The sequence below is a fragment of the Stigmatopora argus genome, chromosome 21, assembly GCF_051989625.1.
Source record: "Stigmatopora argus isolate UIUO_Sarg chromosome 21, RoL_Sarg_1.0, whole genome shotgun sequence".
Classification (NCBI taxonomy): domain Eukaryota; kingdom Metazoa; phylum Chordata; class Actinopteri; order Syngnathiformes; family Syngnathidae; genus Stigmatopora; species Stigmatopora argus.
In genome coordinates this window covers 11235920-11305196 of record NC_135407.1, presented here as the reverse complement: position 1 = coordinate 11305196, position 69277 = coordinate 11235920, and the positions used below count along the sequence as shown (strand labels likewise).

The following is a 69277-nucleotide window of genomic DNA, read 5'->3' as shown; positions in this document are numbered from 1 at the left end:
CGGACGCCCGCCGGACCGGCCACTCCCACTCCTCGTCAAGTGCCGGCACGGACACCCGCTGGACCGCACACTCCCACGCCTCTTCACAGACCGGCCCTTCCCATGTCTCGTCACGGGCCGGCGTGGACGCCCGCCAGACCGGCCACTTCCCCGCCTCGTCACCGGCCGGCGTAGACGCTCGCCGGACCGGCCACTCTCACGCCTCCTCATGGCCCGGTGTGGACGCCCGCCAGACCGGCCACTTGCCAGCCTCGTCACGGGCCGGCGCGGACGCCCGCTGGACCGGCCACTCCCACGCCTCATCAAGTGCCGGCACGGACACCCGCTGGACTGCACACTCCCACGCCTCCTCACAGACCGGCCCTTCCCATGTCTCGTCACGGGCCGGCGTGGACGCCCGCCAGACCGGCCACTTCCCCGCCTCGTCACCGGCCGGCGTGGACGCTCGCCGGACCGGCCACTCTCACGCCTCCTCATGGCCCGGCGTGGACGCCTGCCAGACCGGCCACTTGCCCGCGGACGCCGGCCGGACTACTTTTCGCGGTCCCACCCGTCCTCCCCGCCAACGTTATTATTTTTCATGGACATTCGGCTTTGGGACGTCTAGGATCCGTCCCTTAGAGGGGGGTACTGTTAGGATTAGCTTGTTATTGTTTTTCCATTGCTCTCTCTCTGTGTTCTGATGTTCATTTCCCTAATCTTGTTTGTCCCTCCTGTCTTACCGTCACGCAGCTGCGTGTCCTTTAGAATTAGTTCCTGTTTTGTCTATTTAAACCCCACTGAATATTATGTTATTTGTCAGATCGTCTGCTTTACTTCCCTTGTGTCTGCATTACCTTGTTCCCCCGTGTTTTCCCTAGTCAGGCTTGATTTTGTGATTTGATTTCTAAGTCTTTGTTATTTCCTAAGATCCTGCCTAAGTTATTAAATACATAATGAGCATCTACGATTAAATGTTTATTTTCCTTGTTCTGCATTCTGCACAGCACAACGCACCACGTGACTGCCCCAAGTTTAACTTCATTCCAATATTAATGATTTATGTTTCATTGCCTTGATCAAAATCAAGAAAAAGAATAAAGAAAATCACATTTTTATGCCATTTTAATTTTGAGGGCTCGACAAAAAAAATAAAAATAAAATGGAACGTGCATAATGTCTCACTTCACCATCTGTGAATGGTTTTCCACGATTTTATTATCGGCCAGGTTGGAGCAAAATTTGCAGCAGTTGTGGAGTTTGAAGATGCAATCCACTTCTTAAATCTGTTTTTGCACTGCTGTAATTTCTCAAGATGTAATGTTACAATGTGAACATGAAGGCAATCCTTCCGCATTGGCAATGAATGCAAATGATTCAGTCCAAGAAACGCTAAATCCTCTGTATCCCTCAGTTATTTTTCTCTTTTTCCCTTGGGTTCCATGGCCCATCACAGTCGCTGATCTCTTTACAACAGCCACCTTCCTAGCATCCCGCCCTGCTGATAGAAATGTGTCGCAGGCTTTGACGCAAACCTTCGTTGATAGAAATGTTGACATTTAATATTTATTCTACATATTCTTACAGCATTAGAAAACGTTATGAATGTTGGTGTCATGTTTGTCCTCCTATGAAAACCATATTTAAACAAAATATATATTTCTCTCCCCCATTTTCCGTATTGAAACATTTTTTAAAAAGCTCCAGGGAGCCACTCGGGCAGCACTAAAGAGCCACATGCAACTGTAGAACGTAGGGTTGGCAACCCCTGGCTGGTTGAACTCTCTAAATTGCCAGGTAAGCGGATGAACGTGAATGATTGTCCGTCTCTTTAGATTGATTGTATGGCCACCGATTCAGGGTGTCCGATTCTTCCGTAGACACAAATGAACATCCACAGTTTTGTGTGTTTTGAATTACAAATGTGCAACTTTATACAAATCTGAAGCATTTCGCCTAGTTTTTTTTTTTTTAAGTTTGTGGATTTAATAAATTGTGTTAATTTGCCAAAATAAAGCCCTACGTTTAACTGGCGACCAGTCTAAGGTCTAGTCTGCCTTTCACCTAAAGTCAGCTCGGATAGGCTCCAGCATCTTTTGCAGGAATACGTGGCACGGATGATGAATAAATGAATGCCAAAATAAAACAACTTTTCCTTGTTATTGTCTTTTTGCGATAGTACTGTATACGCTTGAATTAAAACTTTAAAGCCCAAACTGCTAAATTATTGACAACAAATTAAAATTATTTAAAATCCGAGCCTTAATGGTGCCTCGGGGAAAAAAGGCAAAACATTTTACAGTTAGCGTTTGAGTTTAATTTATTTTATAGGGGACAGCTCATATTAATGAAGGCTGATTGGACACTCTAAATTGCCCCTAGGTATGAGTGTGAGCATGAATGGTTCTCCCCGGGCCTGCATGGGTTTTCTCCAGGTACTCCGGTTTCCTCCCACATTCCAAAAACATGCATAGTAGGCTGATTGGACACTCTAAACTGCCCTGAGGTATGAGTGTGAGCGTGAATGGTTGTCCGTCTCCTCGTGCCCTGACCACTGATTCAGGGTGCCCCCCGCCTCTGGCCCGAAGTCAGCTGGGATAAGCTCCAGCACCCTCGTGAGGATGAAGCGGTTCAGAAAGTGAATTAATGAAAAAGTTCACATTTCTTTTATTACTTTGTTTCTTAGAGAAGTAAATGTCTGTCTGCCATTAATCCTTTTTGTTTTACTAGGTGATATTTTGAGAGCATGGTCTCATTTTTTTCATTAACGTCTTCATTTAACCATGGGAGGTGATTCTTTTTTGATGGTTTAGTTTTAATTTTCCTTGTGACACTGTGTCCTGGATAATGGTTATGAAAGTATTGCACCTGTCATTAGTATGGTTGATATATCAGTTTATGTTACATCGATACACATGGTTCAAAACGCATGTATCAAAGATGATACGTTTTGGCCAGAGAGGATTACCTATACACCGATACTGTATAATTTAATTAATTTATCATCATCTCTCACACGCATGCGCGTGCGCGCATGTATATGTATGTATAAAAATGCAAGTCAAGTCATCAAATTCATGACTCACGTCCATATACGTCTTTAAAAGGGTACCATAGACCAATGTGGATGGATTCAAATTTAAAAAAAAAGGATTTTTTAGAATAATGTGCAACAATCAGTCAACATTGAAGTTACGCCAGGGCTTGATATTTCTCCAATTCATTGATCAACAACTTTGCTCAAATGATACTCTGGTATTCATATACAGGAACAAGCATAATGCTTTGAGAGGTGGGGAATCTCAGCACTTTCCACCAATGGTATGTTGTGTTCTTCCTTGTAGGCTGCAGGTGTCCACAGGGGAACTCCCATCTTACAGCAGGACTCACTCTTAAATATTTCCATTCATGATGAGCCACTCCACGGCTGTGTCAACAGTGGAGTGGAGTGGAGTGGTTGTAGAAACTGGTCACACAAAGGTTATATATAAATCATAACAATTTCCACTTCACATTGAAATTACATTTTTGTCATGTATGAGCTATGTTTATTGTGTATGATATCATTTTTTCTTCAGATTGAAGGATTTGGTGTTGCCTGAGCACTGTATACGTTGGTAAAGACCAGTGATAAGCTAGCTGTCAAAACCTACTTTAATGAAGCAGCTATTTTTATAATATTGTGTGGGAATAAAATTAAAGTTCCTTTGTTTTACAATTCCACCCCCTTTTTCCATATGAATCTAAAAGATGACATTATATCTGTTAACAGTATTCATAGTAAGCATCACTGTTTACCCATTGTATGCCTGAATGAGTTTTATTTTGTTATTGCGTAATGTCGTCTGGTGGCCAAGAAGATAAGTTTGGAAGAATTTTAAAAACATTGTATAGTGTCAGTGAGTGTGGCATAAGTACAAGTTCTGACATGTTGAAATTAGACACCTAACAGTAGGGCAGGGTGATTTTAAACTCCCATTATCATTTAAGTGGGTACTACACTAAAATAAATCTTAGTATATTAGATTTATCTAAACCACAATCCATAGTCCTTCGATATGTACCATATTTTCACTACTATAGGGCTCATTTAAAAGTCTAAAATTGTCTCTAAGAGCTTTCTGCTTGACTGATCACGTGCATTCTCTGGTGACACACTGCCAATAAGTAAAGGAAATTGGGCCAAGAAAGAAGAAAGGCTGGCCGGTGTCATTGTTAAGGCCAACCAAAAGAGGCTTATGGATGAGAAGAAAATGAGCTTAAGGCATGCTGTGCGAGGGGTGCATTTTTTGTTGTTGTTGTTGGTGGTGTTTTTGGGGGGTATAATATCGATTCAATGATGGTTTTTGTTAGGTTCACCAATAGGCATTCCCAAATGCATGCACAAATAAAGGAGACAGGACAATCATCTGTGGTTTTCTTGCAAGAGAGAATCGACTCGCCTTCGTCCAGGTTCATTCTGGCGTTACACTCATCTTTTCCCTGTTTATTAGCTTCAAGGACTCTAGTTACAATGGACATCTCAGCTCTCAAGGGAGGGGGGTAATAGGAGTGAGAAGTCAATAGAAGTTTTAGCTCTCAAAACAAATGAAGGTCAAGTTGAGCCGAAGGTTCTTCTCCGCATTCCAGCAGTCTAAGATGATTCGACCTTCCTGTTGTTTGGTCTAACTAAGGAGCAAGCATTTACATGGTTGCAAGCAGATGTTCTAAAATGACTTTTCTAATGTTAATAAGCTAAGTAAAGCAAAGCGTTCTTCATTGCGAGCAAATATATAATAATGTAAGACTAATAACCCTAACAGTTTTCTTTGATGACGTTTCATCTTACTAAAATGTGCAAGGCATATACATATTGTCAAACTACAAGCACGATTAGTAAATGCATTGATAACAGAGCCTGCTTCCTCTTTTCACATGTACCAGGAAGAACTTTCTTGGTGTGAAATAAGGGGAGAACCGCCGAGGTTGATGAAATGAAATAAGGTCACTCGAAAAACTCACGAAACAGTGTGTTAGAACTCCATGACATTATTAATTTAAAAAGAACTCTGTGCCGAACAAGGGTCAAAGGCACCAAGAGCATCATGGAAACAGCTCTCGCCTAGCGAATGGGAGGCCAGGAGATGTTGGGAGATACAAACATGTCAACTTCAGCCAATTGCTCCCCTTATTAATGATTGCAATTCCCCTTATTAAGCGATATTAAACCACACAAACTTAACAGGACACATATTTACTCACATAGGGTGCACTTAAAAGTCTAAAATTTTCTCCAAAGTGGACGGGGTGTCAATCAAGATTCTGTAGATGTCACTAACAGCTTGACTGTCTGTGTACATTGCTTCCTGCCGCGCTATATTTATATAGTGAAAAGACAGACGTGATTGACAACAGGATACAGGTGTGAAAGGGGATGGGGGTTGGGAAAGAATAGAGCATGTACCGAAAAATATACAGAAACGGAAATAACGTGATGAAGAGAAAGGTGCTCTGCGGAACATGAAACTCGCATTTCTCAGCTGTCACGTAAAGGCAGTTCTCCTGTAGACGTTGCAACACCTGTCGCACCTGCCGTTTGTGCTCCATAGGAGTGCGTGAAAAAATTAAAATGTCAGCCAGATATACGAACACAAATTGATCTAAAATATTTCATCTTATCACATCATTGATGAGGGCCTGGAACACCACTGGTGCATTGCAGAGGCCAAAAGGCATCACCAGGTACTCAAAATGGCCCAGGGGGGTGGTGAAAGCCGCCTTCCATTTGTCGCCTTCCCGAATGCAAACAAGATGGTAGGTGATACAGGAGGTTCAACTTGGTAAGAATCCTTGCACCGGTAGTCAAGGCAGGGGCGTAGCGAGCCGTCCTTCTTATTGACAAAGAAGATTCTTGCCCCAACTGGGGAGGAGGCCTGCCACTAGGGCGTCAGAGATGTAAATCTCAAGAGCCTCCCACTCAGACTTAGAGATATTGTAGAGCTGCTCCTTGGGGAGAGTGGCCCCTGGCAAGAGGTCAATGGCACAATCATAAGGGCGATGCGGAGGGGCGTCTTTTGCATGGTCCTTGCAAAAAACCAAGGTGGTTATACTAGTCCGTCACCGTGGCTAGGTCCGGGGGTCTTGCCTTGGATGGGTTCTTGTGGGCACACAGGCTGACTGGAGACACCTAGTGTGGCAGGCTGGACTCCAGGCAGTCACCTTGGAACCTGACCAGTCATTGTGTTCCCTTAGCCAAGGAAGACCCAGAACTATGGGAGTTTCCGGGCAGTCCAAAATATAAAAACACGCTTCCTCCAGGTGGTTGGGAACTGGCTCCGTCCACAGCTTCACTCTGCCTAAGGGCCGCCCGTTCAGTGCGGTTGTGCCCAAAGTTATACCCAATGGGCAAGCCCCAATGCCTAGTCGAGAAATCACGGAACGGTCAATAAAGCTCTCGTCCACTTCGCAGTCGACCATTGCGGCGGCCTTGTGCGTCTGTCCCTCCCAGAAGAGAGAGGCCGGCAGCAGAAGACGACAGGTGGATTCTCCAGTGGCCAGGCTCACCAACCCCTCCCTCTCCATTGGTGAGCCCTTGCTTACCGGACGAAGTGGGCATGTCCGTACAAGATGGCCCTTCTCCCTGCAGTAAAAATATGAAGCCGAGCGCAAATGATGGGAGCGTTCCTCCTCTAAGAGCCTGGGGTGGCCCAGTTGCATTGGCTCTAATGTCACCAGGCCGGTGTCACCGCAGGTGGAGGAGACGACGAAACTGGTCGCTGAGGCTCATGTATGGGGCCCACGTGCGAGCGTTCTCGGAGTCGGCAGTTGATTCTTTTGGCCAAATTGACGAGCGCATCGAGGGAGCCCAACCCGTCACGGCACGCCAACTCGTCCTTCAGGGACTCCCTTAGGCCCCCAAGAAATACTTCCTGTAGGGTGCTGTCATTGAACCCGCTCTCAGCGGTGATGGTGGGGAAACTTAATGGAATATTCCGCTACACTTTGGAGAGAGTGAGAGAGAGAGAGAAATCAAGCGACCTTCTGCCTCCCTGCTGCATACTGGGTGGTCGAACACCTTACACATTGCCTCTGTGAAGTCGACATACGAGGAGTAAATCTTCGTTTTTTTCCATTTTACTAAAAGTGCACCGACTGATATCGCACCCCGTCCACTTGAGGGAAAATTTTAGACTTTTAAGTGTGCCCTATGTGAGTTTTGTTTGTTAAGTGTATTATCACTTAATATGGTGAATCATTACTAAGGGTAGCAATTAACCGAGGTCGACAGGTATGGGTGAGAGGAGCAAGGTTTAAATTTTTTGACTCTTTGTGTCTTTGAGTGTTTGTACATACCAATCCCAGCTGTATTCGGGCCAGGGGTGGGGGAGACCCTGAATCAGTAGCCAGAAGATCACAGGGCACGAGGAGACGGACAACCATGCACACTCTCATTCTTACATAGTGTCCAATCAGCCTACCATGCATGTTTTTGGAATGTGGGAGGAAACCGGAGTATCTGGAGGAAACCCATGCAGGCCCAGGGAGAACATGCAAACTCCACACAGGTGGACCGAACTGGACTTGAACCCAAGACCGGGTCACACAGAGCTATGAGGCCAACGCGCTAACCACTCGCTCCACCGGGCAGCCTACATGCTACTCAACTCACCTCATTTTCCTCCGCTTTATCTGAGGCGGGGGCATCAGCTTCAGCAGGGAAGCCCAGACTTCCCTCTCCCCAGCCACTTCATGCAGCTCTTCCGGGAGTTTCTCAAGGCGTTCCCGGGCCAGCCGGGAGACATAGTTTCTCCTGCGTGTCCGAGGTCGGCCCTGTGGCCTCCTCCTAGTGGGACGTGCCCGGAACACCTCCCGAGGGAGGCGTCCAGGTGAAATCCTGATCAGATGCCCGAGCCAACTTATCTGGCTCCTCTCGATCCAGAGGAGCAGCGGCCCTACTCCGAGCCCCTCCCGGATTACCGAGCTTCCCACCTTATCTCTAAAGGAGAATCCGGACATCCTGCGGAGGAAACTAATTTCAGCCGCTTGAATCTGGGATCTCGTTCTTTCGGTCACGACCCACCCCTCGTGACCATAGATGGGGGTGTGAACGTAGACCGACCGGTAAATAGAGAGCTTCGCCTTTTGTCTCAGCTCCTTCTTCACTGCGACGGACAGGTGCAGAGTCCACATCACTGCAGACGCCGCACCGATCCACCTGTCGATCTCCCGCTCCATTCTTCCCTCACTCGTGAACAAGACTCCAAGATACTTAAACTCCCCCACCTGCGGAAGGACCTGTTCCCTGTCCCGGAGAGGGCATGCCACCTGTTTCCAACTGAGGACCATGGTCTCAGATTTGGAGGTGCTGATTCTCCTCCCGACCGCTTCACACTCGGTTGCAAATCGTTCCAGCGAGAGTTGGAGATCACGGTCTGATGAAGCCAACAGAACCACAATCTGCAAAAAGCAGGGATGCTACTTTTAAAATACAAAACTGGTCATCAGGAAGAAGACCATGGAATGTGTTTACAATTCTGAGCAGAGAGCTCCTCATATCCTAAATCCTAAAAAAGTACATATCTGAAACAGTAAGCATTGAAATGACTTACATTAATTATACCAGGGGTAGCGAACAAGTTAGACACAAAGAGTAAAAAAAATAAACTGTGAGAGTCAAAGAGCCAGCATAAAAAAATCCAATCTGCCTAATTATTTTTGAAAAATAATTACGTATTTGTTTTTAATGAGCTCTGATAAATTTGAGTGTGTTTTAAGAGAGAGCACATACAAACTCCACGCAGTGAGGAACAACCTGGGATCGACCCCTCGACCACAGAAAACTACTCAGTTGACTGGCTGCCTAAAACTGTTATTGCAATCAAATAATTTTGAATAAAGCCATGTAGTACATGTATATATGTCTACAGTTACTGTTCCAGTGCCATTTCTTGCCAAAATGTGTTGTTCATTAGAAATAATGTTATTTTTCTAAATTGATGGTCAAACCGAGATGTGATTTTTGTACCTGGAGGCTGGAGGAAATGTTGGTCTATTGTCTCATATTCATCTTTTTATTTCAGATCGAAATGTTTTCGGTTCATATGAAAAAATAGGGGAGACTGTGAAACATCATAATAGTGTTTGCTAATATAAATACAGCATCTCTGTTTAAATAAATAATTTATTAAATCATGATTAAAACATTATAAAAAATGTGTCACAACAGCGGTACTGTCTCAAATGTTGACATTATGACACCGCATATTGTAACTCTAAATAAATACATAAATACGTTCAATAAATACATGCACTACAGTGTATTTTCAAGAATCATTGGAGAATAGGCATTGCGTTATCCTTGTATTAGCAATACTAAAATGTATACATTTGACAATTGCAGTTGTGCATTGTAGTACAACAAAAGGTACTTCTCATTATTCATATTTTTATTTCAGATCAAAATGTTTTGGTTCACATAAAAAATAGGGGGGACTGTGAAACATCGTAATAGTGTTTGCCGATATAAATACAACATACATAAATAAATAATTTATTAAATAATGATTAAAATATAAAAAGGTGTCACAACAGCTTACAAAATGTAACTACAGTAAATGTACAATGGTACTGTCTACAGTGTTGATATTATGACACCACATATAGTAACTGTAAATAAATAGTTAAATAGGTTGAATAAATACGTGCACTACAGTGCATTTTCATGAATCATCGAAGGATAGGATGGAGGTTATCCTTGTATTAGCAATACTAAATTGTATACATTTGACAATCTCAGTTGTGCATTCTAGTACAACAAAAGGTACTGACACTGGATAGTACATGGTACATAACATATTAAAACCCCTTTATCGCTCAGAGATAGTACGTTACAGTTATAGATTACAGTGGTACCTCGATTCTTGACCAGAAGTCTGTTCGAGGAGTAATTTGTTCAAAATCTGAATCTATTGGAAATAAAAGAAAAAGAAATAAGGCGTTCCAAAGCCTAAAAAATAGGCTATTTAAAGAAATTTTTCAAGTTTTCCGCACAACTTTCCCTTGTTTAGTACCAGCAGCCTTACTATTTCCATTTGCATTCTTTATAGCATGATTAGGGATTAATATAGCCCTCAATATGACAAAAACAGTCACTAAATGTAGTTAACTCTATGAGTCTCAGGGTTAATGAAGTGCAGCTGACGAATGATAAACATGAACATAAACACAAACAGGAGACGTCTGCGTACAGAGGCTCAGTTATGCACAATAACAAAGCGCGTCGTGCATTTGCTAGTCGGCCCGCGCGAATTGTGTTTTTTGGGGGCTTTTGTCTGGGGCGTGTGAGCTCTGGATCTTGTTTTTTTTTACGGTAATGTTTAGTCAGCTATTTTTATCACAGCATGTTTAAATAACATTCTTTTTTTCGGACGAATGGTGCTAACCTTACAGGAAGGTGCATAAGATGATGTCAAATTCCATCCATTTCTTCATGTTCTTTTGTATTTGGCTCTGCCTTTCATGTTCTCACAAGGCAAACACGCCAAAGAAAGTCTTCCCAGCTTCTTCCTCAAGGTTTGGCAACATTTTCTCCGTTACTGTCTTCAACCTGTCTCCTTTGTTCAGGTTAAATACAGCCCCCATGTAGACAGCAGAGTACCATTTGCCCTCCTCTTCAGCATTACCACTTGCTGTTTTTCGACAGGCAGTACGGACCGAGTGTAGGATGGTCCGGTATTTGTCATTCCCAAATGAGCTCGACCATCGTCCAACTCTATGAGTAAGGTGGATCATTGACGTTGCGGATGCGTCGTCATTTTCGTCCATGCGACAACTGACCCGAAAAGATACTTGACTGTAAACAAAGTAGAGGCCACCTTGAGGGATAACAATCTCATTGTTCTTGAGTTCCAGGCCACCTTGAGAATGGGATGGGTCCACCTGATTTATCCATTCCACAGAGTTGACAATTTCTGAATTGTACTGCCCTGTAGAGAGGAGATAGACTTGAGTGAAAAATGTTTGACAAGCGTAGTAGTATTGAAGAAATGTTCCTATTTTGGGGTCCCATACTGTAATATCATTCACTGTTCAAGTATTCATATGTCCGATCAGCGGGAGGAAACCAGAGTACCCAGAGAAAATCCATGTAGCCCTGGGGAGAACACCAAACTCCACACAGGTGGACCAACCTGGATTCGAACCCAGGACCCCAGAACTGAGAAGCCGATGCGCTAAGCACTCAACCGCCGGGCCGCCCATTAATGAGCATATATGTACATGTAAATATGTAAGATTATAGCCAAAGACTAATTTACATCTTTAGTCCCTTGTGCAGGTTGGTGTTAAAAATACAAGATAAAATCAATAAGGCAGTAGGGAGTGAGAGGGGGGAAAACAGGACAAAAGACTAGAACGCAGCATAGAAACGATGAGACATACACATCTACGCAAATAGGAAAGGTCTAGGCCACAGGTGTAAAACTGATTCCAGAAAGGGTCAAATGGGGGGCAGGTTTTCCTCCCTACTGAAATAGCAGAGACAGTTGGGCCAATGAGGAGGTCTGCTGGAAGAAGCGGCACCTGACTGCAATCAACTGATTACAGTTGGAAGAGAACAGTTTGGTGAAGAGGTGTCATTTTGGTGAGTTGGAACGAAACCCCTGCACCAACCAGGTCCTTTCTGGAATGAGTGTAACACCTATGGTCTAGGCAGTGTTAATCGTAGTTACTAATCATTTCAATCACCTTTTTGTTGTTTCATCTAAAATAAAATGGTCTTACCTGTTAAGTGAATGGCAGCTCGGACATTGGATATTTGCCGTAAGGTGTGGTGAATATCTGAAAGTTAGAAAGATGGGGATTTTATTCATTTCACTAATTTAATATGTTCAATATTCGTAATGAGTGACAAATATATTATTATTTACCAAAATCGCCCTCATTTCGTCCTGGATTCTGCGTAAAGAAAATTAAATGAATTCAGATAAATCCGGCCTTTGTGCTTCTGAGAGAACTCCATATAGCCCATAATTTAATGGTAATTCTGTATTATTTTCTTACCTTGATGTTACTCTTGAAGAAAAAGACAGCAGCAGCAGTAATGCCAAGAAATATCGTTAGACCCAACAGAGCAATGGTAATCTTTGAGCCATTTTCAGCACCAGGTCTTGCCGGCTTCCTTGATTCTTCATCCATAGAAGCAATAACGGTCACTTTACAGTCCTGTTCCATTGTTCACTTCAAGTTGAGTAAGTATTTTTCTGAGGGTGTCTTCCTTCTGAGGCTCACGTATTTTGACTGCCTGATTTGCCCAGAGAAGCTCTTTATAAAACTGTCAGGTCCTTCTGGGGAAGTCCAATGATATCATTCATTGTTAGTGAGTGGTGATTGAGTAAGGAAGAGGGAACCAAAACTGATGTAGACACTCCTACGCACACACACACCTAAAACACTCCAGCAATAAAACACATGGTAATAAACTCTACCATTGTGACAAATAATGTAGATCGGAGATACCAAGGTAGATTAAACACTTGTATTTATATTATAATTAAAACAATCAAACCGCTTGCTTACGTAAGCTGTGTATACATTGATATTGGTCATATTTATGTGGATCAAATGAGTTGAAATTAGATAGGGAAGAAAAAAATATACGAACGCATCATTGAGTTGAAAACCACACATCCGTTTGTTGTTTTAGATTTGTACCCAAATGCTAAACATACGTACTGAAGAGTCATTGTTGTGGTTTTCGTATACTGTGTTACTTCCCTATATCTGTAACATTAGACATTTTACATAGTAATGAGTGATTTTAAATCATCGAATTGCCTCATCCCATCTGCCAACATACTACATGTGAACTATGTAATGATGTAAAATGGGAAACGTTTATTTCCTTTTTTTAATGGACTTTTTAGTATATAAGTGCAAAATTTTAAAACTTTTGCTTCCTCAAACTTACTTGGCCGTGGATATTACAAGGCATGGCCAAAAAAGTCATCACCTAAAACAAGGTCATACATTCTAATATTTTGTAAAACTGCTTTTAGCTGATATTGCAGAACGTATTTGCTGTGTGATTGTTGGCAAGCTTCTACAATGTTACAACATTTATTTCCATACAGTGTTGCATTATTTGTTCACCTAGATTTTAGTAGCGTTGGACTGCTGTGAAAAAAATATTTCTGGCACAACCCAAAGTTTCTCAATGTGATCAGAAATATTGACTCTGATGTCCAAAATTAAGACACGGTCTTTCACAATGTGAGCTAATGAATCCTTGTATTGTCATCTTGGAGTGCGCTTGTGCCACCAGAGAACATGGTCATCCAGTACCGTATTTTCTGCACTATAAGGCGCACATTCAATGAATGGCCCATCTTAGAACATGGGCCTCACAGTTCTTGGGTCGAGGGTTTGATCCCAGGTTGGTCCTCACTGTGTGGAGTTTGCATGTTTTCTCCAGGTACTCAGGTTTCCTCCCATATCCCTAAAACATGCATGGTAGGCGGGATGAACACTCTAAATTGCCCCTAGGTATGAGTGTGAGCGTGAGTGTCTGTCCATCTCCTTGTGCCCTCTGATTGGCTGGCCAGCAATTCAGGGTGCCCCCACCTGGTGACCATATTTACCTGGACGGGTACGTTCCAGCAGCTCTTGTCTGGAAAAACTGAACTATGACTAAACACAACATACAAACGAGTGTAATCAGTAATAACATTGCGAAACCTACATACATACACAAGTTCCTGTTAGTCATAAAACACAGACACACCAGCATTTCCTGCCATCATTTCCTGACTTGTTAACGTGAACATGCAGTATAAGTTCATAGTGTAACTGTGTGCTAGCTATGAGATGTTTTACTGAGCAGAACTGTATTGTTAAGAATGCAGCTTTTTTTTTTTAAATTAAGCATTTGGAAATTGTTTTGAGATCTTAACTAGTGGAATTTTTGAAAGCAATTTTATCAGATCTAGAAAAGCATCATTAGAGTCGAACCCGTATATTTGCAGTTGAAATGTAATGGAGTCACCTACAGCATGCGTGGATATGTACATATATAATTATACACATTTTAAAATTATGTTGTGTTTTCCTTCCCAGTTTATTGCTATGAACAATTCTCTAAGGCTTTGGGGATGAATATTTGCAGAGTGGGTGGTCAGGAGGTTTTCTTTTTTTTTATTGCTTTGATGTTCTTGAAAATTTCAAGAAAATAACTTATTGACATCCTGTTTACTCTTTATGTCAGGGGTCACCAAACTACGGCCCGTGGGCCGGATACGGCCCGCCGACACATTTGGACCGGCCCTCTGAACAATACCAGAGACGCTATCGGATGTTTTTTTTTTTTTTTGGATGCAGCCCGCCGGCACATTTGGACCGGCCCTCTGAACAATACCAGAGACACTATCTGATTTTTTTCCTATTTGGCCTTGAAGACTGGGACGTTTTAATCTTGTGTTTGGTTCATTGCACCCCTGCTGAGCCCACAAATCATCCCAGTGAAGCGGGGCTTCGCATTGCTTCTTTGGTGACACGCGCGGGGAGAGTGTTTCCCTTTGATACAGGCGGGCACGTCCACCGTTGCATGCACGAGCAGTGTTACCAAGACATCTGGACGATCGCAGGTGAGGGCGGAGCCCTGGGACCATCGCGGACTATTCAAGCATATAAAAACTGCAACCTGTTTGAGAACGGAATAATGGCGAAAAAGTTAGATGAGAGAAAAATTGATTCAGAATGCAGGGTATTTAACCTGGAGTGGACAAACGATTATTTTTTTGTTCAATGCAAAGAAAAGGCTGTTTGTCTCATTTGTCAAGAGACGGTGGCGGTATTCAAAGAATACAATCTTTGCCAACACTATGAATCCCGTCACAAAGACAAGTATGATAGCTTGCAAGGCCAAATACGAGCAGACAAACTCTCAAAGCGAAAAAGTGGACTACTATCTCAGCAGAACCAGGCATCCGTTCGGGCCAGCTTTTGGGTTGCTAAATTGATAGCAAGCAGCGGTAAGCCTTTCACTGACAGAGAGTTTGTTAAGAAATGTATGGATACTGTCGCGGAGGAGGTGTGTCCCGAAAAGGAAGATGCATTTAATGCCGTAAGTCTGTCGGTGAGTACAATGACCAGACGCGTTGAAGAAATCGGGAGTAATGTATATGCCCAGCTGCAGCAGAAGACGAAATAATTTGACTTTTTTTCATTAGCACTGGATGAAAGCACGGACGTGCAAGACACAGCGCAACTGCTCATTTTTATTCGTGGAGTTAGCGCAAACTTTGAGATTTGCGAGGATCTGGCAGCCCTCCAAAGTCTCAAAGGGACTACAACGGGAGAGGATATTTTTGACAAAGTGTGCCAAACCATGGAGAAGTTGGACCTGGACTGGTCAAAGCTAGCTAGCATCACGACTGACGGGGCTCCTAGCATGGTGGCCGAAACTCGCGGTCTAATAATGGGACGCATGAACCGGGAGTTGGAAAAAAAGGGGTCTCACCGCCCCTCTACGAGTCCACTGCCAAATTCACCAGCAAGCACTGTGCTGCAAAATGTTGACGTGGGATTCTGTAATGACGGTTGTGGTGTCGTGCATAAACTTCAGAGCAAAGGGAGAAGATTGTGCATGGCACAACAGAAAGTTAATGTTCCATGGCTTTTTTTTCTATGAAGAACCCAGAGAGAGTTATTTAGTTATTATTTATTTCATAAATAGTGTTATTTATTTCCTGTTTTTTCTGTGAAGAACTCAGAGAGGGTTATTTAGTTATTATTTATTTCATTAATAGTGTTATTATATGTTTCCTGACTTTTTTTCTGTAAAGAACCTGGAAAGGGTTATTTGGTTATGTGTGGCTTTCTGGAAAACAATTTAAAAAAATTAAGCTCCCCTACGATCGTCACACTTTTTCTGTTACAAACTGACACCGGCCCCCCATCAGAGAAGGGAAAAGTTATGTGGCCCTCACAGGAAAAAGTTTGGGGACCCCTGCTTTATGTTTTGACTAGTTTTTGATGACAGAAGGAAAATGTCAGTTTCTGTCAACAGTATCACTGTGCATGACTCAGTGTGTGTGGAAGACTAGCAGACAGGTGTGCATGCATGATAAATGAGTAGCTTGAAGCCCTAAGCTGATACATAAAGAGAATTTTTTTATAGTATATTTGATAATTAGAAGGCCAATAGAAAATAAAGTGTCACACTTCCTTGTGGGTGTTTTCATTACCACATTACAATCCAGTGCTTGGAAAGAGGAACACTTTAGTTCTTTGTTATATTTATAGAACACAATTTAAAGTGTCGATTCCCCTTTTCATTCAGGGATATGAAAATGAAATTGAAAACCGGTCCAGGAAATTCTGAAAGGAAGATGGAACTCCCTACTTGGCTCAAGCCTTAAATCAATTTTGTTAAGATAACTCCCCAAAAAGCTTTATTGCTCAGTTGCTGTTTGCAATATTAATGTACTCAAGGATTGAGTAGAATTGTATTGCCTCTAGAAGTTCTTCCTAAATATTTGCAAAGAATCTCTACTAGAACAGTAAATGTTTAAGTTGAATAGTACTGAACAGTACTTCATAAATGCACAGTAGGGGAATTTTTATTAGAATCATTTATTTTTAACATTTTATTCAGTTACTTTCACTTACCACTACATAGATTGTACGTATTACTGGTGGTATATTCATACCTCAATTAAGAACCACTAAGCGAGGGGATCCATTCTTATTTGTAGACTTCCTGTCACATGCGTTCAGGTTCATAAAGCTCCTCCATGTCAATCTCTGGCATATTCTTTAACCCAGCCAAGAATTTACTGAGGCGGTATATGCTTAAAAATGTTCTGAAGCATAACTTCACCACTGGAGCTATCACCAGAGCTCCGTCGACCCCATTTCAGGATTACCTCTGTACCATTTCTGGAGTTTTATGTTTTCATCAGGAGTGAATGCGAAATCAATGTAGAAAGTAAAAGAAATAACAGGACAATTTAAATAAAACTGTTGTAATCATGTTGTTACATTAATTGAAATATTATGTTTTTCCAAACTATTGAAAAGTACAGCATAATGAAAATAAGTATAATAAGTGAACAAAGTATAATTTGTTGATCATTTATTGGCAAATTCAAATTACCATTTAGACACCCCCCGGAAAAAATAGGATTTGCTTCAAAAGATTAGTGGTTTAAAACAGCCTTAATAATAGTTACTTCCCTTATGATAAAAACGAAAATGTTAAAGTGATAAAGGCTACATATACAGTTGATTCGATTGCCACACTGAAATCGCACAAGACGAATCATTCGTCAGAAATTGTAACTCGGATGATTCACAATGTACTCGTGTGACCGAATTCATCCGGTTTAAAGTGCAGTTGAATCAAAATGGCGGAAGCCGTAACGATAGTGTGAATTTCGAGGCATTTAAATTGGAAATTTGGTACTTCTCCAAAATGCAGAGCTGCCAACCTCCATCGACCCCATTTCCAGAGTTTTTCCAGAATGAATGCAATTCACGCAAAATCAATATAAAATGTTTAAAAAAAATACAAGGCAATTTAAATAAAACTGTTATTATCATGTTTTTACATTAATTTAAATATTGTGTTTTTGCAAACTATTGAAAATAAGTATAAAAAGTGAATTTGTTGATCATTTATTGGCAAATTCAAATTTCCACAACATTAATATGTTTTTCAGGTGGGCCCTTACAGACACTTGCATCTTGTGCAAAGTGCAAATGCCGGTCCTTTTTGAGACGGCTTCAACATGGGATATTTCGTCGAATACGGACTTATACATTTCTGCGACTGTCTGGTTTTTTTTTATAAGAAATGGTTGCTTCCAAAAAAATTGAAGTGACAATTTTTGGGGGAGTGGCGCGAGTGGTTAGCGCGTCGGCCTCACAGCTCTGGGGTCCTGGGTTCAAATCCAGGTCACGTCCACCTGTGTGGAGTTTGCATATTCTCCCCGTGCCTGCGTGGGTTTCCTCTGTGTATTCCGATTTCCACCCACATTCCAAAATCATGCATGGTAGACTGATTAGACACTCTAAATTGCCCCTAGGTATAAGTGTGTGTGTGCATGGTTGTGAAATAATCTTGAAAAGTAATCAAATAATGTTTCACATCTATGACATCACCTTCAATCCGTGTCATGCCCATGTCATAGATACCTTCCATCCACATCACAACCATCGGTTTCAAAACCATGCATCTTTGTAATAGGGTATGTCCTTTGTTTATATGTAGCCTTTAACATCATCAGTATCACCACCATCATCGGTGTCACTGTCGCACTGCATCTTTGTAACAGGGAATTTGTATGTCCCTAGTCATAGAGAATTTGTATGTCATGAAATCTTGCCCTAAGTAAAATATTTTCTGTAGAAGTAGAGTCATCGGACCCTCCTTCTGCAGAAGCGTCAAAATCTCACTCATCTGTCTCGGTGTGCTTTATTTGTGTTCGACCTTTTGAATGTTCATAGTGGACCGGACAATGGTTGTCCATCTCCTTCTGGCCTGGGATCGGCTGACCACCGGTGTCCCCCGCCTCTGGCCCGGAATAATAATAATAATAATAATCGGACATAGGCCTGCAGCTGAGATAGGCTCCAGCACCTCCCGTGACCCTAATGAGGATAAAACAGTTCAGAAAATGAGATGAGATGACAATTTTCCGTAGTTTAGGGAGGTTGCTAGGAGTCCTGGAGTTTGCGTTACCGGGTAAATTCCGGAACTTCCGCAGAAGTTGGCAGCTCTGGAAATGGTTGCTTAAAGAAAAAATTAGGTGCCATTTTTGGGGATTTCTGGAGTATAGGCAGGTTGTTTGCATTAATTGGGGACATAGTCCAGTTACTCGTCTTTGTCTTAGGGGATAACGGACTTCAAAGATTAAGGAGGAGCTGGCAGCAACGCAGTCCATGCACGGGACGTTTTGACTTGTTTTGGTCCGGCCCTCCACAATATGTTCTGTTTATCATGTGTCCCTGTGGAAAAAAACACTTGCCTACCCCTGGATTAGAGGGTAAAACAGCCTAACACAACACCAAGCAGCACTGAGTTTGTGACAACACGATCCACTATTACTGTACACTTATTTCGTTTTATTTATTCATTCATTCATCTTTGAACCGCTTCGTGGTGTAGAGGTTCACTCGCTTGACTTGTGAGTGCGGATGGCCCTTTGCATATCTCTGTGCCCTACGGCTGACTGGCGACCAGTCTAGGATGTAGTTTGTCTTTTGACCAAAGTCAGCTGGATTAGGCTCTAGCCACCCTTTCGAGGAGGTGCGGTATGGAAGATGAATGATTTTCATTTATTCATCGAGGGAACCTCTACACACCAATGTGGCTATTTGTTTCATCTTTTTGTTTTGTTGTTGCTATTTTTGTTCTTTTTTTATTTCTCTCTGCATGTTGATGTTTCTTTTCTTGAAATTTTAGCATAGTACTATATAGGGTAGAAGTCCATATTATATACTACTTAATTGCATGTACACATCTTGTCAAGTATGATATTAGAAAACAAAACAAAAATAAACGTGATGAAGATGATTAAAATTGGGTATGATAACGGCAACAAATGAGTGGGCAAGTTGTGCAATGGTAAGACAAAAAAAGACATGTTTGAAATATTTCACAGGTGAATGGGTTTATGCGAACAGGTGACTGTCGGGATTGTGGGAAAAAATAAGCATTTACGCAAGGCTCAACTATTCACAAGACAGAACGGGAAATTCCCCAATTGGTGAAATCTGTGTGACAGGGGAAAAAAGCCCTACAGTTGAAAAGCAGTGTGCATTTGCAAGGATTTTAGGTATTTCATCATCTATAGCAAGACTCCAGACTTGAATTATTTTACATGACATACAGTGGCCCTTGAGCTGAAATTTTTAAGAAAACAAGTGGAAAGATTAGAGGTCTGCAATATCATTTGAATCGCAGAGAAAATATCCCCTTTTTGACTCGTGCACTCTATTACTTATACAAATACTTAAAAAACCTATTTGTGCATTATCAATCTTAAGTGGTCTTAAGTTTGGAGAGAAAAATCATTAACAAAAAATATTAAATGTAACTAATTATCTTTTAAAATGAACCAATTTGTCAGTTGCACAGGCGGGAGTAGATGTTAAAAAAATGTAGTGGCACATGCTGCCACTCTCACCAATTCCCACCCTTTCTGTCACTAGTATATCTACCAATAATAGACAGCTCAGTCAAACTTTTACTATACTTGCAACGAGGATGGTCCGCGGCCTCAGCACAATGTCCTATGAGGAAAGATGCCAGCGACTCAATCTTCCGACCCTTGAGGCTAGGCGTTTGCGAGGGGACCTGATACTGGCCTACAACATCCTCCACGGTAACTACAACATGCCCCGTGATCTCTTCACGCCCGCACCTGATCGAGGTCTGAGGGGTCATCCTTGGAAGGTGTATCCTCGCAGGTTCCGGTTAAATCGGCGGAAGGCTGCTTTTTCGGTGCGCATCGCCGGACCTTGGAACCGGCTTCCGCAGAGTGTGGTCGAGAAGCCGACGGTCGCTCAGTTCAAGAAAGCTCTGAATGACGTGTAGGCCGTGAACCAGTGACAACACCGTGTTTTCTACACACTTCTTTTATCTTCTTTACATGGCCCTTAGCCTTTGTCCATTTCTTTCGCCAATAAATTGAATTGAATTGAATTATATAGAGTGAGCGGGCATTTTTTAACTATGGTACACTCGAAAAGGGGCTTTCAACCTCTGGCTATTAGCCTGACTGATCTCTCAAAGGGCTTTCATTGGTAGTTGATAAATTACAGTGGCGGGCCGTGCATTTGACACCTAGGCCTTTAGTAGTGGTGTGTGAATCAAACCAAGCTTCAATAAGTATTTTATGGCTATAAAACCTTTAATGCAGCTACAGCTGTGACACATATTGTTAGGAGTAGCCTGCTTTTCCCGACTTTCGTTTGTCCCTCCTGCCTTGCCGTTGTGTTCACGCAGCCGCGCGTGATTCGAAAGTAGTCCCTGATTTGTCTATTTAAACCCCACTGAGTTTAATGTAATTGTCGGATCGTCTGCCTAAATTCCCTTACCATGCATCCATGCTACCTTGCTCCTCGATTCCACGTGTTTTGCCTAGTCCGGTTTGGTTTCATATTTTGTTTCACAAGTCCTTGTTATTTCGTAAGGTCCCTCCTAAGTTATTAAAGTTTTGGTTATGAGCACCATTTGCCTCGTCCTCACCTGCTTCCCCGCAACTGGATCCTAACCCCTGCTACCTCGCCTCGACGTCTACCGTGGACGTAACAGAACGATCCGACCACATGGACCCAGCGGGAAGCCACCGACGCTCGCGCCGACGCTCTTGCCGACGCCAGCCACCCAGCTCATACTCCACCGATAACCCGCCCCATCGCTCACTCCGTCGCTCCTGGCTACTCGCACAACTAAGCGAGAATACCCGAATTCCGTCGCCCCCTGTTCATCGCCCGAGTTATCTGGATTCAAACTCCAGCTATTATTTTCCTCAATGGAGGGTGAATCCCCAGTCTCCATCGGTCCCCGTTGAACGCCTCAGCTATCTTGGATTGGACTCAGATTTTTCTGATTGTGAGGATGACCGGGAGCTAATTGATTTGTGGGCTGGAGATTCGGACTCGGACTGTGATTCCCTCAGCCAATTTGGACTTCGATACATCCCCGGAGCACGTTGGCCCCGACTTCTTCTCCGATTACTCCAACATGGATTACCCCAACCAGGATTCGCCGTGTCGGCTGGCCATCTACGGCCGGCGGGGAGGCTCAGGTAGGAGTTTTGAATACCGCCCTTCTTGTCTTGAATTCTTCCCGTCTTGTCTTAGTGGGGAGGCGAGGCAGCGAGGTTTTTCCCCATGTCGGCTGGCCATCTACAATGGGCCGCCACGTGGCGGCCAGCGTCCTGCGCCGTCCTCCCGGAGGAGGCGGCGAGTGCTGCGCCGCAGGGAGAAGTGGAAGGAGGGGCTGGACGCTCGAGCCCCTGAACAAGCTCCTCGCTCGACCACGCCCTTCCAAGCTCCTCGCTCGACCTCGCCCGTCCGAGCTCCTCGCTCGACCTCGCCTGTCCAAGCTCCTCGCTCGACCTCGCCTGTCCAAGCTCCTCGCTCGACCTCGCCTGTCCAAGCTCCTCGCTCGACCTCGCCCATCTAAACTCCTCGCCTGAACTCTCCCGTCCAAGCTTCCCATATCCCCGTGCCGGCTGGACCGCCAGTCGCACCCGTGCCGAAGCCACGCACAAGACTCCCCATGCCGGCTGGACCGCCAGTCGCACAAGTGCCGAAGCCACGCACAAGACTCCTCGTGCTGGCTGGGCCGCCAGTCGCACCCATGCTGAAGCCACGCACAAGACTCCCCGTGCCGGCTGGGCCACCAGTCGCACCCGTGCTGAAGCCACGCACAAGACTCCCCATGGCAGATGGACCGCCAGTCGCACTCGTGCCAAAGTAACGCTCAAGACTCCCCATGCCGGCTGGACCGCCAGTCGCACCCGTGCCGAAGCCACGCACAAGACTCCCCGTGCCGGCTGGACCGCCAGTCGCACCCGTGCCGAAGCCATGCACAAGACTCCCTGTGCCAGCTGGACCAACAGTCGCACCCGTGCCGAAGCCACGCACAAGACTCCCCGTGCCGGCTGGACCGCCAGTCACACCCGTGCCGCCTGGGCCGCCAGTCGCATCCGTGCCGAAGCCGTGCACAATAGTCCCCGTGGCGGCTGGGCCGCCAGTCGCACCCATGCCGAAGCCACGCACAATATTCCCCGTGCCGGCTGGGCCGCCAGTCGCACCCGTGCCAAAGCCACGCACAATATTCCCTGTGCCGGCTGGGCCGCCAGTCGCACCCGTGCCGAAGCCACACACAATATTCCCCGTGCCGGCTGGGCCGCCAGTCGCACCCGTGCCGAAGCCACGAACCAGTTTTCCCATGCCGGCTGGCCCGCCTAATTCCTGCCCGCCAAGTTCCTGCCCGCCATGTTCCTGCCCGCCAAGTTCCTGCCCGCCAAGTTCCTGCCCGCCAAGTTCCTGCCCGCCAAGTTCCTGCCCGCCAAGTTCCTGCCCGCCAAAATATATTTTTTGAAAATCAAGCAAGCAGCAGTTTTCGAGTTATTTGAAGGTCTCGCGTGAACAGCGTTCCGCAGATTCCAGACAGGACACCTACTCGCGTACATACTTGCTTCCATATAAAATTTAATCAGAAAAACGAAGATTCAAATTGAAAAACTCGAAAAACAATCATGAAAATAAATTACTGATAAAAACAACAAATAATTCAGAAAACAACGCTCAAAATAAATTAATTGTCAAAACAGAGTTGGGAAAAAAATGATTCAAAAAACAATCCTCAAAACTGTTTAATCAGAAAAACAGAGTGCGGAAAAATGAATTAAAAAAACAACCCCAAAAATAAATAATTTTTTAAAACGATTAGGGCCTTTTTATTTTTACAGTGAATGCAATACGCTTCCGTACTTTTACTGTATTGATACTCTATAATTTACTACTAGTTATATTTCCTAATATTGCATCAAAAGCAGGGCGGCTCGGTGGGTCGAGTGGTTAGTGCGTCAAGTGGTTAGTGGATCGGCCTCACAGTTCTGGGGTCCTGGGTTCAAATTCCGGTCACGTCCACCTGTGTGGAGTTTGCATGTTCCCGTGGGTTTCCTCCGGGTACTCTGGTTTCCTCCCACTTTCCAAAAACATACATGGTAGGCTGATTGGACACTCTAAATTGCCCCGAGGTATGGGTGTGAGTATGCATGGTTGTCCGTCTTCTTATGCCCTGCGATCGGCTGGCCACCGATTCAGGGTGTTGCCCGCCTCTGGCCAGGAGTCAGCTGGGATAGGCTCCAGCAACCCCCGCGACCCTAATGAGAATAAAGCGGTTCAGAAAATGAGATGAGAGATGAGATTACGTCAAAAGTAATGTTTTGCTCACACACACACACACACACACACAGGCAAAAGTTCATGCCCTTTAAAACAAACAACATCCGGTTCACGTACCGTAAAAACAAGAAAACACCTATTCTCTCTCTATATATTACTTCAATCTCCTAACATTACGCAAAGAGCAATTTTGTGCTGCCACAGAGTTAATGTCAACAAAAGTTGAAGCACATGAAGCCAAATAACTTTCGGTTCACGTTCAGAAATAAGAAACAAATGACTTTATAATTTTGTAGTATTAGGATTTGGATCTTGTAATAATACAATCAATGATTTAATGTTGATCATATCTTAATTTTAATCTCGTAATAGTTCAATTTTATTCTCGTAATATTATTTTTTTTCTCTCAGAACAGCGAGTGGTGTGCTCTCAACAACTTGGCGCTGAATGTCTCCAAAACCATGGAACTCATCCTCGACTTCAGACGGAACAAAGCCGCCCCGCACGGCTGATCTCACTTGGACTACTCATTTATTTATTTATTATTTATTGATTACTTATTTCTCTGTTTGTTGTTTTTTATTTGTGCACAACATGGTGAAAGTTTTAAATCTCATTATACTTGTATGATAACAATAAAAGCATTCAATTCAATTCAATTCAATTGAATCTATGCCTTGTAATTTCCCACGGCACACCTGACCACCTATCACGGCACACCAGTGTGCCGCGGCACAGTGGTTGGGAAACACTGAACAGGTGGATGATGTGAGAGGAATGGGGGCACACCACTACAGGTGAAGGCAGACAGAGGAAAAAACAAGATACTGATGAAAAACTCCAAAATACATTCCAAATTATCGCAATCCTAACAAATCTCACCTAAAGATCTGTCGCTAAATCCTGACATTTAGCTAATAAAGGCCATTTTTAGTTCCTTTCTTTTAAATTGTTCATAAACTGCATCAACTGCAGCTTCGGCCAAATTCTGAATAAATATTAAGACATAATAATAATAATAATAATAATAATAATAATAATAATAATAATAACTATAATGATAAGAAAAGATACTTTTAGACAAACAGAAGCTCTACACCTGGCCTTGTTCTAACACGGAAATGAAAATGTAAACTGATCCAAACAAGTTTGGATTTGTAAATTGAACAAGACATGAATTTTGCGATGATGTTGTAGATTTGGAAAAAAGGAAACACCATCGTTATGCAATAACGGTAACAGAAATTATGATGACGCACTATATGATTCCTTTTGGTTTTTTGTCATATGTGCATGAGACTAATGAAACATGAGGCATCATGTGGAGAGGAAGCTCAAAGGAATAGATTTGAGGAATTGAATATTTTGATGTAGATGAAACTGCATTTTCATATCTCACCTTAGGAAGTGGCCATTAGAATGTCGAACGTGCATTTCTGGTCTAAATGTCAGGTTTATTGCAACATCACTGAGAAAGAAAGTGTGTAAAAAAACGTGCCAGGGCATTTATATTTGATTAATATACAGTGGTACATCTATTCACAAAATGAATTGATTCCAGAACTTGTTTCGTGCCTTGCATTTTTTTTTAGTAGAGCAGTGACGAACGAGGGGCGGCAGTAGAATCAGGGACTCACCATCAAAGAAACAAGGCGGGTCATATATTGACTCACTAATTACCCTATGACGTGATGGCTATTCTGCTAAACTGCCTGGCTTCTACAGCATGCTAAACCTGCGCATTCATAGAGCCACTCGAATGGGAGGCCAGTGAGGTTTTTGGGAGATAATAGAAAACCAACTCCAGCAAGAAAATTTGAAAAGAAAAAAATATCGGATACAGAAACTATATTGTAGTGTCACTTGTGCGGTGTGGATGTTGTGAGAGAGGTGAGTGGCAAGGGAGCATGTCTTGCCAGAGACGGCATTAAAGAGCTGCTAAATCTGCTATAAGGATCTGCACTTGTATGATTTTACGTAGGTTGGAGACCTTTTCGTACCTTGAAACAATAATTTGCAGATCAGTGTTTCCCAACCTGAAAATTTTGCATGTTGAGAGCATTTGTAAGTAGAGGTACCACTGTATAATAATTTATTGATTTATTTTCCTTACTGCTTATCCTCAAATGGGTCGCAGGGGGTGCTGTTGCCTATCTCTGCCAAATACAGGCACCAGTCATCAACCACCAATCGCAGGGCAAGCAGTAAACATATTATATTTTCATAGTCATATAATTTCAAACTACTTGCCTTCGATATATATCAATTCATTCATTTTCTGAAGCTCCTCACAAAAGTCTATCCGAGCTGACTTCGGGCACCAGGCGGGGGACACCATGAATTGGTGGCCAGCCAAATGCAGGACACAAGGAGACGGACAACCATCTGTTCAGACATAGGCTTTATCATCATCATCGAATCATCAAAAGCCTATTGTCATCATAAACAGCTGCGTATGACGAAATTGGTGGTGCTACTCCACAAAGTGTGCCTTCCCGGCAAAAGACCAAAAATAAGTGCTATAAAAATATAAGAGTCACATTCTGTTAAGGTAAATACTAAAAAAATGCCTAATCTAAAATATTATTACTATCCACGGAGATCCCGGTGGTCTCGAGATATTCTCCGGGACAGTACAGGTTCGTTGGCAATCTGCTGTGATGGATATATCGCATCTCCTCTCGAGAGCAACCAAATCCTGGCGACTTTCGAAAAAGTTTGCCTCGCAGATGTTAGCAAACAACGACAAGACTGAGGAAACAAAACACCAAACTGGAGAGCAAGAGCCAGCTGCACCCGTGCGCGCCGTCATCTTGGATCACTTACCTCCTCACTGTCTCCTCACTTACCTTCAATCAGCCAGCAGGAGGCACATCACCGCCCAACGTCTTTCATGTTACCTGACCCCGAAGTTATTGCAGGGAAGGGATTGTGTGTCGTGCTACCGCAAGTTCAGAGTCCTGATGGCTGTGGGAAAAAACTGTTCTTAAGTCTATTTGTCCGTGCTTTGTGAGACCTGTAGCATCTTCCAGAGGACAGCAGCTGGAACAGGTTGTGACCAGGGTGGTATGGGTCCCTGACAATGTTCCCGGCTCTGCTGAGGTAGTGAGGGCTGGCAATATCTTCCAGTTAGGGCAGAGAGCAGCCGATGATCTTCTGGGCAGTGTTGATCACTCTCTGCATGGCCTTTTTGTCTATTGAACAACTTTTATTTATCATAATCAGTGATCATTGTAAGAGTTGTGGTTAATATCCTATATCCTTCTTCAAAAAGCCTTTTATTCAGACAGTGGGGATAGATTTTTATTTATCTTTGTTTAGCTTTGATATTTTACCTGTGCACAATATTAACACATTATGTCAGTAGTGCTAATCAGGCTGTTAAAATATATGATTTTCTCTTCAATGTTATAATTTCATCGAAATTCCTAAAGGAGTGATTGTACTGTTGTATAATTTATCTTATTGTGTTGTACAACCCACATATCGTGCTCATATCGAGCACATGCATGTATGTGCAGAGGGATTTCAGATAAAAGCACTAATAGTGCCTCACCTCAAGATAGTAGTCAAGAAATACACTAGCATCTGTTCAACTTTGTCTGAGGTGGGAATCTGTCATGAACTACTGATCCAACCAGCGAGATAATAAAGCATGGAAAACCATTCATGAATGGCCGAGGGGCACGTGTTGCCCGTTTCATTTTGTTGTGGTTTTGTCCAATCCCCACAATAAAAATGGCAACAAAATCAGATTTCTTTATTGCATTTCTTTAATTTCATGAAAAGCAATAAAACATAATTCATTATTATTGGAGCCTGATGAGTTGGCTAAGGCATCTGATCAGGATGCCCCCTGGATGTCTCCCTTGGGAGGTGTTCCAGGCACATACCACCGGGAGGAGACCACAGGGCAGACCTGAGATACGCTGGGGAGACTATGTCTACCGGCTAGCTCGAGAACGCCTTGGGGTCCTCCCAGAAGAACTGGATGAAGTGGCTGGGGAGAGGGAAGTCTGGGCTTCCCTGCTGAAGCTGATACCCCCGTCACCCCACCTCAGATAAAGCGGAAAGAAATGAGATGAGATGAGATGCTCATGATTTATTTGTATCCAATGTAGTCATTTTGATTGAAGGCTAATATAGTTGATACATACAGCATGTGTTACCTTCATTTTAAGGCTTTCATTTTTTTTGCGGTTCCAGGCAAATGTAGAATGTGTTTTTGTTTATTTTTGGCCACTATGGCTCTTTAAACATTTTGGGCTTGATTAAACCTATAGAATTCAATTTGAAAAAAAGCAGAAATGCCATTCTGAGGGCAACAAACCGGGCTTCCTAATTGTTCTAATTGAAAAGCCTCATCTCAACTCATTTGCTGAAGCACTTTATCCTCATTAGGGTCAATTTAGAGTGTCCAATCAGCCTACCATGCATGTTTTTGGAAAGTGGGAGGAAACCAGGGTACCTAGAGGAAACCCACGCAGGCCGGGGGAGAACATGCAAACTCCACACAGGTGGATGTGACCTGGATTTGAAACCAGGACCCCAGAGCTGTGAGGCCGACGTGCTAACCACCCTCCCCTAATTGAAAAATTAAGAATTTATATTTCGACTGTCAGGAAATCAGTCTCAGGTGTGTAGTCCGCCTTTCGTCTGAAGTGTGTATATATATATATATATATATATATATATATATATATATATATATATATATATATATATATATATATATATATATATATATATATATATATATATATATATATATATATATATCAGTGGCGGTCCGTGCATTTTCTCGTAGCGCCTTCAACAAATCAATCCAACCCTCAAAAACTATTTTATGGCTATAAAACCTCTAATGCAGCTACAGCTGTGACACATAAAAAATAATCAATAAATTAATGCACAAAAATGGGGTAATATTTTAAATATATAAATAAACCACGGTTAGTGCATCGACCTCACAGTTCTGTGATCAAGCGTTCAATCCCAGGTTAATATTGCATTTTTTGTTATTGCACAAAATGTTCTGCTTTGTATATTAATCCTCACGCATCTTATTATCAAGCATGCATTTAAAGCGCCGTACAAAATGAACTATTTTCCATTTAGCAGAAGAAGAATCGAAATTTGATCGTTTAATTTAGTGGTAGATCGTGTCGTTCGTTATCTGTGCATGTGTGCGTACTTGACAGAAGAGGGCACTCATGCTCTTGAGACTGACCGCTTCACTCAATAATTGCTATTTTCGAGTACTTTTCGGCCTAATATAGTAAAATATTTGGATGTAGTGTAATAACAAGTCATATATAATTATGATTTAGTTGAATTAATTATTCATATTACTTGTGCTGAGAAGTTCTACCAAGCAAGATATCAGGGGCATGTTTAACATATTTGCATGTTAAAAAGAGACAAAATAAAAATAACTTCATAAAACGGACTACAAGTGATAACGACCGTCCCGATTGGCTCACAGAGCTGATTTCACATCTTTTTCTCTGTATGGGCGATATTGATGGCTCTGTACTTCCGCCTAATATATTACCGTAAACTAGACAAAAATGATTCATTGTTAAATTATTCTAGTCATCCTGAACCAGAAAGTGAGTGATTTTTTGTTTGTAGAAATTACGGTAGATGTCGCTGTACGCGCACTGGCCGCCTCGTACACAATGAAGGTTCTTTGACGTTCTAATGAATAAACAGTCTTTCTTCTTGGCCATAGTGAGTAATTTGTGTCATTTCCGTTCCGTTGCAAAGAATACAAGTTTTAGGAGGGCTAAAATCAACCAATTAGCTTTGTGCCGACCAGTTAATAGTTATTAGTTATTTTTGCTAGAAAAGCATTGCTTGCCCTTTAGCTCGCTGACAAGGAGGTACCTGCTAAAGCATTGCTGATCCAAAGAAAGAAAGAACGGGCTATGGAGTTCCCTTTTAACGTTCACCACTTATTTGCCGAGAGAGTCTCCATTTTGGACAAGACCCTCTTAGCAGGTCGTGTATTTATGGAAAGGTAAATCTATTACTTTATTCTTCTGAGCCTCTGTGATGATGGTGACCATAGTTGCAATGGTAAACAAACAAAAACATCCGTTTAGCATTGTCCTCATCTGTAGAAAAGGGCTCTGCTTGTATCTCAGCTTGGAAATTCACATGTGATGTCTGTTTCACTGTACAAAAAAACATCTTTATCCTCGCTAGGTTCGCGGGGTGTGCTGGAGCCTATCCCAGGTGACTTCGGGCCAGAGGCAGCGAACACCCTGAATTGATGGCCAGCGAATCGCAGGGCACAAGGAGACAAAGAACCATTCACGCTCACACTCATACCTAGGGTCAATTTAGAGCACATGTGTCAAAGTGGCGGCCAAATCTGGCCCGCCGCATCATTTTGTGTGGCCCGGGAAAGTAAATCATGAGTGCCGACTTTCTGTTTTAGGATCAAATTAAAATGAAGAGTATAGATATATATAAAATTTCCTGATTTTCCCCCTTTTAAATCAATAATTGTAATTTTTTAATCATTTTTCTATGTTTTTAGTTCAAAAATCATTTTGTAAAATCTAAAAATATATTTAAAAAAAGATAAAATAAACATTGTTTTAGATCTATAAAAAAAATGAATATTCAGGGCTTTTAATCCAGTTTTTTTAATCAATTTATTTAAAAAACTAAATATTATATCTAAAATGGTCCGTTGTCATCATACACAGCTGCGTATAACAAAATTGGTGGTGCTACTCCACAGTGCGTTTTCCCTGTAAAAACATAAATAAGTAATATAAAAATATAAAAAGTCACGTTCTGGCAAGGTAAATTCTAAAATATTGCACAATCTAAGATATTGCACATTGTTATTGATTTTGAGTTTGTCTTTGATTCAGGGCCGGCCCGTCGACTGAGTGGTTAGCGCGTCGGCCTCACAGTGGGGGACCTGGGTTAAATTCCAGGTTGGTCCACCTGTGTGGAGTTTGCATGTTCTCCCCGGGTATTCCGGTTTCCTCCCACATTCCAAAGACATGCATCGTAGGCTGATTTGACACTCTAAATTGCCCCAATGTATGGGTGTGAGTGTGCATGGTTTTCCATCTCCTTGTGCTCTGGGATCGGCTGGCCACCGATTCAGGGTGTCCCCCGCCTCTGGTCAGCTGCGATAGGCTCCAGCACGCCCTGTGACCCTAATGAGGATAAAGTGGTTCAGAAAATGAGATGAGATAAATGGAAATATACTCCTGGTAATGGGGTTTACTTTTGCCTTGTTTTGTTGAATCCCTTTGTTTTGTGTGTCCTAAAAGGCCAGATCTTCAAACCCAAGTAACCACTGTAATTGATGAACTGGGAAAAGCCTCTGCAAAGGTGAGTGTCGACTCATCCCCATGTCAAGTGTCTTGTCACCATGGACAGCTACACATGTAAAATTTTACAACTTTACAACGTCTTTTTGAGTCTGTATCCGTTTTAGCTATCCCAACCAACATGGCGCCGTTCAAGTGGCAGCCGGCGGCGGTAGCTCCGTCCACTCTTGCTCGTTTTGTGTTTTTGCTGCTTTTCTGTCTTAATGATTTGATTTGGTGATTCTTAATGATCCCATTTACTTTGATTTACTTTGTACTGGGTGCTTTTTGCTTTGTTGTTCTGTCTAATCACCCTCTGCTACTGTCACAATGAAATTTCCCGAATACGGGATGAATAAAGTTATCCAATCCAATCCAAAATGGCTATTGAGAGGGATGCATGGAAACCTGTAGTATTTCATGTAAATTTTGTCAACCAAATATAGATTATAGTACAGTGGTACCTCGACATACGAGCGTAATCCGTTCCAAGACTGAGATCGTATGACGAGGTTCTCATAACTCGAGCGGACGTTTCCCATTGAAATGAATGGAAAAAAATTTAATTCGTTCCAGCCCTCTGAAAAAACACCAAAAACAGGATATTGGATTGGAAAAATGTTTTATTTCTTCTAATTCCCCATCTATTAACAAAGTAACACATAACTAGTGGTTTAATAGAAATAAAGTGTTTAATCTAACTAAAATTGGGCGGATTTCGCCGAGGGGAGAGGGGCACAAAAGGGGCGGGGGGCTTCGTTTTTTTTTCTCCACACAACGCACTCGTAAACAGAACAAACACTCCACCCTCAAGTTCGCTATCGATGGGCTGTTTGCTGTCGTACTATTCCCTTCAAAATATTCCGAAAATGATGCACACAAATGTCCTCACAATCGGATAACGCACGACCACTTGCCAACGAGCAGCAGTGGGAGCTTCGGGGGCGCTGGCTAGCAGCTCATTTTAGCTTGTAGCATCTGTGGTCGCATCCCCTCGAACGGCGCCTATGATAGAGTTGCTACCGGGGATGCTGTTGCGAGCCAGTGCCCCTGATGTTCTTATGAGCAGCCAACGAGCAGCAGTCTTTTATCAGTGATCGCCCCGCTGCTCATGGGAGCTTCGGGGGCGCTGGCTAGCGGCTCCTTTTAGCTTGTAGCATCTGTGTTCGCATCCCCTCGAACGGCGCCTATGATAGAGTTGCTACCGGGGATGCTGTTGCGAGCCAGTGCCCCTGATGTTCTTATGAGCAGCCAACGAGAAGTAATATAATACTCCTCGTATTAGATAAAAATAACAGGAAATGCAGCAGCTGAGCTTACCCACGTATTGATTGTGGGTAAAGTTTTATTCTGAGTGCCATTGCCTGTCGGCGTTGTGTGCACGAGTATACTTCATTACCCAGAAAACCCTCTTTTCCCCGCGCATGCGCATTGTGCGTTTCCTGGTCTGAATAACTCATCCGGTGCTCGTAAATATTGTTATACACGAAAGATATGCAAAAAAAAATGCCATGGCCACCTGGCTTGGTCGCATCACGAAATTTTGACCGCATCACGGGCGAATTATTCGATGGAAATTTCCCCCGTAAGACGAGCATTTTGTATGACGAGCGATCGTATGACGAGGTACCACTGTACAGTTATACCTTGACATACGAGTGCCCCGACATACGAGCAAATTAAGATATGGGTAAAATTTCGAGCAAATATTTACCTTGAGATACGAGACAATTTTTGAAATACGACCATACAGCCGGCGCGAGAGGCTGCTGTCTTTCTCGTTGCAACTCCCTCATGTAAATGTCTCTCCGAGCACTAGGCGGAGTGTTGCATTTTTTCACTTTTTTCCGCCGTTAGTCAGTGCAGAATGGTGTAGCGTGGCGGAGCTTGCTCACCAATATGAGAGGAGTATACAGACGCTCCCCTACTTACGAACATTCGAGTTACGAACAACGGTACATACGAACATGTCCGCAAATTGCGTTTATGTCGAAAAATGTTCGTAAGTTCGATTTTGTATTGCGCGCCTTTTTCCGAGTAGTGCTTCTTTCCACCGCTAATACCGACGCCTGGCGCTGTGAGCGCTCAGCTCACCCAGTATCTACCTTCCTCTGCCCAGTTCGTTGCAATGCGGAAGTGCGTGAACGTATCTCCAGTGCGCAAAAAACATTTTTCATTTGTATCATTAAATATCTCGTGCATCCATTATTGAATATTGTTGGTGAAAAGCGAAAGGTTTCTATTGAGGGAGGTGCAAGGAAGAGGTAAGCCATTTCATTTGAAATGAGTGGCAATAATAACGAAGCTTGATGCGCGTCAGAAAGTGGTGAGCGTTGCACGTGAATACAACTTGAATCGTTCGACCGTCAGTACCATTTATAAACATAAAGATCGAGCAGCAGGACCCAAATATTGAACGTTGCACAAAGTTTGCAAATCAATTGAATGATGCCATACAGTGCTACTGCATCATTTAAGATGAAAAAAAGAAAACTGCAATCGTCATTAGATAGCTTCTTTCGGCCAGTTTCTAGTAAATCTCTCTCTCTAATGTATGTATACAGTACTGTATGTATTCTCTCCATTTTATTAAATGTTTTTTTTCCAGTACAAACCAGTGTGTGTTACTTATACAAGCCTTAAACATACAAATGCACGTATATAAACCTTCAATATACTTATACAGGCCTTAAACATAAATTATAATACAAAATATAGCACTGAGCAACTTACGAAAAAATTCAACTTATGAACAATCGCTCGGAACCTAACTCGTTCGTAAGTAGGGGAGCGTCTGTACTACTTCCCGTTGGCAAGTGGTCGTGCGTTATCCTATTGTGATGACGTGTGCATCATTTTTGGAATATTTTGAAGGGAACACAAAAGCAAACAGCGGGGCAAATAGAACCAACCCAGGAGAAGAAAGGTATAAGAATTTAAAACAAAATCAGAATTAAGTTTCGTGTCGAATCCCAGTTGGGAAACATTTTCCCTTAGTTGTTTCTATATACAGACCCTCCCCTACTTACGAACATTCAACTTACAAACAACGGTACATACGAACATGTCTGCAAATTGCGTTTAAGTCCAAAAATGTTCGCAAGTCCAATTTTGTATTTCGCGCCTTTTTCGGAGTAGTACTTCTTTCCGCCGCTAATACCGACGCCTGGCGCTGTGAGAGCTCAGCTCACCCAGCATCTACCTTCTTCTTCGTTGCAATGCGGAAGTGCGTGAATGTATCTCCAGTGTGCAAAGAACCTTTTTCATTTGTATCATTAAATATCTCATGCATCCAATATTGAATATGGTTGGTAAAAAGCTAAAGGCTTCTATTGAGGGAGTTGCAAGGAAGAGGCAAGCCATTTCATTTGAAACGAGTGGCAATAATAACGAAGCTTGATGCGCGTGAGAGTGGTGAGCGTTTCACGGGCATTGAATCGTTCAACCGTCAGTACCATTTATAAACAGAAGGATCGAGCAGCAGGACCCAAATATTGAACGTTGCACAAAGTTTGCAAATCAATTGAATGATGCCATACAGTGCTACCGCATCATTTATGATGAAAAAAAGAAGAAAACTGTGCAATCGTCATTAGGTCGCTTCTTTTGGCCAGTTTCTAATACATAAATCCCTCTCTCTCTCTACAGTACTGTACATATTCTCTCCATTTTATTAAATGTTTTTTTTTTCAGTACAAACCAATGCGTGTTACTTATACAAGCCTTAAACATACAAATGCACTTATATAAACCTTCAATATACTTATATCGGCCTTAAACATAAATTATAATACAAAATATAGCACTGAGCAACTTACGAACAAATTCAACTTATGAACAATCACTCGGAACCTAACTTGTTCGTAAGTAGGGGAGCGTCTGTACTACTTCCCGTTGGCAAGTGGTCGTGCGTTATCCTATTGTGATGACGTGTGCATCATTTTTGGAATATTTTGAAGGGAACACAAAAGCAAACAGCGGGGCAAATAGAACCAACCCAGGAGAAGAAAGGTATAAGAATTTAAAACAAAATCAGAATTAAGTTTCGTGTAAAGCTAGATTAAATTTATTTTTGAGTGTGTCTGTATCGTAATCCAAGTTCATTTAATTGTGTTTATGTTATGTTACGAGTGCGTTGCCGTGCTCTCTCTCGCTCTCACTCTCGCCCTCTCTCTCTCTCTCTCTCTCTCCCTCCCCTCTGTGAAATATTTCTAATTTTAGTACTATTAAACTTCATAACCACTAGTTATCTGTTACTCTGTTAACAAATGGCAAATTAGAACAAATAAAAAAATCCATTCCAATATCTTTTTGGGTGTTTTTTCAGAGGGTCAGAACGAATTAATTTGTTTTTAGTTCATTTCTATGGGAATCGTTGATTTGAGATACAAGTAAATCGACACGCGAACTCAGTCTCAAAACGTGGCCGGATGATTCGCCTAAAGACGTTTCGCCGACAGACGTTTGACAGACGGACAGGTCGTCGAATGGACGTTCCACCGAACGGTCAACCGGCCGAACGGAAGTTCGGCCGAGCGGAGGTTTCGCCGGCGCGCTCGCTCCGCCCCCGGATCGTGTGTGTACATGTTTTTCAACCTCGGCCCGCGGGCCATATACGGCCATTACAGATAACATTCATTTAGGAATAACAAGGGCATGTACTGCCCCCCGCAATAACAAGGGCATGTACTGCCCCCCACTGGGCATATTTCTAAATACAAGTACACGGCATATATTGACAGCAATCATGTTAAATCCATCCTAAAACAGCATTTAATGATCAAAAACAAATACTGGAGCTCTTTGGACATTAGAACCGAGCCCAAGTGAATTCCTCGGTAAAATGTCGCGGAAAGGCAAAAAAAACGTCTATATACGACCATTCGCCAAACGGCTCAATATGCGTTTAATGATTAAATACAAATACTAGTATTGTATATACAATACTAGTATTTTATTTTATACTAGTATTTTATTTAAAAGAAGACAAAGGAAATTCACATATTCTTCGTCGTTTTCCTTTTTTTTGCTTGGTATTCCCATATGTATAGTGTATACAGACTAGATATTCGATGCGCGTTGTGAGGCAACAGAGCTAGACGTCGTCGCTTGTCGGCCATTTTCAGAACAGGGCCATTCGCCAAACGGCTCAAAATGCTCTCAAATTAGGTCAAATCCAGCCGAAAACAGCGTTTAATGATTAAATACAAATACGAGTATTTGTATTTAATCATTAAACGCATTTTGAGCCGTTTGGCGAATGGTCGTATATAGACGTTTTTTTTTGCCTTATCGCGACATTTTACCGAGGAATTCACTTCCCTGGGCTCGGTTCTAATGTCCAAAGAGCTCCAGTATTTGTAATTTGATCATTAAATGCTGTTTTAGGATGGATTTAACATGATTGGTGTCATTATATGCCGTGTACTTGTATTTAGAAATATGCCCAGCGGGGGGTAGTACATGCCCTTGTTATTGTGGGGGGCAGTACATGCCCTTGTTATTCCTAAATGAATGTTATCTGTAACGGCCGTATATGGCCCGCGGGCCAAGGTTGAAAAACTTGTACACACACGATCCGGGGGCGGGGCGAGCACGCCGGCGAACTTCCGTTCGGCCGATTGACCGTTCGATGGAACGTACATTCGGCGACCTGTCCGTCTGTCAAACGTCCGTCGGCGAAACGTCTTTAGGCGAATCATCCGAGCACCGTCCCAGAACGCATTAAGCTCGTATCTCAAGGTACCACTGTATGTATATTAAACGTTTTCATGACTACAGGTAAGAAAGAGGCAGCATATCTCAAACTAGTTGCCACCCAATCACAGGACACAGAGAGATAATCCAACATTCACACTAAAATTTATATTTATGGAGACTATGCAATCTCCATGCATATTTTGGGGTTGAGGCACTTTGAGAAAATCTATGCAGAAATGGGGAGAACATGGTGTCCTACCATATCAGCTGTTCAATATTATGTATAATGTATTGTCTACCTGTACAGGGGGCATTAAAAATCAACTTTTTAAAGCAGGGGTCCCCAAACTTTTTCCTGTGAGGGCCACATAACTTTTCCCTTCTCTGATGGGGGGCCGGTGTCAGTTTGTAACAGAAAAAGTGTGACGATCGTAGGGGAGCTTAAAAAAATTATTGTTTTCCAGAAAGCCACACAACCAAATAACAAGCTGGGAACAGGACCGCTGGGTTCTCTGTCGACAGGTTTTGGGTAGCAGGAAGATGGACAAAGTTGCGCTTTTTCACTTGTTCCAAAAGCAGCGCTGATTTCACCTCAAATGTTTTTATGTGTGAATACATGTCGCAAATGAGTTTCCCTTCACCTTGTAGCTGCAAGTTAAGGCGGTTAAGTATTTCTGTCACGTCTGTTAAAAATGCGATGTGCCATTTCCATTCTGGGTTGATCAGCTCTGGGACCGTTTTGTCTTTTAAATGAAGAAATGCGTTAATTTTGGGTTGAAGCTCGTAAAAATGCCTCAAAACTCTGCCCCGGCTCAGCCATCGGACCTCTGTGTAGTACAGCACATCTCCGTGCGTAGACTCCAGTTCAGACAGGAATTCTTGGAACTACCTGTGTTTAAGTCCCTTTGCCCTGATGAAGTTTTTGCACGACACCACAACCTTCATTACAGAATCCCACGTCAACACTTTGCAGCACAGCTAGCCAGCTTTGACCAGTCCAGGTCCAACTTCTCCATGGTTTGGCACACTTTGTCAAAAATATCCTCTCCTGTTGTGGTCCCTTTGAGACTTTGGAGGGCTGCCAGATCCTCGCATATCTCAAAGTTTGCGCTAACTCCACGAATAAAAATGAGCAGTTGCGCTGTGTCTTGCACGTCCGTGCTTTCATCCAGTGCTAATGAAAAAAATTCAAATTCTTTCGTCTTCTGCTGCAGCTGGGCATATACATTACTCCCGATTTCTTCAACGCGTCTGGTGATTGTACTCGCCGACAGACTTACGGCATTAAATGCATCTTTCTTCTCGGGACACACCTCCTCCACGACAGCATCCATACATTTCTTAAAAAACTCTCCGTCAGTGAAAGGCTTACCGTTGCTTGCTATCACTTTAGCAACCCGAAAGGTGGCCCGAACGGATGCCTGGTTCAGCTGAGCTTGGCGTACAAATGTATTCTGCTGAGATAATAGTCCACCTTTTAGCTTTGAGAGTTTGTCTGCTCGTATTTGGCCTTGCACGCTATCGTACTTGTCTTTGTGACGGGATTCATAGTGCCGGCGAAGATTGTATTCTTTGAATACTGCCACCGTCTCTTGACAGATGAGACAAACAGCCTTTTCTTTGCATTGAACAAAAAAATAATCGTTTGTCCACTGCAGGTTAAATACCCTGCATTCTGAATCAATTTTTCTCTTAACTATTTTTTTCGCCAATATTCCGTTCTCAAACAGGTTGCACAGTTTTTATATGCTTGAATAGTCCGCGATGGTCCCAGGGCTCCGCCCTCACCTGCGATCGTCCAGATGTCTCGCTAACACTGCTCGCACATGCAACGGTGGACGTTCCCGCGTGCATCAAAGGGAAACACTCTGCCCGCGCGTGTCACCAAAGAAGCAATGCGAAGCCCCGCTTCACTGGGATGATTTGTGGGCTCAGCAGGAGTGCAATGAACCAAACACAAGATTAAAACGTCCCAGTCTTCAAGGCCAAATAGGAAAAAAAAATCCGGTAGCGTCTCTGGTATTGTTCAGAGGGCCGGTCCAAATGTGCTGGCGGGCCGTATCCGGCCCGCGGGCCGTAGTTTGGTGACCCCTGTTTTAAAGTAAACCATTTTAAATACAATATTTTATACACAAGTGGCACATAAAATGTTCACTGTAGCATTGATACACAAATAATTTATAATTGTATGGAGTATAATTTATGAAGTGTTGATTCTAACAAGTGAAAATAATTTATCTTCATGGGGTCTTACTTTTGTCGTCATACTCTGTTTCACTTATACTAAATGCCGCTTACCTCGTCTCAAATGCTAACGCTACCCATAGTCGATATTTTACTCAATGCTACATTTTAATGAGCCAGGATTGCAGAGCTGCCAACTTCTGCAATTTCCGGACAAGCAACGGAAATCCTGACAACCTCGCTAAACTCCGGAAATCAAAAAAAAATGTCACTTAATTTTTTGGGGGAAGCAGCCATTTCAGAAAAGAACCAAATCTCCATTTTATATGCTTCGAAATTGACACAATCGCTACGCTCCCACCACCTTGATTCAACTGCACTTTAAACCGCATGAATTCGGTAACACGAATGCATTGTGAATCATTGGAGTTAGAAGTTCTTACGAATTATTCGTCTTGTGCGACTTGAGTGTGGCAATCAATTCGACATTGATTGCATAGGTAGCCTCTATCACTTTAGCATTTTTGTTTTTTTCATAAGGTAAGTAAGTATTATTAAGGCTGACTAAATCATCAGTCATTTTTTGTTGAAACAAATCCTATCATTTCCGGGATTGTTCTGAAGGAAGTAGGAGTACACAACACTGGTAAGTCTTATCAATATGCCTGCTTGGGGTAAGCGCAAAATAGATGGCAATTTGGATTAAACTTGTAATAAGAAACTCAGGAACTCGCAGAAGTTTATTGGTTTGTGTTTGACGAAATATCCCATGTTGAAGCCGTCTCCAAAAGGGCTGACATTTGTACATTGCACAACAACATTGAAGTGCGGGTTAGGGACCAGCTGAAAAACTTATTTTAATCTTGTGGAAATTTGAATTTGCCACTAAATGACCAACAAATCATACTTTGTTCACTTTTTATACTTATTTCCATCATGCTCTACTTTTTCAATAGTTTGCAAAAACACAAAACAGTCTTACCTCTACTTAGGAATGCCTCTAGATACGAAAGTTTCAGGTTTCGATTTTTTTTATATGCAAATGAGTGACACGAGATACAAAAAAGATCTAAGTTACGAAATCCCCCAAAATGTAACTGCATTTCCTATTATTTTGAATTCCCCTTATTAAGCGATTAAAAACTACAAATGCAACATGGCACATACTTTCACACACACACACACACACTTGGGGCACACATAAAGTCTAAAATGTACTACCAAGTGGACGTCTTTCAGCCTTTGTAGAATGGGCTCTTGCCGCCATTTGGCGGACAAACACGGGTATTACATTTATAACGGCCACGGAGGCAGATATTTCAGCGGTGCGGGGCATATTTTCATGTTTTATTTACTTTAAGACATTAATAAATCATTTCCTTATAATTTTCTCTCCTTTTTGTGTTTCCTCACGTCTTTCATACATAATTGGGACACTGACCAACTTTAAAGGGTCTAGTTCAGGGGTCGGGAACCTTTTTGAAAGAGAGAGACATAAACAATTCCTATTTTCAAATGTTATTCCTTGAGAGCCATACTCACAATTTAAAAGTCAAAAAATCCAGGAAAATGCACACATTTTTACTCATTTTGCCACTTTTAAAGTAAAAAAAGTCTGTGAATTCTTTTGACAACATTCTTACATTCTTACGCTGTTGCTAATCAATGAATATCTATAAGTTCAATGAATATCAATGAGAGAATGGATGCAGAAGACTCTAATGGAAAAAAAAATCAATACCACAATGCCGACGTGACGTTCCCATTGGTCTGTTCAGGACTCGGCTCTCTCACCACCGGTTTCCATATTTTAGCTAAGAGCCATATGCACCCATCAAAAGAGCCACATGTGGCTCCCGAGCCATAGTTTCCCTACCTCTGGTCTAGTTGGTAGTTGTGGGAGGACCATGAAACAAATTTTAGAATTTACATATAAAGTACTTACAAAATTTTCAAGTTACGAAAAAAGTCTTTCGTAAGTAGAGGTACGACTATTTCAATTTATGTAAAACATGATAATGACAGTTCTATATCGATTTTGTGCGAATCGCATCCACTCCTGATGAAAACTAAACTCCGGAAATGGGACAAGGGTACTCCTGAAATGGGGTTGACGGAGGTTGGCAGCTCTGGGATTGTATCATTATTGACATATTTTTATCAAAACATGTTTCAGACATAGATTTTGAGACACTCGGTAACTGTTTTCTACCACATTAATTGACATCATGGTACAGCTTGACCAACAGACCAGATTTGTCTCTCCGTGAGGATGTTTAATGTCCTGTTCCAAATGTTATTTTGGTTATTAAGTAATAATAATGTGTCTACATGTATGCATGATAGAATAATTTAATACATGCACTCTGTTTCCAGGCCCAAAAGTTGACCACTCCTGTCACAACTACTGCAAAATTGCACTCCCAGAATCATGAACTCTACTTGATGAAGGATGGCGATAGCCAAGGGTACTGTATATCGTACAAAATTCTTCAGCTCTCTTTAGCATATACCAAAGGACATTGTCGCATGCTTTCAACAGTTAGTCAGACAGACATACATGAAAATTGGAATGTTACTTTAATTTTGCCACTTCACAACCAAGAACATCAAATGCCAGGCTGTGTTTCAGGTGTGTGTGTTAATAGTGGATTCCATATAATAGTCTGAAACATTCTGTAATCTTAAACATATTCAATATTTAACCAAAAATCATAATGCGTAGGAAAAGGCAACATCTGAGTCATAACCGAACTGTGAGGTGGAACAAGCAAATGGTAGCTAACCTGCCTTTTTTGATTACATCGATATCGTAAACAATTTTCCTGTGTTGGTTTTGAGAAAGTCCAAAGTCTGTGCTATATACAATATCTGGTACTCAATGTTCTTCCCTTTTTTTGTTTGAGAGATTTTTGCTTAAGAGAACATTTTCTAGATCCTTGTTAATAAAAAAATGTGTAGTGTTTAGTGATGAGCCTATCAGACACAAATTGTCAGGTCCGCTCTTGACATTCAATAAAAGTCGAACACAAGTAAGCACACCAAGGCAGCAATAATGAGATTTTTAACCGCCTCTGCAGAAGGGGAAGCACGGAGCAAAAGCAGAAAGATCGGTCAATCTTCCTGCCTTCCCAAAGTGGTCTTCACCCTACCCCCTCTGCTCCACGGGCTTTATTGAAACAAGATCACGTGACATAGAAATAGGCGGTGGCACAAACATTAGGCGGGAATACAAAATGGGAGTTGACATAAAAGTAGATGACGTGCCTTAACCCATAGGTGTTGTTACTGTGAAATTCCTGAAGGCGGCGTCTCTGTAAAATTCTATTCTAGTGACTAAAATCTAAAAGAATACAAAAGAATACTTTTCATATTTCACAAAAATGCATACTGTATTACCTTGACATACAAGTGTCCTAACATACGAGAAATTTGAGCTATGAGGAAAATTCAGAGCAAATTTTTGCCTTGAGATACGAGACAAATTTGAGACACGAGCATACGAGATGGTTCCCGATTGTGGCCGTCCTGGTGGCCGAGTATGCGAGAGGCTGCTTATGAGAACAGCATCGCTCTGTCTTTCCCGCCGCATCTCCCTCACGTGAAGATATCTACGAGCACCAGGCCGTATAGGTTGCATTTTTTACCGGAGATAGCGTGACCGAGCCGATAATCTGCGGAAAAGCCAGCGGAATCTACATGGACTTGAAAGCAAAGCAAGGGTCTGAAAAAGACACCACCCTTCAAAGCGAGTTGTGGCTGGTTCGATAATTTTAAAAAACGAACTGGGATACACTCGGTTCTGAAGCATGGAGAATCAGGAAGTTCCAACTCAAAAGCCGCAGTGGAATACATTAACATCTTTGCCTCGGTTATCGCACAAGAAGGTTTAAATTTAGTGTAACGTAAGATTAAAACTTATTTTTAAGTGTGTGTATAGTAATCAAAGTTCATTTACCATATTTTCTCGCATTTTGACCGCCTCTGCATATAAGACGTAGCCTTAAAATTGCCTTAAAATTGTTGGATTTTACGATTTCTCTCATATAAGGCGCCCCCTGATTGACAATTTTCACCTCCATAATCATGGTTTTAATAGGGAGTACAAATGTGTTACTTTGAAGGGAACATCGTAAGAAATATCAAAAGTGGTAGTTCTGAGATATTGTATAAATCGAAAGGATCGTATGCTGGATTGCACATTCCTAAAGGGTGTTGCCTGCACGTGGACAAATTCAAAAAAGGAAGTCACGTGAGCAGTACAACCAGGAAGCCTGTCCGAGTCTCTGGATGCAATAATAGCATGAGGTACATATTACAAGGGTATGTATCAAGGCTGATATTTTTATGATTGACCACACAACCTTCGATTATTACTATTGGGATATGCTGACATGGTAAACACTACGAACACGTATCAAGGCTACTCGCGTCTAGCCAGTCAGAGCACGTTTAACTACCGATAAAATGTAAGATGGAGGTGCCCTGAGCGAGCAATGGCAGGCACAAGTAAGTGAGTTTTTTCAAGTTTTATGCAAGATCCAGTTTTTTTTCTTCAATTTCATTCATTGGCGTCAAAATAAAATTTTGTGTTTTGTTTCGTGCATGTCAAGTCTAATTTGTGCACATATAAGTCGTACCCTTGATTCAGTCATTATTTTTTTTTTGTTACAAATATGTGCGAGAAAATACGGTAAATTAAAATTAAAATTTATGTTATGTCACGAGCGTGTCTCTACTGTCCTTTCTCTCTCGTCCTTTTCTCTCCCTCCTTCGCGTACTCTGCGATACCGTCTGTCTGTACTGAATAATGTCACATTTTAGCATTTAAGGGGGACCAGCACCCCGGTCTGCCAATCCAGAGGCACTGTCCCCGATGTCCACGCGATGTTTCAGAGGCGTGTCAACCAAGACAGCTCCACAACATCCAGAGCCTTTCGAAACTCTGGACTGATTTCATCCACCCACCAAGGAGCTTTTTAACCAAATCAGTGACTTCAACCCCAGAGATAAGAGAATCCGCCCCAGAATCCCCTGGCTCTGCTTCCTCATGAGAAGGCATGTCGGTGGAGTTGAGGTCTTCAAAGTATTCGGCCCACCGATTCACAACATCCCGAGTCGAGGTCAGCATCGCCCCATCCCCACTATACACTTTGTTGATGCTGTACTGCTTCCCCCTCCTGAGACGTCGGATGGTGGATGGTGGACCAAAATTTCCTTGAAGCCACCCAGAAGCCGTTCTCCATGGCCTCATCGAACTCCTCCCATGCCCTTCTTTTTGCCTCTGAGACGACCAGAGCCGCGTGCCGCTTGGCCACCCGGTTCCCGTCAGCTGTATCTGACGTCCCGTGGGCCAAAAAGGCCCAACATGACTCCTTTTTCAGTTTAACGGCATCCCTTACCGCCGGTGTCCACTAGCGGGTTCTGGGATTGCCGCCATGACAGGCACGACCACCTTGCGCCCGCATCTCCAGTTTGCCGTCCAAGCAATAGAAGCGTGGAACATGGTCCACTCGGACTCAATATCCCCCGTCTCTTTCCAGTCAGGAGAGGAGCTCTGTCGGAGGTAGGAATTGAAACTCCTTCTGACAGGGGACTGCGCCAGGTGTTCCCAGCAAACCCTCACGAAACATTTTGGTCTCCTGGGCTACATGGGCATCAGCCCCCACCATCGGAGCCAGCTCACCACCAGGTGGTGATCGGTTGACAGCTCCGCCCATCTCTTTACCCGAGTTTCCAAGACATGCAGCCGCAGGTCCAATGATACAACCACAAAGCCGATCATCGAACTGTGGTCTAAGGTGTCCTGGTGCCAAGTGCATATATGGACACCCTTGTGCTTGTTCATTATTGTCAATCCACGACGATTGCAGAAATCCAACACTAGAATACCACTTGGCTTCCGATCAGGGGGGCCGTTCTTCCCAATCATTCCCCTCCAGGTCTCACTGTCATTGCCCACGAGCTTTGTAGTCCCTCAGCAGAACGAAGGAGTCCTCCAAAGGAGCACTCTCAAACATCCCTTCTGCGGACTCCAGAAAGAGTGGGTACTCTGAATTGCTGTTTGGTGCATACGCATAAACAACAGTCAGGTCACCACCACCACGATAGGGTGATGACTCATCAGGGCGAGATCATAACCACTAGATAGGTATTTGTTACTTTGTGAGTATGTGTTGAATTAGAATAAATAGATTTTTTTCCATTGCAATATCCTGTTTTTGGTGTTTTTTCAGAGGGTGGGAACGGATTAATTTGTATTTAGTTATTTTCGATGAAAAAATTTGATTTGAGATACAAGTAAATTGACCTACGAGCTCGGTCCCGTAATGCATTATGCTCGTATCTCAACGTATTACTGTACTATGAAGTGCTTGTTTCTTCATGTCTGTAACTGAAACAGAAAAAAAGATCTAAAAAATCCTTGTGTTTAAGGTCTTGTGTACTGAGCCTTACTGGCAAACAAATCCTCACTCACTTATTTCCCACTGACAGAGGTTGTGGCACAATTGTGGGATTTCTCAAAGTGGGCTACAAGAAGTTGTTTCTGCTAGTGAGTAACTTCAGCATTTTTATTTATTTCTTACAGTGACAATTGCATACAGTTACACATCTATTACTGTCTAAATGTCCCCTAATCTATATTTTCCATAGGACCAACAAGGTTTGCACAAAGAGGCAGAACCTCTATGTGTTTTGGATTTCTTCATATCTGAGAATTTGCAGCGAAATGGATATGGACTGGAGCTGTTTAATTTCATGTTGCAGGTGAAGTAGTCATATATTTGTATTCATCAGGCAGGAAATAACTAGTGACAACTCTCTCCCTCTCTCTCTCTTCAAAGCACAAGAGTTTAGATCCGGTGCTGATGGCATATGACAGGCCTTCTCCTAAATTGTTGTCTTTCCTGGCCAAGCATTACCGGCTGACACAAATTGTCCCTCAGGTAAAGCCGGCATTTTGATGACTCGGTGTTTATATGTTATTAGATCTGTTAAAACGTTTTTGTCCAAATTATCACGTTACAATGGTAGATTTAATCATTAAGATAAAAATGATAGACAGGGTTCTCATGCGAAAATTACCTGATCGCAAATTGACCTATTTGCTCTCAACCTTATTTTCTTTCCATTGTTTTATTTTTACTCTCGTATATGCTTGAAAACTTTTTGCTGTCTTTATGCTCTTGCTAAATTGCCACAAGATGCTGCTGTCAAATAGAAAAGTCACATCTCATCTCATTTTCTAAACCGCTTTATCCTAAATAGAGAAGTTCAGATAGTATTTCTTTGGCCTCCTCTTTTGGGATTCAGCTACTGAATAATTTTAGTGACACCTTTCAATTGGGAGACTGCCTGTGGGCATCAGGGCGCATTTAAATTTAGGATGCTAGGATACTACAGAAGTCATGTGAAAGTGTTTTCCTTATGTTCTTTCAGTTGAGGACATCGAAATTGAACAAACCGGAAAACAATCGCTACACTAGGTTTTCATTAATTGAACAAACATTAAGTAACAGCAAATTTTAGTAATATGTTGACATGTCTGCGATAGCATTGCAGAAACAATCAATGTACAATTTACAAAATACACAATACAATACTGCTATAATTCAAGCCTAATATGATTTATGTACAAAATCCACTATATTCAGGTTTATATTATTCAAAGATATGTTAACCTGTTATTGGATTGGATTGGATAACTTTATTCATCCCGTGTTCAGGAAATTTCATTGTGGCAGTAGCAAGAGGGTGATTAAACAGAACAACAAAGCAAAAGCACAAAGTACAAAGCAAATCAAAGTAAATGGGATCATTGAGAATCACCAAATCAAATCATTAAGACAGAAAAGCAGCAAAAACACAAAACGAGCAAGAGTGGACGGAGCTACCGCCGCCGGCTGCCACTTGAACGGCGCCATCTTGGTTGCGGTAGTTAAAACGGATACAGACTCAAAAAGACGTTGTAAAGTTGGACAAAAACTGGAACCACACACAGGAAGTCTTCCACAAGATGGGGAACTTCTGCAGACTGGGACCAAGGTAGAGAATATGCAGAGTCACTCTTCCAAGCTTATCCGCACAGTTCCTCAGTAGTCTGGAGCTGAAGAAAACAGCAGCAGGGCAGAACTCCTAGGTTATTTAAGGCATTTTATATATTTTATTTTACGCTTGTTGATTTGGAGAGATTTTGTGTGATGTTTTTTCTTCTGTCTGGTATTTTGTAACATTGCCATTTGTGTTCCTAGGTCAATCACTTTGTAGTGTTTGATGGCTTCTTCATCAACAAATCAGGTACATTTTTAAGTGAATTATGCATGCTTAAATCTCGAATTTTATCAGTATTTTCTGAAACATAATGTCACAGGATTCATTCCTTCTTTTGAAGTTTGAAATTGCTTCAGTAGACTTTCAAAATGTTGCTCTAACTCAGTTCTTTTATGGGAGAAAAGTTATGCTTTAGTGGCAGGTTTTTACAGTTTTTATGACAAAAATATTCCACCGGGTATCTGCGGGATCTTAAAAAGTAAAAAAAAAAGGTTTTTAGTCCAATAAATTTAATTTAGGGCCTGAAAATGTTTATAATTCTTTTAAAAATTTATAAAAAGTCTTAAATTGAATTTGAAATCTATTAATGTTACTTTTATTTAGAACAGGGGTGCTCACACTTTTTTGCTCTAAGATCTACTTTATAAGGAGCCAACCTCTTGCAATCTAGTAACCTTTTTTTCCTGGTTCCACAAAAAAAAAGCTTAGAAGTTATGTATGTTGTTAAACTAAATAAATGACCAATTCAAAATGATCTATTCTACCCATATATATCTCATCTCATTTTCTGAACCGCTTTATCCTCATTAGGGTCGCAGGGGGTGCTGGAGCATATCCCAGCTGACTCCGGGCCAGAGGCGGGGGACACCCTGAATTGGTGGCCAGCCGATCGCAGGGCACAAGGAGTCGGACAACCATGCACACACACCCAAATCTAGGGGCAGTTTAGAGTGTCCAATCAGCCTACCATGCATGTTTTGGAATGTAGGAGGAAACCGGAGGAAACCCACGCAGGCCCGGGCAGAACATGCAAACTCCACACAGGTGGACGTGACCTGGATTTGAACCCAGGGCCCCAGAGCTGTGAGGCCGATGCGCTAATATATTGAGGATTCTTACAACTTGTGTCGATGTACGTTGCACAACGGCAAATCTATAATTCAATGTTATTCGTATAGCGTTATACATATTTGTATGTGCATTCTAGTTATCGCTCAGCACTGATTTGAAAAAGAAGGCAGCTGAGATGCGTCTTAACACCACCAAATTGAAACATGGTTGGGGCAAGCTTTATCTGTCCAAGATTAAAGAATCACTTAACAAGCAGCTGTCACAGCTTGTTCATGTTAGGCGAGGCTGTCAGCACCAAACTCAAGAAGATCCTGATGATTGTTAACAGAGCCAGATACGTGCGTTCAAAAAATAGATAAATAAAAGTAACCCCTGTCCTGTGATGTGGGTGTTGCTCTAAGGCAGGAGTGGGCAAACATTTTGATTCGCGGGCCACAATGGGTTCTAACATTTGACAAAGGAGCAGATGGATGGATCTTTGTAACCCCACCTCATTGGAGAAAAAAATACACATCTTGGGTTATGGAGAAAATGTGTGCTTTAACTTCAAATGAAAAGGAAGATAAGCATTACAACAAAATATCTGACTTTGGAATGAGTCTTAAAGCACAACAAAATAAGTGAATAAAATGTCCCTTTTTTAATTACTAACCATTTCTATTTTAACACACGGAAAGTTCTGTTATGCTTCAGGATATCACCATTCCTCTCCTCCTGGCTGTCTTTTGTTTCCGAAAACGGTAGGAGATGCAGATGTACTTGTCCCGCTTCTTCTATTCCATTTGTGTCCCCGGTGCCAAAAGACAACAACGACTAGTACAAGGACAAAACAGTGGCAGCAAGTCAGTCTTTGGAGTGGAATTATATTTGATCAGCGCACACAGTTTATTTTGAGAATGTACGCATCATGGAGACACTTTCAATATTATTGTGAACAGTGTTGTTGGTCTCCTTTTTTAGCCAGCGCATCAAAGTCCGGATTTTGTTTTGTTGTGGCGATTCCCAGAATGGATCTGAGGGGTTGGTCTGTTAACTTGCATCTGTGGCTGGCTTTGTTGATGTTCATGATGCTGAAGGTCTGTTCACACACGTAGGTCGAGCCGAACAATGCCAGCAGCATCTGCGCTGCCCGCCGCACCCTTGGAAGCGCTGCTTTACTGAGTTAAGCATAAAATTAAAATAATAATCGGACATAGGCTTTGTCATCATCATTGACTCGACAAAAGCCTAATTGTCATCATACCCAGCTGCGTATGATGAAATTGGTAAAGTCATTTAGTTTCAGAGAGTTGAACTTCTCTTTTAAGACAGGGTCGGACTGAAGGTCGATCAGTTTGAGCTGCAGCTCCTCTGGAGCAGTTTCGGGGTCTTGTGACAGGACAGGCAACCAACTGAAGTGACTTGTCCATTTTGTCAAAATCCGAGAATCGACGGCAGAATTCTCCGTGCAATAACTCACTGTATTTCTTAGCTAGTGTATGAAAATGAGTGAATACCTCGTTCAAAATTTCCCTAGAGAATAAAACCAGCTTTCACGTTTGGTGTACATATCTTGCACAAACAGATCATTCACCTGCAGTTTCGAGTTGAGCTTGTTCAAGTGTGAAAATACATCCGTAGCAAACGCAAAATCACAAATCCAGCTCTTGTTGCTCAGCTCAGGAAATTCATCAATCAGCCTTCCCGAGTTGCTCCAAAAATATACCAATCTCCTCTTTGAGCTACCACACGCATTGAATCACTTTGCCCAAACTCAACCAGCGCACATGGGAATGATAAAGCTGGTCCTGATCCCGCATCAGTGGTCTTTGACATCATTGCTTTCATCCAGCGCTAACGAATACAACATGAATGACTCCCGTCTTTTTGTTTCAGATGCTCTTGATATCTTCATCTATTAGTTCCACATGGCGAGTCACTGTCCGCCGTGATACACGGATTTTCTCAAATTTGTCTTTGGTGTCCGGGCACAAAATACCTGCCGTCTACACCATACATTCTTTTAAAAACTCGCCCTCAGACAGTGTTTTTCTGACCTTTGCTATTTTGAATGAAAGCATAAAACATGCCTTCCTTGGTACTTGACTCTTGAATGGCAGTTTTACGGTGAAAAAAAACGTTGAGTCTTTAAATTAGCTGGTAACTTCTGAGCAGGAGCTTCCCTTTCTTTTGTTGACAGTTTGCTAGCATAGTTAGCATGCTTTGTGGCAAAGTGCCGGCTAATATTATACTCTTTAAAAAACGCAACAATTTCTTTACATAATAGGCAAACAGCAGATGATCGGTGTTCAGTGAAAAAATATTTAGTTGTCCACTGCGTATTGAACACTCGACATTCTTTGCCCACTTTCCGTTTCTTAGGTCCGCTGATCTTTACAGAAGGGCTGATGGATCGAGAAAGGTCAGAGGGTAAAGTGCAAACGTGGAGTAATAGGGCTACGCTTCACCTCAACAAAGCGCGAAATCTTAAATTCTTCTTTTGGGGGCGTAACAGAAATTCATCAGGAAGCACTGCTCTAGGGTGATGTCGCAATGTCATTATACTTGTATAATGACAATAATTTTTTAATTCAAATCAATACAAACAAGACATTGTTCAGCCCCACTGGAAACCAACAGACTTAAAAGAATCTTACTGATAACCAATAGTACCTCGGCGATTGAATAGTAGATCACAATCGCTGTTATGAGCACCCCTGATGTCAAATATGCCTAAACTTTATTCCCCTTTTAAATCTGTCAAATTTTGAGAACATTCTAACACAGGGGTGGCCAAGTCCGGTCCTCGGGAGCCCCTATCTGATCGGGTTTCCATATCTCCCTCCACCAACACACCTGAATCAAATAATCTGGATCGGTATCATGCTTCTGGACAGCTTGCTGATCATTTGATTCAGGTGTGGTAGAGGAGGGAGATATGGAAAATAGACTGGATAGGGGCTCTCGAGGACCGGACTTGGCTACCCCTGTTCTAACGCAACCTAAAAGTGAAACTTCCTGTACTGCCTGGTCAGAATATATCGAAGACCACATTACTGTGCACGAACAGTTGCATGTTCACAAGTTAAATAGCATAGTAGTGGAGAAAAGTTTCAATTTAACTGAATTACAGTATTGGATCCATGGGTCAACTTAAGTTTAATGATTTTTGGCTTCAGGATGAAAACTAGTTCAGTGCATGGTTGGAGCTGTTGGAGGGACTGCATATGAAGCACACTGCACTTTATGCAAGAAATCTTTAAAACTTGGAACATTGGATATCAAGACATTGGACTCCCATTGCAAATCAGAAAACCACGAGGCAGTCATAAAATGTCAGCAGCAAATGCTGTGAATGAGCCGCTATTGCTCAACATCAGAAGCCGAGCATCAACGTCCAGCGCGACCTAGTCGGTTGAAATTCTATTGCAAGAAGCTGTGAATAAATTCCTATACTTTGCAAGTAATTCCCTGGCCTCCAATTTTCTTTTTGGTCGTATTGATCTTAAATCATATTCATTATAGTCTTAATAAGTCTTATTACAATCAATAGCTTATTTAAAAGACGTCAGGGGAATTCAGCAAACTATAAATGTGTATCCGATGTCATTTCCTTGATAAGGTATATACTACCTCATACCTTCAGTGGGTGAACACCAGCTCCTGTCCATAATTATTAGTCATTCGTGATAAATGAACTCCTGGTGGCATCAGACACCAGAACCAATCAGGAAATTCATATTAAAGAGTAGTTGTACAGTAATAAATTGACATACGAGCTTAATGCGTTCCGGGACCGAGCTGAGAGAGAGAGAGTGAGAGAGAAGGATGGCAACACGCTCGTAACATAATATTAACTTCAAATGTAACTTAAATGAACTCTTAGATTACTAGTATGCCCGATAACTGAGGCAAAGAGGGTAATGCATTCCACCATGGCTTTCGAGTTGGAACTTGCTGCGTCTCCATGCCTCGGAAGAGAGTGTATCCCAATTCGTTTTTTAAAATTATCGAACCTGCTCGATTTGAAGGGTTCCGCTGGTATCTTTTTCAGATGCTTGCATTTTCCTCATATCTCAAATTTCTCGTATGTTGGGACACTCGTATGTCAAGGTATTACTGTACAATGTTCTTCTAATTGAGATTGGTGTGTGTCAACTCTGTCAACACTGTTCATCCATATAAATTGGACATCCAATTTTTACAACTTTTTTATGTGTATACAAACACAAATTGGCATTAATCCAATGTTTCAAGTTTAAATAAACATCTCATTTGGTGCCTTTTAGTCAACATATTCATTAACAGCATGTACTATGACTTTTGGATTTACCATTTTTAGTTTTTCCATCTATAATATAGGTATATACACCTTTTGAAAGATAATAAAAGCAGGTAGAGGAATAAGGTTATCCCTTTTGACCCATGAAAGGTGATCAACTTTTATTCCAGTTCCCAATTGTTTTTTTCATGAAACTCCCAGGCTCGTCTTCGTGTCCTCTGATGGATCAGGGGATTTACAACTTTTTGTAAGGACTTTTATATTTCTTTTCTCTTATATCCCCAGTGTCTTCACCCATGCCATTTGTTCCTTTTTTTCTTTTTTACTGCACCTATTATCCTTTCTCTAATCTCTTAGCTATCTGTTTGTCACATTCTGTCACATTTAGATATTTCACACTTGTGAATACTTACATGAAACTGTCACAACTGCTAAACATAATTAGAATTCAGCAATCTCCTCTGAGTGCACTCTAGCCCAAAGTTTTTGGGTCTTCCTAATAGTTAGACAGGTTAATGTTTGAGCTTAATAGTTTGCTTTTAGAAGTGCTCTATGTGGCAGGCCAACAATTTTTATACTGAATCTCAATCTAAAGTCCACAGAGTGAATGCTATTTTATTTCTCACGTGTCCTATAACTATAGTATATTTGAACACCTGAGCCAGAATAAATTCTGAGCAAGACTGCAACATAGATGAGAATTGCGGACATTGCTCTCACTCTGCAGCAGAATAGTATTTTATCCATCTCTTTATATGACCAATACTTTTAGATGATCAATACACAGTCCAATATACCATGGCTCTATCGATCTTTGTTTATTGACGGTAGTCTAATAGCCATTGTGCGTTTGTACAAATGTGTTACGTTAGCCTTTTGATTTTGCGAATATGCATTCTAAGTGCAGTCGTACCTCTACTTACAAAATTAATTGATTCCCTAACTTTTTCGTAACTTGAAACTTTCGTAAGTAGAGGTGTACTTTATTTGTAAATTCTCTAATCCGTTCCACGGTCCTCATACAACTACCAACTACCAACCCTTTAAAATTGGTCAAAGTGTCCCAATTTTGTATGAAAGATGTGAGGAAACACACAAAATGAAAGAAAATTATTTAATAATGTCTTAAAAGCATACAAAATCTATCCCTGTTGAAACGTATTGGAACAAGAGGAACGGTATGCAACAGAGAGAGCACACAACCACTGTCTTGTTTTGGGTGGATGTGTGTGTGTGTGTATGTGTGTTTACTTGCTTCTTCCTTATTGTGTCCCTCTGGGTGGTGTGGGTCGGGGACACAAGAGGCAAGAATCAAACACACACACACACACACATACATCCACCCCAAACTCTAACAAGACATTGACAACCACACGGACACATAAGCACACGTCTTATAAATGCAACATTAAGAATTCAAACAATAACGTTAATCAACAACAAACATTAACATTTTATGATTTCTCTGGAATTAAATTTTTCACCTGTTTTATTAGTCTTACCTGTTTGGATTTCACTTGCCCTTCTGCCATGCTGGTTGACGGACGTTTTGAAAAACAAACTATCCAAAGACGATTGCCTTTGACGACTTTTAATAAGGTTTCTATAATGCAACAGACAAACGTCGTCAAAGTGGGCGGTTACACGACTCGTGAACACTTTTTCTGGTTATTTTTTCTATGAAGACAGAAAGTTCATAAAATATCTCCAGCATTTCTTAGATTTTTTTGCTGTTGCAAGGCTCGCTGCTTCCTCCTCGTCTGCCTTCTCGATTTATTCCCCCGTGTTGTCAACATATTAACTGTTTTGCGGTCCTGGAAAGCTATGAGACTGGTGGCTGCCAGCTGTTCCCTCATTGCTACAAATCCCTGCTCAGCATAATTTCCAAGTTTTTGGACATTGTAATCATTACAATGTAATGGATGTATATCAGAGTAATCCAAAGAAAAATAGAGTCCCAACCTGCTGCAATTTGGTTAACCAATTTATCATCTGGTACGTCTCTGGGGATGCATCAATGTCGCCATCCCTCCATGAGGCCCAAACCCGTCGGGAGAGGCGAGCCGCCGCACCAAAACTCTGAGCCGCCATTTGTATCTCCTCGACTGTAGATGGAAAAACAAATACTGGTAAGAGCAGTGATACCAAAGCACATAGTCCTGTTGCTTTTTGACAGGAGTCATATAATTTATTTGAACCACACCACCACCATAGGTCAAAATATGGAATCAGTGGCCCAGTCTGTCTTGGAACATACGTATACCATGTCTCATTTACCGACCCCAAATTCAGAACCTGACCTGTAAGGTTCAAAACAGGTAAAGTTAGCAAAGGCAATATTAGTGGAAAAATTGGCTTGTCGTTTCCTGCTTTCAAAACAGCAACCAATTATTGCCAGCTTGGGAAATCCATGTTACAGAAAAAAATCATTGTCTGTGGTCATTTTAGATTTTAATTTTACAATAGCAGATCTGGGTTTTCCCTATTTTTTCTTATTTACTTGTTTAATTTGTAAAGAGGATCTTCCCCAGATGACCATGGGTTTAGAAAAAAACGTCAGACAAGGATTTTTTTTAATTCATCAGTTTGAACATCAATAATTTTACCAGTGGTCTGATGATTTTTGCACAAGTGTGTGTCATCCAGGCTCGCCAATTTGGACCAGTTTCTGCAACAAGGTTTCCCCAAGTTCTATTCAGGTTTGTTTAGTACCATACGCACTGTTGTCTGATGCTCCGTATGGGACTGCATTTGACAATTCTAAAGATTTTTTTTCTAATGAAAAATGATTTCAGTAGTCTTATTGTGTGGAAGGCAAAACATTGTTTGTGTGTTTACTCTCCCAGGGATGTCAACTTGAATCCATGTTCGAAAATTAGCTTTGATTGTATTTTTCCCCGAGTTTTACTCGTCTGGTCATTCGTTTTAACCCTTTGTAAGAAGAGCCTCAATTGTAACGCTTTCACCTTTTTTTGCATATAGAGACAATATATCCAATATAAAAGAGAGCCATATGGTTAATGTCATTGCTTCCAGAGCAACAATCCTTCTAATCAATATTGGAGTGATTATCTCCAACGTTTCAACTGAGATAACTTTTTTTCAGTGCGAAAGGTGGATCAACATCCCCCTCTCGGCTATTTTCACGTCTGCTGGTTGGTTAGTAACGCTTGGTATGGACCTTCCCACTTTGGGTCGTGCCAGTGATTCTTCTTCATACTGTAGATGAGCACCCAGCCTCCTAGCACAACTGTTGGTCCGTTTCCTGTTGGGAAGCACTACCTCCTTCTGCTAACCTAAATTTGATGCATTTCTCTAAACATTTTGCATCATAGCCAAATTTGCCTCGTCACCTAATTCCCATTGCGTAGTGAATAATGGCAATTTGTATGGTCTACCAAGTAAAATTTGTTGGAAAATTTCAACCCATTGGAAGAAAAAAATTACAATAAATAGACAATACTTCTTCCCCTCACTGTCATTTAATATGATAATTTCCATATGGAGTCTTTGAAATGAATATATTGTTTTGCGGGATTGGCCACGCCTTGGTCTTGTATTGCCCTGGGGATTTTGTGCAGCACAGATCAAACAATCCCTTCAAAGAGATTTTATGTTTAGCAAACAAATTAACCCAAAAGTTGTGTACGTAGTGACACTGCACTTAGCCCAACAACCCCCTTGTTGAGACATGAGACTTTTCCCGAGTCAATAGAGCAACCTACCCGAGAAAGCAAATTTGTTTTTCCCTCAGTGCTTCCAAAATCCCCATTTCGCTGAGCACCTTATTTGTTTATCCACACCTTAAGTTTCAAATTTGGACTTAGCTGCTGCATTTTCATTAAAATTTCATTTGATGAAATATTTAAAAAAATTAAAAATGTAAAAATTTCCAAATCTTTTCCACCTCGATATCTGATCGATTGATTATATCTCGGTGGCGCGCAAATCAAAAACATGATATGATTCCAAATTCCCAAATCTTTTCCACCTCGATATCTGATCAATTGATTATATCTTGGTGGCCAGCCAATCAAAAACACAAGAAGACGGAGAACCATTCACGCTCACACTCAACCAGGAGTAATTTAGCGTGTTCAACCAACCTACGATGCATAATTTTGGTTTGTGGGAGGACCTTGAGTACCCGAAGAAAACCCACAAATTCCCAGGGACACCATGTGTACTCCACACACTGAAAGGTCGGATCCCACCCGGGATTCAGTAGTAGTAGTAGTAGAACCGAGGTCGATGCGCCAACCACTATTCCATTGGGCCGTTCAACCACACATCGGTGGCATGCAAATTTTCATCACAAGTGGAGACTGCCATCCCCATACAGGGCTTTTTGACAAAAATAATGGGCAAAACCGTGACACATTGAAAACACACACACATGCACAAACATATTAACAATTTGTATCAATTTTAACCTTCATGTTTAGATATACACCTGAAGTTAATTTCCCAAGTACGGGATGAATAAAGTTTTCTAATCTAATACACCTCTGTTAAAGCTATCAATTTAGCTCAGTGGTTCTTAACCTTGTCGGAGCGGCCGAACCCCACCAGTTTCATATGCGTATTCACTGAACCCCACCAGTTTCAAATGCGCAATCACCGAACCCTACTTTAGTGTAAAATAAAATATAATTTTCTAAAATTTCAAGATATATAAATTCCTCGCAGCACTGATTGGCCAAGCAATGTCACGTGATCATCTGCAGCCATTGATGGTCAAGCGGAGCATGTTATCGTCAATAGACATGATGAGTCGATGTGTCTTGTCCTCCGCGGCAGAGGCTCCACCAAACCCCCAAGACTGACTCACCAAACCCCTAGTGTTCGATCGAACCCAGATTAAGAACCACTGGTTTAGCTGTTTGAGCATAGAAATTAGGTGGTAATAGTTATTTTGGCTTCTAAAATTTCAGTAGCGGTCAATACATTTTATCCTGTTCGTGTTTTTCCCATTCCATTAATTCTTAGATAACCCGTCTCTACATAAAGAATTTTGCATTACTCAGAGGTTGATATACAGACGCTCCCCTACTTACGAACGAGTTAGGTTCCGAGCAATTGTTCATAAGTTGAATTTGTTTGTAAGTTGATTCAGTGCTATATTTTGTATTATAATTTATGTTTAAGGCCTATATAAGTATATTGAAGGTTTATATAAGTGCATTTGTATGTTTAAGGCTTGTAACACGCATTGGTTTGTACTGAAAAAAACATTTAATAACATGGAGAGAATATGTACAGTACTGTATAGAGAGAGAGAGAGATTTATGTATTAGAAACTGGCCGAAAGAAGCGATCTAACGACGATTGCACAGTTTTCTTCTTTTTTTTCATCATAAATGATGCGGTAGCACTGTATGGCATCATTCAATTGATTTGCAAACTTTGTGCAACGTTTAATATTTGGGTCCTGCTGCTCGATCTTTCTGTTTATAAATGGTACTGACGGTCGAACGATTCAAGTTGTATACAAATGTGCAACGCTCACCACTCTCACGCGCATCAAGCTTCGTTATTATTGCCACTCGTTTCAAATGAAATGGCTTGCCTCTTCCTTGCAACTCCCTCAGTAGAAGCCTTTGGCTTTTTACCAACCATATTCAATAATGGATGCACGAGATATTTAATGATACAAATGAAAAAGGTTCTTTGCGCACTGGAGATACGTTCACGCACTTCTGCATTGCACAGAAGAAGGTAGATGCTGGGTGAGCTGAGCTCTCACAGCGCCAGGCGGCATTAGCGGCGGAAAGAAGCACTACTCGGAAAAAAATCCTAAATCGAACTTACGAACATTTTTCGACATAAACGCAATTTGCAGACATGTTCGTATGTACCGTTGTTCGTAAGTCGTATGTTCGTAAGTAGGGGAGCGTCTGTATAATAATTTGCAAGTGCAAATGTTGACCATACACTAACACTTGTTTTATGCCATGAAAGGCCTGCTAAATCTTGGGCATCTAGTGCAAAATAGAGCAAATTTACAAATTTCCTCTAATTTGTTTTAGAAATGGGAGCCACATTCCCAAAGTAGTCTAGAACCAATGCACTACTAAAAACCCAAAAGCGAGAAACATAATCTGTTTCTCCATTAGAGGTTTTGGAGCTTGGACAATCGTCTATTTCCCGTTTTCTAAGATTGGCCCTGCCAATCGTTACATCTGTACACTAACATTTAGCTGCATTGAACCCTATAATTGCAATGACAAGTCTGTAAGTGTTAAACCTCAGTTCTCTTAATTTGTATGCCTTCAAACCAATAGAAAGCAACATCTGGCTGAAATAAATTTTTCAATGCTTATGCAATCCGTGAATATTCTAATAGTCATCAATATGGCGCATGATAAAGTATACTCCACGCACCCAGGACAAAACAGGGAAAGTCTTCCGTGCACTGAAAACACTCCATGTCCCCCCAGTCCTAGGGAAATTAGACCTATTCTAAAATCAGTTTACCCAAACCAGCAAGCTACTGTTTGCCTAATTGTTTGAATGAATCCCATTTCTGCTGTTTTTTTCATGTTTGATATCCTTATAACCCAAATGCTTTTTAAGATTTAAGCATCAACCACACTGGGCTTCAAGTTATTCAGACAACATTGCATTTTAAAGATGCCCTAAAAAAGAACTTAAAAAATCAGACCCAAAAAGTGATTGCCTGATTTGTGTGCCTTCAAACCTTATCACACATTGCTTTTTGGAGTTTCCCTTAGACTATTCAATGCAGTTTTATTCTGTGATCTTCATAATTTTTAGCCCAAAAAGTTATGGTACAAGTAAAAATAAGAGGAGTGATGTTATCAAAGTGTTCACGAGTCTTGCTATCGCCCAGCTTGACGCCAAATGCCTTTCGCATTTCAGGAAAATTGTATAGGGGAAATCAATGTTGGTTTGATATTACACCAAACGTAATCTAATTTTAAGTTGTGTTTATGTGCATGTGTACATATGTTTACTCAGCTGCCCAACGTTTGCCTCCTCCCTCGCACATATTTCATAGAAAATTGGTAAACCTTTATTATTTTTATTTGTTTCAGGGGTAATATTGGGGACCTTGGAACGTTTGGAATGAATAAGGACTTTAACATATCAAGTGCATCTTTACTTACGAAAAGTCCAAATTAGTTAATCACTTCTGGAACGAATTAGTTTCGTTAGTAGAAGTATCACTGTAGTATTCTATTGTATTTGTATGAGAGAACAACTATATTTTGGCTCGTTGGGAGAAAGTTGTGGGGATTTTTTATGTATGCATGTAAAATTAAGTTATTTGAAACGTGATCACAATTTGGCAAAGCATTATTTTTTACCTCCTGCAACCCTGCAAATACCCTGTTTATAAATGTTTACCATTGGTGAAGAAACCTAGCATATGTTGCAACCTTCAATAATCTCAATGCATTCTCCTCTACAGTGGCCCCATTGAGAACAATTCCCCTAAAAAAGCAAGACAGCGAGGTCAAACCCTATTCCATAATGGAGAGAGAAGGTATGGTATGATCACACAGCAGCCAATTTTTTTTTTTCAGATTGTGACTAATGACTAGGTGAATAAATAATGTACTATTACTTGCCCAGACTACTTACACTGTTGCTTCAAATTATGTTGTTCAAAATGCTTTGAATAAGCCTTTGCACCTTAACCCCCTCTGTTCAACTGTTATGTTGTTGACAAAGTGCGGACAAGCTACTAATGTGATTTGTTTTCAACAATGTTACTGATAAAGTATCAATTGACGAAATTACTTTTTCTACAGCTGTGCGTCAGGAGCAGAGGAACCTTCCGTGGCCGTTTGCCACTCCCCAATCTCCCCAGCGGTTGGTATCCTCCCAGTGCTCCCTCAGTATGGGATCCTCCCCTACCAGGCCGCCCCCTCAGTCCACCGCAATGTCTGTCCCTGGGCTACACAGGAACCAGAGTCAAAACTTTCCTCTCTTCGAACGATCCAGGGAAAGAGGCACAAGGTAAACAACACACCTACACTATTTCCAAAATTCTTTCTAAACTGACTGCCACTTTGTATCCACTCAACACCTCTGCGGCAGGCTGAGCATTTGTAAAGACTGTAAAAAGAAAGTGCTGTTTGCTTTATACAGCACAATCAACAGTTAAGTGTACACCATGTAAAAAATCTGGAGTTAGCAACATGAGGTGGATATGTTGCTCTGGTAAACCATGTTAATAGATTCAGATTTAATTATAATATAATATTCATCCATTCATTCATTTTCTGAACCACTTATCCTCACAATGGTCGCGGGGGTGCTGAAGCCTATTACAGCTGACTTAAGGCCAGAGGCAGGGGACCGCCTGAATCGGTGGCCAGCCAATCGCAGGGCACAAGGAGACAGACAACCATGCCCTCTCACACCCACACCTAGGGGCAATTTAGAGTGTCCAACCAGCCTATTGTGCATGTTTTTGGAATGTGGGATTGAAACAGAGTACCCGGTGAAAACCCACGTAGGCCCGAGGAGAACATGCAAATCCACACAGGAGGACAAGCCTGGATTCGAACTCAGAACCCCAGAGCTGTGAGGCAGACGCGCTAACCACTCGCCCCACACGATTCGTATCATGATTCGATTGGATCCAGATTAACCTCGATAATACTCTTTAAGACAATTATTGGGATTTTTTTACATCACTGGAAAAAAAACCATCAAAACGGGTATAAAAGTACATTGATATATTTTTTTCTGAAACGCCAATCGGCACTAAAGTAAACATAGTTTATGTTTGAACAACATAGTTTTCATTGTATCATTTCCTTAGTTTTTAGTGCAAAGCTGCTTTTGAGCAAACCAGCTTTAGGCCAAACCATCTTAAATGTAGGATTCTAAATTGGGGATGGGGCACATTTTAAAGGATGTACCGTATTTTCTCGCATATAAGTCGCCTCCGTGTATAAACCGTACCCTTAAAATTGCCTTAAAATCATTGAATTATACAATTTCTCTTTTATAAGATGATTTGTCCGCCAGCGAGTTTTTAGGCCCGAAACACTTTTTTTCTGTCGTGACAGGAGTTATAAAACATCCACTCATCCATTAATCACGCTTTATCTATTCTCTAATCCTTAGAAAGCGTGATGTACGGATGGATGTGTGTGTGTGTGTGTGTGTGTGTGTGTGTGTGTGTGTGTGTGTGTGTGTGTGCACCTGGAAACTCGCTGGCGGTAATTCTCCCCAAAATGACGTTTGGAAATTTGAAAAAGGCGTCTTGGGTCAGCGCACCCGGCACCATCATGTCTCTCCGAGTCTTTCCGTCACGACAGGGGAAAAAAAGTTTTTCGGGGAGCATGAATAGATAAAGCGTGATTTGTGGGTGGACGTTTTATGTTAACATGCTCACGCTACTTTTGTCCAAACCCTGCATCGTAGAGAGTTGACATGAAGGTGGCCAGAAACGGCTGTCGGATCCAAATAGACGATTGACTGAATTTCTTTACCTTCTCTAAGTGTGTAAACTCAAGCTTTGATCATTTGCAAGTATTTTCGATTAGTATGCCTGACCTGAAATATGTTAGCTTGCTGCTCTCTTGAGCTCTTGAAGATATTAGGTGTTAGTAAGTCAAATTGCTCGTGAGCTATTAAAGATATTAGGTGCTAGTAACGGTAATAAATTAATAAGTAATAAATGGGTTTTGTTATTTAAAAACTAAAAGGTGTTCGTTAAACAGAAGGTAATTATCTTTCTGTTCTGTAAATCTGGTGTCAATAAGTCAAATGGGCGGAGAGCTATTGAAGATATTAGGTGATAATAAAAGTAATGCATTAATAATTAATAAATGGAATGTGTTATTGAAAAACTAAAAGGTATTCGTTAAACACAAGGTAATTACCTATCTTTTCTGTAAATTTGGTGCCTATACGTCATATTCCTCGTGAGCTATTGAAGATATTAGGTGCTAATAACAGTAATAAATTAATAAATAATAAATGGAGTGTGTTATTGAAAAACTAAAGGGTGTTTGTTAAACAGAAGATAGTTACCTATCTTTTCAGTAAATTTGGTGCGAATACGTCAAATTGCTTGTGAGCTATTAAAGATATTAGGTGCTAATAACAGTAATAAAATAATAATTAATTGTTGGATCCAATCCATATACATTCAATAACTTCGAATCAGAGGAAGCACACAGAGGCAGCAATGATGAGATTTTCTGGCTTCAGCTGAAGGAGGGACAAAAGAGGCCAGGGCTGGAAGATGTGTCCATCTTCCCACCTGACCAGCTTGAATCCCTGCCAACCCCCCACAGCTCAGCTTACTTTATTGGCAAAGATCACGTGACATAGAAACAGGTGATGTTACAAACTTTAGGCGGGAAAACATGGACAAAGGAATGGGCGGTGTCATAGTAGATGACGGGCCCCTAACCCCCCATAGGTGCTCTTGTGGAAATTTCCACAAGACCACGTCTATGCAAAATTCTATTCTAGTGACTAAAACTAAATAAAAGTATAAAGAATACATTCCATACTCCACATTAATAAATGGAGTGTGTTATTTAAAAACTAAAAGGTGTTCGTTAAACACAAGGTAATTACCAATCTTTTCTGTACATTTCGTGTCAATCTGTCAAATGGCTTGGGATTTATTGAACAAAATAGGTGCTAATAACAATTATCAATAATAGCATGAGGTACACATTACGCACGTATCAAGGCTTTTCAAAATAGAGTAAAGATAAACAGATAAAATGCAAAACAACATTTATTTTGACGTCTATGAATGAAATTCATGAAAAAAACGTATTTTGCATAAACCGCGAACGTTCCCGTCATTGCTCGCTCGGGGCACGGCCATCTTAGCTAGGTAGGGTCGCGGCCATCTTAGCGAGGTCGGGGGGCGGCCATCTTCTGGTAAGAAAATTGTAATTTTTCATTAGAAAGCATCAAGTTCTCATCATGATAGGCTTATTGATTTTTTCAAATTGAATAATTTCATGTTTTGCATTTACAAAGACTAATTAATTTCCTTGTGATATTGACCCCAAATAATTGCTTTTGATTCATACAGTATCTCAGAAATACCACTTCTTATTCTTAAGAATTTCCCGTCAAAGTAACACATTTGTACTCCCTATTAAAACCATCAATATGGAGGTGAAAATTGGGAATCAGGCCGATGGCTTATACGTGAGAAATTGTAAAATTCAAACATTTCAAGGCAATTTTCAGGGTGCGGCTTATACGCGCGGGCATCTTATATGCGAGTAAATACGGTATGTCCTCTCTGGGTCTCCGTAGTGAGGTTGGCCGGGTACGAAGCCATGTTTGCACAATCGCCCCCGGGCCATAAAGTCGCTAACATTCCTTATTGGAAGTGGAAAAATCTATTTTTTTTTTAAACTGGGGCTTCAATTCAAAGATCAATCACGGTAACATCGTAGAGTCGTACATTTGCAATTGTTTGTTCAAATTTGATGTACGGTTTTGTCTCCATTTCGTCCATTCTCAGAAATAGTAATATGTATAGATAATGAACATTCACACAAAATACTCACTGCATTTAGTTACTGCTTCTTAACACTGCCTCTTTGTCTCTTTTCCTTCACTTTTTTGTTCACCTATTTCTCTACCCATTTTATTCTAATATATTTTAATGACATCCCTCCTTCATTTTTTTTCTCCTAATGGTCATTACTTACAACAGTTGCCCTAATAGATCTCAACGGGGATTCTATTGACTTCCTTAAGACTAGCGCCATTTTTCTAGTTTCTCAAAGACGTTAGCGTCTAATTTATTTGACTACACATTACTGTGACAGATGGAAGAGGTGCTTTGGTTAAAAGGATGTCACTGTGATGGCAAGGTTTTTATGAGGTCTAAGAGAAGAAACATTGTAGATTAGAATTTGCCTTTGAATGCATTAAACTTCCAGATTCACTAACCATATATTATTCCAGCCTTTCTATACTGCACACAACACAAGAAACCGAGTTCACAAAAGCTTTAAATTGCTCTTTTTATCGACCAATCTCATTTTCATACAAGTTCTTTAATTGTCAACATCATATTTGTCCAGCTTTAAAATTTATTGTTTATTTTGCTCATCTTAACTTTCGTTTTTGTTATTTCTATTTTGACTGGCACTTTGACCAACACACTTCATTTGTTCCACCTTTACCTTTTTGCCCTATTCTCTATATTTTTTCTTCCATTCCCATGTTCGTTGTTGCATTTCTCTGGTAGCCAACAGGGTCAAGTTGCAAGAGGCGGCCTATACAGTCGGCACATGGACAACAAATCTTTTGAAAGGCTAGGAAGACCCCTATCAGGTCAGGTTCACTGATATTTGTAAATATAGAACATAGGTACTTGAAAAATACATTCAATACCTTTGACAAAATGTAATGTCGAACCTGTACAACGCAAGACATCGACAATAAAGGTTTAGTTACCAACAGTGTTACAGGAACTTAATTCCAGTGTTTGGTTTATGGAAGAAAATAAATTTTTCTTCTTCAGCTACAATGCGCTAGGTTATGATGATCTAAAAATGAGTATGTATTGTGAAAAATGTTTAACCTAAAATGTCGACTTAACAGCTCATCTCATTTTCTGAGCCGCTTCATCCTCATTAGTGTCCATGCTGGAGCCAATACCAGCTGTCTTCGGGCCAGAGGCGGGGGACACCCTGAATCGGTGGCTACCCGATCGCAAGGCACAAGGAGACGGACAACCATGCACACTCACACCCATACCTAGGGGCAATTTAGAGTGTCCAATCAGCCTACCATGCATGTTTTTGGAATGTGGGAGGAAACCGGAGTAACCGGAGGAAACCGGCGCAGGAAACATGCAAACTCCACACAGACGGACATGACCTGGATTTGAACCCAGGACCCCAAATCTGTGAGGCCGACGCGCTAACCACTTGCTCCACCAGGCCGCCCTGTGACTTAACATGAATTAAAATACAATGCATGATGAGTATTGATTAACTTGTGAAAATCGGGCTTTTTTTGTGTGGTTGAACATTTTTTATTACAAACATTAAAAAAATGCATTCCCCGACATTTAGAAATAAGGTAAATACATTAGGACTCATTTGAACCCACAGAAATTTGTTTCTACACCCCTCATATTTAACCAACCTGTGCCTCCTCAGGTCTGAGATTCAAGGGTGACCAACCACACATTTTGGGTCTTACCGAAACATACAAGTTGGCGAGTGATCCCCCACCAGAAAGCAGGTATTTACTAACTCTTGTCACTGGCACAATTAGTTGAAAGTGCTAATTAAATAACTAAACCTGACCAAATTGTATGCCAATGAAAATGCTCTTGGATTTTTGTTGACCCGTCACATTTCTTCACCCGTCACATTTCTTCACCCCAGGCTTCTCACACATTCGCACCTATCAACAAACAAGGGCCAAACCAACAACAATCTACACCGAGGAACAAATGCTGAAGTGGCCAGTGCCAAATTGGAATGCCTAGCTTCCAAAGTTCCCAGGAGCACAACAAGACACATTTCGGAAAATAAGAGACACCTAATGGCGAAAGAGCAAGATAGAGGAAGGATTGATTTGTCTTGGACTGTAGGAAAAAGCTGCTTCTCTGCCCAGCAGGTGAAGCAGACACTGTTAAGCAGGAGTACCTGTCCATGGTGATGACTTAGTTTGTCCAAATCTATCATCAGTGCTGAAAAATCCACATTGGAAGCAACAGAAGCACTAATTAATAATGTAACACCCCCAACCCCCCCCCCCCCGCCAAATATCTCCTCTAACGACAGAAGGCAAAAAGGCCATTAAAATGAAAACTAATTTCTCCGCAAAATTAGAGAACTGTTGAAGAATTTGCAGCATCACACCACAGCCCAGTTTTCTATAGTTCAGGATTGAATATGAAGCACAACCACTATTTTCTGATGTTCAAATACAGTGCTGCTGTTTATACTGTTGCAGCAAAGAAAATCACCGACGAAGAAAAGAGAAGAAATAGTTTGACATTAAACTTTGTGCCAAAATGTAGCAATGCCTGCCTAAATTGTTCAAATGTCTTCGTTCTCCCAGAGAGAATGAAGGTTGATAGAATTTGTAAGTTTTACTGCTTCAATAAAAACACATCTGTGAATTTGCTTTGTCTTCTTTTTAGTAAATTGACAGTAGATGGCAGCAGCCGATCATTTGGGCGACCAAACCGCGACCAAAAGACCGGCGACCAAAAAGACCAGCGACCAAAAGACCGGGCGACCAAAAGACCGCGACCAATCAACCGCACACGGGCCTGGAGTCAGCTAGCATAGGCTCCAGCACCCCCGCGTCCCCAATGAGGATAAAGCTGTTCAGAAAATGAATGAATGAATGTCCTTTCAACCATATTGTTAATACAATAACAAAGTACATTCATTCATCCATCCATTCATCTTTTGTATTGCTTATCATAACAAAGCACAACATTTAAAATTTTGGCAAATAAAGTGTTTTTAAAATTAGCGTGTTTCTAAATTCAAATTGTCTTAAATACACCAATAAACAGAAAATCACTATTATCTTACTTTTTCCATCATTGTAGTTCGTGAAAATCCAAATGCCTAAAAATTATATAAATTAACTGGTACGTACAGTAATCCATCGAATATTGCAGATAATGCAGACCAGACATGGCCGTGATAATAGAAAAACTGCGAAGGAGGATCACCCCTATTATTACTACATACAATACTACATGTTTTCTCGCCTATACAAAAATACAACTGCACAAATACAATTATCAAGAAGTATATTTATTAAATATTAGTCATAAGCATATGACAAACCAATGAATTAATACCTAAATATAATCTATAAATTTAAAAAAATGTAAATACTGTGAGTACTGCACTCAGTGAAAATAGTTCCTTTCCACTTGATTAAAAAAATGGTTATTGTGAACTTTAGTCCAAATCCTCCATCAGATTGGAGAGGCGTTGGATCATCGATGGAATCTTCCGTAGGCACCATAGAGCCAGAAGGAGGACCTTTCGAGAGGTTTTCGGCGCACAAGGAACATGGTGATCGCCGTTTCTTGGAGTTTCAGCGTGAATTTTGACATTTTTATTTACACTAAATATAAAAAACTGCAATGAAGCTGCGAATGTTGAAGCGGCGAAATATCACAGTATATTTAGTTTTGATCGTTACTTCCTTGTTAGGCTTGAGAACAATATAGTATTTGTTTTTTCTTTTCTGCTTAAGTAATAACATAAATTAAGTAAACATACACCAGGCAAAACTGTGTTCCCTTTATTGTGTAGTGTAGAAGATGCAATTTTTTGCGTGTGCGGCAATAATCAGCCATGCTGGCCTCCTCCATCTGCAAATTCCTTACTTCTCTCAAGTGGACAGAAGAAAATACAAACTTGATTCCAAGACAACATAGCACAGTGGGCACTTCTCGAGTTCAAAAACCTCCTGTCCAGCCAGGCACAGAAAAAACAACTTTCTCGTTCTCTTCAGTAGTTACTTTCACATCAATTAACATTCAGAAATAAATGATGAGTTAATTTACTATATTTCTTAAAGGAATTGAACCACCAACTCCCCCTGTTAGGACTAGTATATTAAGTCTGGCTACATAACTCTACTCCTCACACTGATTAATCCACAGAACTATAAAAGGCATGTTGATTAAAAACTCCAAATTGTCATTCAATAATGTAGATTGTGTTGCATATGAAAACCACTTGTTTGAAATTAAAAACACCCCAATCCAGCAGCTTTGTTGCAAAATTTTAACAATAAATTGTCACTGCAATTTGTCCATCTACAATAAAAAAATTACATTCATATTTTTCCAACGGTTAATAAAAATGTAGTGAGGGCTGAGAGCAGCCGATGATCTTCTGGCAGTGGCGGGCCGTCAGGGCCTTCAAGGCCTTCTCTGCTGGCCGAAGAAATATCTGAATCATATATTATATTTTGTCCATCAATACTTATGAAATAATTCCAAATTGTCTGTTGGCTTCTTTTCATTGCTTTTGCCCCTGGTTTCACTGCTTCCAGATGTGTGTTTTCATATTGAAGCATTTAACCAATCACATTTCAGCCATTTGTTGCCAGGGTCAGAAATCTGCCTCAAGGCCTTCACAATCAGTTCTGCGGGCTCTGCTGCATTAAACAAGCGTCGATAAGACTGTTGCTTTAACCAATCAGATTTCCAGTTGGCAACACCACAATGCCTTGTCGCAGGCGTAGGGATACGTCATTGCTTTCACCAACTATGATTGGCTAGTTATTAGCCAGAGCTACCAAACTGTATTTGGAGCGAGCTGCACAAGCAAATACGTATATTGCTGTGTTGATTTAAAGCCATTTTCAAGACCGACTATGCCAGAAATACGACAGGACAGGCTCGACTTTCAGCATTAGCTTCGATGGCGATAGAAAAGAAGGAAGAAAGAAAGGAGGATGGATTTGTGTACAGTTAAAAAGGATTTTTGGTGAGTAAAATATGGCTATATTCCAAAATAATATTTCAATTGTGGGCCCGGTTCTGATATTTGAAAAGCTCCAGTGTTTGTATTTAATCATTAAATGCTGCTAGGAAGTGAATTTTACCCCATTTTAGTGCAATTTTTGGCCGTTTCGCCATTGACGTCCATCGCTGTCTTTTCCCGGGGAAATCACCCCCCCTGGCCCGGTTGTAATGTCTGAAAAGCTCCAGTATCTGTATTTAATCATTAAATGCTTCTAGGAAATGGATTTTACCCGTTGAAGCGCTACGAGAAAATGCACGGAGCGCCACTGTCTTCTGGGCAGTGTTGA

General features: G+C 41.4%; 2 protein-coding genes across 14 annotated transcripts; one reads left to right on the top strand and one right to left on the bottom strand.

Moving 5' to 3' along the window:
• Positions 1-8195: 8195 nt before the first annotated feature.
• Positions 8196-12225, bottom strand: tnfa (tumor necrosis factor a (TNF superfamily, member 2)). 2 transcript variants are annotated; one of them, XR_013297826.1, is made up of 5 exons: positions 12019-12225; positions 11886-11913; positions 11740-11796; positions 10401-10943; positions 8196-8415 (listed from the first exon to the last, which is right to left on the bottom strand). XR_013297826.1 is itself a non-coding variant. In XM_077590542.1 (4 exons), the coding sequence occupies exons 1-4, from the start codon at positions 12187-12189 to the stop codon at positions 10483-10485; spliced, it is 717 nt and encodes a 238-aa protein (XP_077446668.1). In that variant the 5' UTR covers positions 12190-12225; the 3' UTR covers positions 9250-10482. The 2 variants fall into 2 exon arrangements, 1 of the variants encoding a protein (XP_077446668.1); XM_077590542.1 differs by lacking the exon at positions 8196-8415 and having other exon boundaries at positions 9250-10943.
• A 17287-nt stretch (positions 12226-29512) lies between these two features.
• On the top strand, positions 29513-66605 carry atat1 (alpha tubulin acetyltransferase 1). 12 transcript variants are annotated; one of them, XR_013297710.1, is made up of 13 exons: positions 29513-29906; positions 31186-31246; positions 41485-41576; positions 45544-45661; positions 45763-45876; positions 45954-46055; positions 47361-47406; positions 52694-52739; positions 59928-60002; positions 60271-60478; positions 64713-64798; positions 65632-65716; positions 65863-65924. XR_013297710.1 is itself a non-coding variant. In XM_077590054.1 (13 exons), exons 1-13 carry the CDS (start codon positions 29815-29817, stop codon positions 66137-66139), a joined length of 1263 nt encoding a protein of 420 aa, XP_077446180.1. In that variant the 5' UTR covers positions 29514-29814; the 3' UTR covers positions 66140-66605. The 12 variants fall into 12 exon arrangements, 9 of the variants coding, with proteins under 9 accessions (XP_077446184.1, XP_077446185.1, XP_077446186.1 ...); XM_077590054.1 differs by lacking the exon at positions 52694-52739 and having other exon boundaries at positions 29514-29906; positions 60271-60331; positions 60425-60478; positions 65863-66605; XR_013297711.1 differs by lacking the exon at positions 64713-64798 and having other exon boundaries at positions 65863-65918.
• Positions 66606-69277: the final 2672 nt, after the last annotated feature.

Excerpts from the sequence above, each read along its gene's own strand:
- atat1 (XM_077590052.1), top strand. The coding sequence starts at position 29,815 with ATGGAGTTCCCTTTTAACGTTCACCACTTATTTGCCGAGAGAGTCTCC. Across the intron at positions 45,662-45,762 it reads ACAAGAAGTTGTTTCTGCTA|GACCAACAAGGTTTGCACAA; the intron begins GTGAGTAACTTC and ends TATTTTCCATAG. Across the intron at positions 60,479-64,712 it reads TCCAGGGAAAGAGGCACAAG|CCAACAGGGTCAAGTTGCAA; the intron begins GTAAACAACACA and ends TTTCTCTGGTAG.
- tnfa (XM_077590542.1), bottom strand. The coding sequence starts at position 12,189 with ATGGAACAGGACTGTAAAGTGACCGTTATTGCTTCTATGGATGAAGAA. Across the intron at positions 11,914-12,018 it reads TCTTCAAGAGTAACATCAAG|AATCCAGGACGAAATGAGGG; the intron begins GTAAGAAAATAA and ends TTCTTTACGCAG. Across the intron at positions 11,797-11,885 it reads ACGAAATGAGGGCGATTTTG|ATATTCACCACACCTTACGG; the intron begins GTAAATAATAAT and ends TCTAACTTTCAG.